General features: G+C 51.7%; 1 protein-coding gene and 1 non-coding gene across 5 annotated transcripts; both read right to left on the minus strand.

Annotated features, from left to right (window-relative positions):
- Positions 1-22,652: 22,652 nt before the first annotated feature.
- On the minus strand, positions 22,653-59,804 carry MEF2D (myocyte enhancer factor 2D). Of its 4 annotated transcripts, none has more exons than XM_012449817.3 (12): positions 59,518-59,804; positions 42,301-42,492; positions 41,504-41,707; positions 39,969-40,106; positions 38,730-38,940; positions 38,431-38,487; positions 36,204-36,394; positions 35,684-35,704; positions 34,267-34,396; positions 27,683-27,923; positions 26,902-27,208; positions 22,653-26,566 (listed from the first exon to the last, which is right to left on the minus strand). In XM_012449817.3, the coding sequence occupies exons 2-12, from the start codon at positions 42,352-42,354 to the stop codon at positions 26,555-26,557; spliced, it is 1,566 nt and encodes a 521-aa protein (XP_012305240.1). In that variant the 5' UTR covers positions 42,355-42,492; positions 59,518-59,804; the 3' UTR covers positions 22,653-26,554. The 4 variants fall into 4 exon arrangements, with proteins under 4 accessions (XP_012305240.1, XP_012305242.1, XP_012305241.1 ...); XM_012449818.3 differs by lacking the exon at positions 39,969-40,106 and adding an exon at positions 39,778-39,912 and having other exon boundaries at positions 25,968-26,566; positions 59,518-59,652; XM_012449819.3 differs by lacking the exon at positions 35,684-35,704 and having other exon boundaries at positions 59,518-59,651.
- LOC135272428 (U4 spliceosomal RNA) lies at positions 29,262-29,399 on the minus strand. Its single transcript, XR_010340572.1, has one exon. It is a non-coding gene; the product is annotated as a U4 spliceosomal RNA (small nuclear RNA).
- Positions 59,805-66,011: the final 6,207 nt, after the last annotated feature.

Here is a 66,011-nt window from a genome sequence, read left to right on the forward strand (position 1 = left end):
TGAATCCAAGAGGCAGAGGTTTCAGTGAGCCAAGATTGTGCCATTGCACTCCAGTCTGGGCAAAAAGAGCAAAACTTCATCTCAAAAAAAAAAAAAAAAAAAAGACTGCAGACAGTTACAAGTAGCCATGCTAATCACTGACATTTTTTTGTTCTGTTACAAGTGCTTTACATGCATTATTATAAAGACAGTGTCACAGGAGCTCATTGTAAAAAGCACAATGCTCACGACTTTTCCCCCACCATGGGAAGAAGGGAGGCTTGGAGGAAATAGGAAAGACCAGGGAATTACCACCCACCGACGAGAGGACAGAGGATAAGATGGTGGTCGTGGTTCCATTGTGCTAAAGGAAACTGGGAGGGGCATGGCTGGGCTGCATATCCACCGATGGCTGCTAAAATAGGACGCTAAACAGAACAACACTAGGAATGGAGATGATACAGAGAGGGGCTTTTGTCTTAGAGTTACAAACCCAAGCTGAGTGACGTTAAGGAGAAGGTGGCATCTTTCCACTGGCACTATGTTCATGATTCAGAAGGCTTGCATTTTGGTGGGCAAGGTGGCATGATCAACTCCCTGTAGCCACCTACTACCAGAGTCACTTTTTAGGGTTTCCTGACTGAGATAGAATTTATTCAAAGGCGCTTGGCTTTTGGCAGTGCTTTTGCTCCTGTGTCAAAGAACCAATACTAGGTGAAAAAATACAGTGAAGAGCTTCTGTTACTTACATGGCCTGATTTCTGCTTTGCTTTTGGTTTGCCCAGAAGGGCTTTAGTCCCAGTTTCTCTCTCTCTGTCTCTCTCTCTTTCTCCCTCTCTCAATAAATTGGAGGAGAGGGGTCTGAGATGTCCTGAGGAAGAAATGAGTGAGACAATAACTTCCCCAAGGAAAAAATTATAGGCCAGGCACGGAGGCTGACTCCTGTAATCCCAGCACTTTGGGAGGCTGAGGTAGGTGGATCACTTGAGGTCAGGAGTTTGAGACTGGCCTGGCCAACATGGTGAAACCCCGTCTCTACTAAAAATACAAAAATTAGCGGGGTGTGGTGGCACGCACCTGTGGTCCCAGCTATTTGGGAGGCTGAGGCAGGAGAATCACTTGAACCCAGGAGGCGGAGGTTGTAGTGAGCCGAGGTTGCATGACTACACTCCAGCCTGGGTGACAGAGTAAGACTCCGTCTCAAAAGAAAAAAAAAAATCTGTCACCAGCTCTTTCCCCAATCAGTCTAGATTGGATAACCCTATCTAAATGCCTTCTCACCCTAATCCAGATTTCTCATGCAATGTTCCCATTTTTTCCCCTTTCTTGTGCTCTTTTCAGAGCTGGAGAACTCTAATTCCACGGGCTATCTGAAAAGAAACCCTAGGTAATATGTATTTGGCTTCCCCAGGTTTCCTCTTCCCTGCCTGCTTCAAGGTCTTTACCACTGAAGAGAATGCATTATTTGAAAGGACAGATACAGAAAGGGAAAGGGGGCTTAAAGTCCGGGGAATACAGACGAGGTGCCCTTCCTGGGGCAGCCCCCATTGAAAGAAGTGCTGGTCTCTTGCCTTGTGCTGCCACCTAGTGTCCCAAATTCAGATTCATTTATTCACTGATTCCATCTTCAGCAAAAATACATTAAACCTTCCTTCTGGCCAACTGTGGAGGCAAATTGCCCCACCCCTCCAGTTGTTTCTAGGAATCCCTGCAGTCATTCTGCTCTAGACAGTTCCCTTGCTGTCCTTTGCTTTCTGTGAAAAGAGACTTTAACCTTTCTCTGAATATTCCAGGTAAATGTAATTCCCATACTTCTTGCTGTGGTTCAGACTCATTCTCTTCTGTTAGCGTAAGTGGAGACTAGGTGCTCTGTAATCCCTTCCTAACAATCCATTTCCAGCCCAAGGCTCTGGGTTGATGAGAGTGTCCCTTGAAAAGACAGCAAGAGAGAGTAATGACACAGTGTGAGGTTAGACAATGCTGTCACCTATTCGACACTTCATAAAGAGTGTCTGTATATGTCAGGATATTTCATTTTTACAGCACCCTGCTGAGACTCACGGGGCACGTAATAGTATTCCCATTTCACAGGTGAGGAAACAGGTGAGGAAATAGGCCGGGCGTAGTGGCTCACGCCTGTAATCCAAGCACTTTGGAGGTCAAGGCGGGCGGATCACCTGAGGTCGGGGATCATCTGAGGTAGGGAGTTCAAGACCAGCCTGACCAACATGGTGAAACTCCGTCTTTAAAAATAAATAAATAGGGCCGGGCGCGGTGGCTCACTCCTGTAATCCCAGCACTTTGGGAGGCCGAGGCGGGTGGATCACAAGGTCAAGAGATCGAGACCATCCTGGTCAACAAGGTGAAACCCCGTCTCTACTAAAAATACAAAAAATTAGCTGGGCACAGTGGCGCGTGCCTGTAATCCCAGCTACTCAGGAGGCTGAGGCAGGAGAATTGCCTGAACCCAGGAGGTGGAGGTTGCGGTGAGCCAAGATCGCGCCATTGCACTCTAGCCTGGGTAACAAGAGCGAAACGCCGTCTCAAAATACATAAATAAATAGAAAATTTTTAAAAAATGAAAGTCAATAGCGCCGAGCGCCATGGCTCATACCTGTAATCCCAGCACTTTGGCAGGCCGAGGCAGGTAGATCACCTGAGCTCAGGAGTTTGAGACCAGCCTGGCCAACATGGTGAAACCCCGTCTCTACTAAAAATACAAAAATTAGTGGGGTGTGGTGGCACGCACCTGTGGTCCCAGCTACTCGGGAGGCTGAGGCAGGAGAATCGCTTGAACCCTGGAGGCGGAGGTTGCAGTGAGCAGAGATCAGGCCACTGCACTGATCCCTGTAATCCAAGCACTTTGGAGGTCAAAGTGTCACCTGGGTGACAGAGGGAAACTCTGACTCAAAAAAAAAAAAGTCAATAGCTGGGCATAGTGGCATATGCCTGTGGTCCCAGCTATCAGGAGGCTGATCACCTGAGCCCAGGAGGTCAAGGCTGCAGTGTGCTGAAATTGGGCCACTGCACTCCAGATTGGACAACTGGAGTGAGACCCTGTCTCAAAAAAAAAAAAAAGTTGATTGACAGGGACATAGTGGAAAAGCTGAGCAAGTCACAGGTCACCTGGCTCTTTTTTTTTAATAGACGAGGTTTCACCATGTTGGTCAGGCTGGTCTTGAACTCCCGACCTCAGGTGATCTACCCACCTTGGCCTCCAAAGTGCTTGGATTATAGGAGTGAGCCACCACGTCCAGCCTAAAGTGTATGTTCTTTACAGCAAGCTGTCCAAAAGAAAAGACTGGAAACCTAGAACTAGAGAGCTCCTCCCAAGCCAGGAGGCGGAGAAGACAAGCAGACGGCAGGCAGTGTCACAAACCGTGCTCCAGAGGGGAGTGGATATGGCCTGGAGAATGAGGAGGGCATTTTCCTGCCTGAGAGTTGAGTGAGACTCCTTCTGTGGCACAAATGCTCCTCCTGGTGGCCACACCAGGCTATGGCAGGGAAGAGAAAAGGAAGGAGATGAGCTGGAGGGGCTGAGCTGGGTTGGAAAGAGAGTCCCGGAAGTAGCATCATTTAATTGGCATTGATGTGAATTTCCAGAAAGGCAGATACATTCATTCTGAAGTGTAAACAGATAAAACCCAGTTTGAATGTATTTGATTTATTCCCATGATTACTATACCTAACATTAATTAAGCTCAATCTTTACTAGGCACCGTTCTAAGGGTTTTACTTGCATTGTATTTAATACTCACTGGATATGAAAAGTATGGTTAAACTCCATGAGGAGGTTAAGCAATGGGCACTGAATCACACAAGCAGGAAGTGGTGGAGGCAGGACTTGAGTCCAGATCTGCATGGCTTCAAAGCCGGAACGCAGCTTCCGTCTTCCCAGCATTCAGAATAGAACTGACTGTTAAAGTAGGCAAAATTTATTTGTCAGAATCCAGTGGAAAAAAAATAGTCTCTCTTTTTAGGGGTATCCCTGATCTATTCCAGCTTCCAAGTACTGACTCCCTCCTAAAAACCAATTCAGGTCAGAGATACAGTACAACAGCTCACCTGACAGAACCCGGAATGCAGAAGTGGAAGGATTAGCAGGAGTAGACCGAGTGTCTGATTAATTTAAATCAGTGAAACTAAAATTGGTACATTGTACATGCCTATTCTGGACACTGCCTAGTGGGGGAGATAATGTTCAAGATACAAAGATGGCTAAGAAATAGTCCATATCCTCTGAGAACATGAAAGACTAGAGGGGGAGACACTTACGAAAATATCTCTGAGATGAGGAAAAATATGGTTAAAAAAAGGCAAAAATACTAAGAGTGGGAGCTGGAAGAGGTAGACCTAAATGACTCCTTGGAAGACTTGAAAGGGTTTTCTGGCTGGGTGTGGTGGTTCAAGCCTATAATCCCAGTACTTCTGAAGGCTGAGGAGGGAGGATCGCTTGGGCCCAGGAGTTTGAGGTTGCAGTGATCTATGATTGCCCCAGTGCATTCCAGCCTTGGTGACGGAGTGAGACCCTGTCTAATTTTTTTTTTTTTTTGAGACGGAGTTTCACATTGTCACCCAGCCTGCAGTGCAATGGTGCAATCTCAGCTCACTGCAACCTCCACCTCCCAGATTCAAGCAATTCTCCTGCCTCAGCCTCCCGAGTAGCTGGGATTACAGGCACCTGCCATCACGCCCAGCTGTTTTGTATTTTTAGTAGAGACGAGGTTTCACTGTGTTGACCAAGCTGGTCTCGAACTTCTGACCTTGTGATCCACCCACCTCAGCCTCCCAAAGTGCTGGGATTACAGGTGTGAGACACCATGCCCGGCCGACCCTGTCTAATTTTTAAAAAGAAAAGGTTTTCTGTGAAGGTGGCAGCTGAACTGGTGTTTAAGTATGGGTAGGATTTCAACGAACACATATGAGAGGGCGATTAGATGGGGAAGAAAGGGAATTAAAGAGGGAAGCAACAGCAAGAACAATGACTTGGGTCATGGGGGGAAGTGCAGGGCATGTTGAAAACTCGTGTTTTTTGCTAGATGGAATATAAGGTTCTCCAAGGGCATAGGCAGGAGATAAGGCTGGCCGTAGAGGGTAGAGAGCCCTGGACACCAGGCTAAAGGGTTAGAACTCTACACAGCAACAGGAACCATTTAGGATTTTCACTTGCAAGGAGTAATGTTTAAAAGTATGCTTTATAATGACATCTGTCAGTGATCGTTGAGGCAGGTTTGCTAATTTCTAGGTAAAAGAACATTGAGGCCAGGTGCAGTGGCTCATGCCTATAATCCCAACACTTTGGGAGGCCAAGGCGGGAGAATGGTTTAAGGCCAGGAGTTTGAGACCAGCTGTCTCTACCAAAAAAAAAATAAAATAAAAAAGGGAGAGTGGGAAGGAACAGTGAGGCTCGCTTAAGGAGTCGGTAGTGGGCAGATAAAGAGGGGGCAGGTGTACTGTACAGTGAACGTGCAGAAATACAGGGGACCTGGAAACTGTCTGAATGAGGTACTGAGGAGCAGGGAGAGATTGTGTGGTGAAACCCCACACAGAGGCATGGGCATTAACTAGACTTATTGAACACCACCACTTTCTGGTAGTTTCCTCATCTATAAAAACGGACACAGTAAATCAGCCTTACGTGGTTCTTGTGGGAAGATTGGATTTGACTCTGTATGTAAAGCACCTGGCAAATACAGCAGGCACTCAATACGTGGCAGCTATGCTTTTTATGGGATTGAACGTGATGACTAAAAGTTTGATGATGACATTGACCAAAATGGGAAACACAGTGGGAGGGGCAGGTTTTTCTCTTTGTGTGTGGGTGGCAGTGGGGATTGGCGGGGGGGGAAACTGGCTGACAAATTTAGTTTGAGATCTGTGGAATTTGAGGAATCACATCCAGGTAGAGCTGTCTAGGAGGGAAGTGCATAATTTGGTTCTGAAATTCCATTTGGGCTGCGAATCAGCAAGATAAAGGAGAAAACTGAAGCCACAGAAGCAGGTGAGGAAACTCAGAGGGAGGGAAGAGCCAGGAGAGTGACTGTTGAGACAAATGAACATTTTGAGGGGCTGCAGGAATCCAGTCCTCACTGAGAGAGGAGAATCAGGAGAGGGTGAACTATGCAGCTGGGAGAAGACAGCCGCAGGAGGGAGGGCAGGGACCTGCACCCCAGGCTGCCACGAGGCAAAGAACAAGGCTTCTGACAGGGCTTTAAAGTTGCTTAGGACCCTGAAGACTGCAATTTTAGGAGAAGGGGCTGGACCCCAGAATTCAAGGTGCTGAGAGGTACATGAGAGTCAATAGACACTTCTCAGCACTATGTTGGTGGCCAGGTGTGGTGGCTCACACCTGTAATCCCAGCATTTTGGGAGGCCAAGGTGGATGGATCACCTGAGGTCAGGAGTTCTAGACCAGCCTGGCCAACATGGTCATCTCTACTAAAAATATAAAAAAATTAGCCAGGGGTGGTGGCAGGGGCCTATAATCCCAGCTACTCCAGAGGCTAAGGCAGGAGAATCGCTTGAACCTGGGAGGTGGAGGTTGCAGTGAGCTGAGATCACGGCTACTGCATTCCAGCCTGGACGACACAGCAAGACTCTGTCTAAAAAAAAAAAAAAATTGGGCCGGGCGCAGTGGCTCACGCCTATAATCCCAGCACTTTGAGAGGCCAAGACGGGTGGATCACAAGGTCAAGAAATCGAGACCATCCTGGTCAACATGGTGAAACCCCGTCTCTACTAAAAATACAAAAATTAGCTGGGCATGGTGGCGCACGCCTGTAGTCCCAGCTACTCGGGAGGCTGAGGCAGGAGAATTGCCTGAACCCAGGAGGCGGAGGTTGCGGTGAGCCGAGATCGCGCCATTGCACTCCAGCCTGGGTAACAAGAGCGAAACTCCGTCTCAAAAAAAAAAAAAAAAAAAATTGATGGTGAAGGAAGGAGAAAAGAATGTGGTAGTTTGAGGATAATGAAATTCTTTTTATTTTTTCTTGCATAGAAGAGATTTAAGTATATTGTTGGCAGAGGAAAGAAATTAACACTCTATTAATGGAAGGCAGCAATGGCATAATACAAAGGTTAGGGGAGGAAGGAAGGACAAAGTGCTTTTGAAGCGTCACTCTCAAAAGGAGAGGGAAAATAACCTCTCAAAGACAGGAATTTAGGAAAAGAGGGAGATAAAGCAACATACCTAAAGAATTACAAAGGCTGGGTGCGGTAGCTCACACCTGTAATCCCAGTACTTTGGTAGGCCAAGGCAAGTGGATCACCTGAGGTCAGGAGTTCAAGACCAGCCTGACCAACATGGTAAAGCCTCGTCTTTACTAAAAATACAAAAATTAGCTGGGTGTAGTGGCAGGTGCCTGTAATCCCAGCTACTCTGGACGCTGAAGCAGGAGAATTGCTTGAACCTGGGAGGCGGAGGCTGCAGTGAGTCAAGATCATGTCATTGCACTCCAGCCTGGGTGACAGAGTGAGGCTCTGTCTCAAAAAAAAAAAGAGTTAAAAAAATTATTTTGGAAGCTCACACAGGTTGGTCTAGAAACCTCTACGAACAAGACCAGCAAAAGTGGGTTAGAGGAAAGTGGAGAAGGTTGGGAATTATCCCTACAGGAAATTGGTCCCTGTCTGCCTTTCTTTTTTTTTTTATTATCTTCTAGAGTTTTGAAGATGAGACTCTCTGCCTTTCAATTAAGTTGTGTGTCCCCAGGGGAGTTGTGAGGGTACTTGGAAGGGAATGATGAAGGATTTAGGGAAAGACAGGACTGATAGTTGGTGGGTCAGATATAATCTATTACAACGGCAAGAATTAAAAATCTTAATATCCAATATTGGCAAGGATGTTATCATATACCGCTGGTATAGTTTTTCTGGAAGGCCGATTTGGCAAAATGTATTAAAATCTTTTCAAATGTGTATACTCCGTGGCCCTCTATTTGCAGTTGTAAGTATTCAATCTAAGGAAATAAAAGATATGTACAGATATGTTTAGTGCTCTTTATTTATTTGAGACAGGGTCTCACTCTGTTGCCCGGGCTGGAGTGCAGTGGTATGATCATGGCTCACTGTAGCTTGACCTCCCAGGCTCATACGATCCTCCACCTCAGCCTCGCGAGTAGGTGGGACCGCAGGCATTCTCTACCACTCTTGGCTAGTTTTTTTATTTTTTGCAGAGACAGGGCTCCTTATGTTGCCCAGGCTGGTCTTACTCTTGGGCTCAAATAATCTTCCCACCTCAGCCTCCCAAAGTGTTAGGATTACAAGCATGAGCCACGACACCCAGACTCAGTACTATTCCAAATAGCAAAAAAAAGAGGACACAGACCAAATTTTCAACAAGGCAGTAGAATACAGTACATGGTCAGAAGATAATACTTATCAGCCACTAAAAATGTAGAAAAGTATTTATTGGCATGATTGGCTGGGTGCGGTGGCTCACACCCGTAATCCCTACACTTTGCAAGTCCGGGTGGGCGGATCACTTGAGGTCAGGAGTTCAAGACCAGCCTGGCCTACATGGCAAAATCGTCTCTGCTAAAAATACAAAATTTAGTTGGACTTGCTGGCAGGTGCCTGTAATCCCAGATACTGGGGAAGCTGAGGCAGGAGAACCACTTGAACCCGGGAGATGGAAGTTGTAGTGAGCCGAGATTGCACCAGCCTGGGTGACGAGAGTGAAATTCCATCTCAAAAGAAAAAGAAAAAGAAAAGTATTTATTGGCATGGTCAAGTGATCATGACATTTGTAAGTGTAAAAGAAAACTTAATACAAAAAATATATAAGTATATTCCTTTTTTTTTTTTTTTTTTTTGAGACGGAGTTTCACCGTTGTTACCCAGGCTGCAGTGCAATGGCACTATCTTGGCTCACCGCAACCTCTGCCTCCTGGGTTCAAGCAATTCTCCTGCCTCAGCCTCCCGAGTAGCTGGGATTACAGGCGTGCACCACCATGCCCAGCTAATTTTTTTGTATTTTTACTAGAGACGGGGTTTCACCTTGTTGACCAGGATGGTCTTGATCTCTTGACCTCGTGATCCACCCGCCTCGGCCTCCCAAAGTGCTGGGATTATAGGTGTGAGCCACCGCGCCCGGCCAGTATATTCCTATTCTTTTAAATATACCTACCTGTCTACATACACAGACACATGCACACACATATTTCGAGAGAGAGAGAGAGGAGAGAGAGGTATCGGCTTGAGCGGCTGGGGAAGTAGTGTGATCATTAGCTAGGACAAAGAATTTAGCGGAAATTAGCAGTGTCAGTGCTGAAAATACAGAGTTCCTGTTAGGTTTAACCTGTGAAGTATCCTGGGGATATGCCATGAATGTGGCTGCACACATAGGTCTGAAGCTCGAGAGAGAGAAATTTCAGCTGTAGACATAGGTCAGGAGCCATTGGCATTTAGGGGTTGCTTAAAACTCAGGAGTAGATGATACTGCCCTGAAAAGGAGTAAAGAAGAGAGGGCAGCCAAAGATAGACTGCCTCCCCCCATCATCAGCAATGAAACAACAGTATTTACAGGGTGGGAAAAAGGAGTAGAGCCTGCAAAGAATAGTCTCTAAGATTGCTAGCAATCTATAATTCTACTACCGCAGCCGACTACTGGAAACATGTAACCTTGTTTCCACTTTATTGATAAAATGCACAGGAGCTCTCCTCCATCACCTTTCCTCACTCAAGGGTCTGTGTGTAATTATGACTCAGGTCTTTAACTCTTCTGCCTACTTCAGAGGCGACTTCTCACCTCCAACCAATTCCTTGAATCCGCTAATTTATCTCTTGTCTCCCATCACCTATGATGGTGTACTCTGAGGTGTTCTCTTTATCAAACATTTTCAGCATCTCCTATGCCACTGGTTTTGTCTCCTTTACTTACAAATATGCCACGATTTTCTCGATCTTGAGAACTCTAACTGGCATGACTGTCTCCAATATTTCCTGCTGTTTCCTCCCGATAGCGCCAAACTTCTCCAATCCGTGGTCTACACTCACTCCACAGCCCTCTTCCTTATAAACCACGGCAATGTCTTCCAACTCCCTAAACTGAAACTGCCCCCTCAAAAGTTACTGGTAACCTCCTTATCTTAAAATCCAGTGGGTTTCATTTGGCCACCACAGTCTTTGATCTTTCCGCAAATTTGACGATGCTGACCATCTTTCTTTCTTGAAAACACTTTCCATTTTGATTCAATAAATACTTACTGGTTCCCCTTTGGTTCAATAAACATTGATTGAACACCTCTTGGATGCTAAAATAAGTAAGATATAATACTTGATCTCTGAGTGTGAGAAGCTTTAACCTAGTTGGGCAATGTCAATGAATTTCACAACAGAGATCTTTGCCCTGTTGAGAACGGCTGAAATGATAGATGCAAACTCTGTAAGCTGAGGAGTAAAGCCAACTTACAATGGGAAGAGAGGGAGAGGAAATAGCAAATGTAATTGATGTTGTCAAGAGATTTGTTGGAGAAGCGAAAAAGAAATAACTTTCTAGAAAATGCCTATAAGTTGGCTGGGTGCAGTGGCTCATGCCTGTCATCTCAGCACTTTGGGAGGGCTAGGTGGGTGGATCACCTGAGGTCAGGAGTTCAAGGCCAGCCTGGCCAACATGGTGAAACACCCCCCCGTCTCTACTAAAAATACAAAAAATTAGTCAGGTGTGGTGGTGGACACCTGTAATCTCAGCTACCTGGGAGGCTGAGGCAGAAGAATTGCCTGAACCTGAGAGGTGGAGGTTGCAGTGAGCCAAGATGGCACCATTGCACTCCGGCCTGGGCGACAGAGCAAGACTCTCTCTAAAAAGAAAAATGGCTGTAAGCGGTTATAGGACAATGGAGCAGGGTTTTTATAATGTGGAGAGACTTCAGCATGTTTTTAGAATGAAGGGAAGGTGCAAGTATACAAGGGGAAGTTGAAAACAGAGGAGAGTGAGGAGATAATTGATGGGGCACAGTCCTGGAAGTACCAAGAAGGGTTGGGATGCATATCACAGAACTGCTATGAACAGAGAGAGGAAGCTCTTCCACTAACATCATACATAAGCATGTATGATTTGAGGGTGAAAAAGAGTTCCTTCTTTTGGTACTATACTGGAGAGGTTATAGATAGATGGCCCAAATATTTGACCTGAAGATGTGGGTTTTTTTGGTCCTGCACAGAATTTTTAAGCAATCTAAATTTGTTGCTAACACTTAGAAATCATGAGATTTCAAATAAAAATCTGTATTACTAGCTTCTTAAAAACTAGGCCGGGGGCGGTGGCTCATGCCTGTAATCCCAAGACTTTGGGAGGCTGAGGTGGATGGATCACCCAGGAGTTCGAGACCAGCCTGGCCCACATGTTGAAACCCCATCTCTAATAAAAATATAAAAATTAGTCGGGCGTGGTGGTGCACCCCTGTAATCCCAGCTGCTCAGGAGGCTGAGGCAGGAGAATCACTCGAACCCACGAGGCAGAGGTTGCAGTGAGCCGAAATTGCGCCACTGCACTCCAGCCTGGGCGACAGTGAGTCTCAAAAAACAAAAAACAAAAACAACAAACAAACAGAAACCTGGGAGATGTGGCGACACTCACATTGGTAACGACGTTGTGACTTTAGATGAGCCAAGGCCTCTCCAGTCTCCACCACGCCCTAAGGCTTACCACTGGACCACTTGGTTCATTTGCATGATAGTCCTTTAGGCATCTGAATCTGTCACTCCTTCTATTATTATCTCCCCTGCTTTTCAGATTGATTCTTTCATGTTACTTTCAGCAGCTTCTCTCTCTCTCGTAGTGGATAGCGAGATGTTACTTCTGTTTTCAATCTTTTTCCACATGTTTTTCCTTTGAAACTTGTTCAACTATCACTTCCATGTAGATCACTTGCAACTCAGTATCAAAAAATCGTTGAATATTGGAGCTGGAAGAGAATTTAGAAATCATATAATTCAATCTTCTCAATCTGTGAAACTTTGTTGGATAACAGAATTCTGTAACGCAAAAGAACTTTAGAAATTAACCAGCTTAATTTACAAATAAGGAAATTGAGGTCTCGGAGAGATTAAGCAATACTTTCTACTTCACCACATAATTCTGAGCAATTCAATACACATTGACTGGGCTCCTACTTTCTGCAAGGTGCTGTGGAGGAGTATAAAGTTGAACAAGGCAGAATTCCTTCCCTCAAGGAAGCCATTTCTGTTGGAACAGACAGACATAAAATGTGATAAGTCCTATAATGGATAAATGAACATAATATTACGGGACAACAAAGGGAAGCGAAGTTTTTTGTTTGTTTGTTTTGTGTCTTGCTCTGTCGCCTAGGCTGGAGTGCCATGGTGCAATCTTGGCTCACTGCAACCTTGGCTCACTGCAACCTCCACCTCCCAGGTTCAAGTGATTCCCCTGCCTCAGCCTCCCAAGTAGCTGGGACTACAGGTGCAAACCACCACTCCTGGCTAATTTTCTGTATTTTAGTAAAAATGGGGTTTCACCATGTTGGTTTGGATGGTCTCGATCTCCTGACCTTGTGATCCGCCTGCCTTGGCCTCCCAAAGTGCTGGGATTACAGGCGTGAGCCACCGTGCTGGCCCAGGAAGCAGTTTTAATACTGGATATCTGCTTTTTTAACTAGATGAGTAGGATCTTAAGAAGGGGATGGGCATATTCTTCCTTATAGCTATCATTGTGTGTGTATATCTTTACTATAAGAGGAAACAGACTTAATGCAGATGAAGGGATTTGTCCAAGATGACACTGCTAATTAAAGATAAGGTTAGGTCTAGAAATCGGGTCTCCTAACTCCAGCTCTTTCCCTTATATCTCAGTGTGACATATCAGCCCTTATCTCTCTTGAGCACCATCCTGTATTGTTAATTGCCCATTAGTCATTTTTTTCCAGTTAGGGTGGATCAAAAATCCTGTGGCCACATATAACAATATATGCAACCATAACAACATACTTCATATCTATTTTGGCAGTAAGTCCTGTTAACTTGTCCTTCCAAATGTTTTTGGGATTACAGGCTCCTGACTGTAATCTCAACACTTTGGGAGGTTGAGGAGGGAGGATCACTTGAAACCAAGAGTCCAAGACCAGCCTGGGGAACATGACAAGACTTTGTTATACAAAATTTAAAAATTAGCCGGGCGCGGTGGCATGTGTCTGTAGTCCCAGCTACTCAGGAGGCTGAGGCTGGAGGATTGCTTGAGCCCAGGAGTTCTGGGCTGTAGTGCGCTATGCCGATTGGGTGTCTGCACTAAGTTTGGCATCAATATGGTGACCTCCCAGGAGCAGGGGACCACCAGGTTGCCTAAGGAGGGGTGACCAGCCCAGGTCGGAAATGGAGCAGGTCAAAACTCCGGTGCTGATCAGTAGTGGGATCACGCCTGTGAATAGCCACTGCACTCCAGCCTGGGCAACAGAGCGAGACCCCATCTCTTAAAAAAAAAAAAAAAATTAAAAATTAGTCAAACACAATGGTATGCACCTGTAGGACCAGCTACTTGGGAGGCTGAGGCGGGAGGATCACTCAAGCCCAGGAATTCAAGGCTGTAGTGAGTTATGATTATGCCACTGCACTCCATCCTGGGTGACAAAGTGAGACTCTGTCTCAAAAAAAAAAAAAGTCTTTTTATCTAAGCCTTTATTTGGCAACCACTTCCAAGACCCCAGCTGAAGTGAACAGACTTACTATCTTAATATGGTTTTGCGTTCAGCCTCTGAAAGACCCATAGAGTCTTATAGTTGAAAAGAACCTTAGAAGTTATCTATATCCAAACTTCAGCTGAAGAGAGAATTGCTTCTATATTACTTCTGATCCTGATAATGGTCAGCTAGTGGCAGTGCAGGGGACTCTACCTTCAGAGCCAGCTCATTTCACTAGCAGACACCAAGATAATTAGAAAGTTCTGTCATTCACCTATGAAACATGCTTACTGACGTGCTAGATACAGTGCTTGGGACACTGGATATATAGCTGCACAGGGTCCCCACTGGCCTTAAGTGACTTTTAGTTGAGTTGTTGCATCTCTAACATGGAGATCGTTGAAGCCTTCTTGTGAATTACCTGGTATAAAGTGTGTAGAAATGCTCTTTAACCGGCTGGGTGCAGTGCCTCACACCTGTAATCCCAGCACTTTGGGAGGCCGAGGTGGCTGGATCATGAGGTCAGGAGTTCGAGACCAGCCTGACCAAGATGGTGAAACCCCTGTGTCTACTAAAAATACAAAAATTAGCCGGGCATGTTGGCAGCGCCTGGGAGGTTGAGGTAGGAGAATCGCTTGAACCTGGGAGGTGGAGGTTGCAGTGAGCCGAGATCACGCCATTGCACTCTAGCCTGGGCAATAGAGTGAGACTCCATCTTAAAAAACAACAAGGACAAAAAAAACAAAGAAATGCTCTTTAACCAAGTGCAATACACATAAGGCTTTCCCTCTCTCTCTCTCTCTTTCTCTTTTTGATTGAAGACAGGATCTCGCTCTGTCACCCAGGCTGGAGTGCAGTGGTGTGATCTCGGCTCACTGTAGCATAGACCTCCTGGGCTCTAGCAATCCTCCCACCTCAGCCTCCCAGGTAGCTGGGACTACAGGTGCACGCCACCACACCCAGCTTATTTTTTGTACCTTTAGTAGAGACAGGGTTTAATCATGTTGCCCAGGTTGGTCTTGAACTCCTGGACTCAAGTGATCCACCTGCCTCGGCCTCCCAAAGTGCTGGGATTACAGGCGTAAGCCACGACACAGGGCCGGCTTTCCCTCTCTTCAACTATGTAATATACTGGTTTGGGGGGCTATGATTCCATTATCATCTTTTATATTACATTTTATACATACAAAGAATAATTATAGTTTATATATGTGTTATATACATAGATGAATACCCATAAATCTATCATTTAGCCCCAAAACTGGACCATTACCAATGGCATCCACCTGTGTGTTTTTCTCTTCCCATCCGCAATCTCTCTATGGTAACTATTAATACATTTTGTGTTTATCGTTCCTTGCTTTTCCAAAAGGTTTTTTTTTGTTTGTTTTGTTGTTTTTGAGATGGAGTTTTGCTCTTCTTGCCCAGGCTGGAATGCAATGGCAATCTTGGCTCACTGCAACCTCTGCCTCCCAGGTTCAAGCAATTCTCCTGCTTCAGCCTCCTGAGTGCCTGGTATTTATTACAGGCATGCGCCACCACGTCCGGCTAATTTTGTATTTTTAGTAGAGACGGGGTTTCTCCAAGTTGGTCAGGCTGGTCTCGAACTCCCAACCTCAGGTGACCCGCCTGCCTCGGTCTCCCAAAGTGCTGGGATTACTGGCATGAGCCACCGTGCCCGGCTGCTTTTCCCAAAGTTTTATCATATATATGTAAACATTATATTGCTTAATTTTGCTTGTTTTGGAACTCCTGGGATCAGGTGATCTTCCCGCCCTGGCCTCACAGTGTTGGGCTTACAGGTGTGGGGTTACAATGCTGGGATTACCTTGCCTGGCCTGTTCCTAAGATTGATCCACTCCAATTATGTACTTTGTACCCATCTTCCAAGCCTCATCTTCTTCGTGCAGTCTTCTCAGATCTCACAGGAGCACAAAGAGATCTTTCCCATTTCTGAACGCCTCTAGCACTCATTGTCTATTAAAAAAAAGACAGAAACTCTTTTCCTTGAGCTTATGTGCCATTACATCAATAAACACAAGCTCCTTGGTGAGCAAGGAAGCTGCTTATCACGGTAAAAGAGCACTGAATGGGGCCAGGCACGTTGGCTCACGCCTGTAATCCCAGCACTTTGGGAGGCTGAGGCGGGTGGATTACCTGAGGTCAGGAGTTCAAGACCAGCCTGGCCAACATGGTGAAACCCCCGTCTCTACTAAAAACACAAAAAATTAGGCGGGCGTGGCGGTGTGTGCCTGTGATCCCAGCTTCTCGGGAGGCTGAGGCAGAAGAATCGGTTGAACCCGGGATATGGAGGTTGTAGTGAGCCACTGAGCCACTGTGCCACGAGATCGCGCCACTGCCCTCCAGCCTGGGCGACAAATAAATAAATAAATGTCTCAAATAAATAAATAAATAAAAACAAAGAGCACAGAATGTGCAGTGGGGTCGCCTGGGTTCCAGGCCATTTCGCCTTGACAGACAGTGTCCCCGGACTCGTCCCCTTCACCTTCCTGAGTGTCAGCTTCTTTACTCGACAACCTATCTGCTATCTGGAGGGTTTTTTGTGAGGAACCTCTGAGATAATGGATATAACGCACTTCGTAAACTGCGAAGCATCTTCCTCAAATCAGTGTTTGCGCCACCGTTGGTCCCCCGCTCCTAGGGCCTCTGCACAAAGACCCAGGCCAAAGACTTCGCTGTGTTTGGGGACCGTTGCATCACCCCTGAGGCAGGGGCCAAGATGCTTCCTTTCTGCTGGATCTCCAAGGTAGCACCAGGTCCCAAGGCAGTGTCGACTGAGGTTAGGAGTTCCGGAAAACAGCCAGGAGGACAGAGGGCGCTGTCTCCCCTCGAACTGAGCAGCGCGTTGGATTTAGAGGCGGTGTTAGATTTACGCATGCGCACCCTCTCCGGGAAGACCTGGCGAAACCCAGCCAAAATTGACTCTCGGCTGCTTTTCCCCATCTAGGGGCACATCTTCTGGGTACGCATGCGTCCTGCCCACGCTGCGGTTGGCTGATGATTCCGTCTGTCACTGGCAGAGCCAGTGGGGTGAGGCTGAGGCTCCGCTTCCCGCCCATCGGCAGGGGCTCGGAGAGTGGATTGGGGTCTTTGTCCGCGCCCACTGCAGTGTAGACAAGCCGATTGAGAATCTTGTACGGGCCGCGGGTCGCAGGCTTGGAAGCGTTGGTTGGCGGAACCATTGCCTCATTTGCCGTGTCACAGCGGGAAGGGCGTCAGGGAGGGGGTGAGGGGACTGCTCGCAGGGCGGCGGGACTGGCGCTGCATCCGAGCAGGGTCCGAGGTCCAGTTGCCAATCAGCCATTTATTGAGTGTCTCCTGTGTGTCATACACTTAGGAATATGGTGATCTCTGCCTTCGGGGAGTTTACAGCATAGAGGAGATTAAACAAGTGACTTTATTGCCTTCCCTCGACCTCCTTTCTACCCCTTTGCCTTAGATGGAGATTTTCTTTCTGAACCCGGAACCGCTCCCTTGTCTCCGCCCGTCTGTAGCTGGCAGGGTAAGGATTGGGCGACACGGCCGGCGCCAGCCTTCGGTCTCCGCCGAGGGTAGTGAGACGGGCGAGGACGGGCCCCGCAGGTCACGTGAGGGCGGGGCTTGGTGGGCTCGTGACTCCCGTAGGCGGGGTCCCTTCCCTCCCCGCCCCGGCCGGCGGCGTCGTCACCAGCTTTTATGGGGCACGTGGCGGCTGATGCGCAGTAAGTAGGAGTGACTCTCCCCTGCGAAGGCGGGGACCGCACTTTATGAGACCAGACGAACTGCCGGAGCTAAGCCCTAGAAACTGTAAACACTTGGCAGGAAGTACAAAGCAAAGGTGGCGCGAAGAGGGGGAGGAGGGGAGGAAGGGTCAAACGTAAATCTGTCCGACTGGAAGCACTAAATCCTGAGCCCCAAGGCTGATCTGAACTAGACCTAGCAGGGAGAAGTGTGGAGGCTGCAGGGAGCTTCCTAGCGCCGCCTCTTCCTTTTGGGCCTCTGGTTTACCAACTGTGAAATAGGGTAGGCGAATGGACTTCGGGCAGTGACACAGTGATTTAAGACTGCAAACAGATAAAAGCGGGCTGTATTGGCTCCAGTAACAGCGAGCCATTCTGGAACCTGGGGTGGGTTCGCCCAGTGTCCCTTCCACATCCGCAAGGCTGGAAAAGTTTCCACAATCACAAGGCTGGAAAAGTTACTCAGCCCATGGGACTGAGGGGTGTGAGTCAGAAGAACATGAGCTACAGAGACCTAGTCTGGCTGTCTTGGCTGAAACGAATACCACCCTTTGCCTGCCGCCTACCAAGAGCTGCCTCTTCGGGCGCAGGAGGCCAGTGGGTGCTAATTCTTCTGTGAACCGATATCTGAGCCCAGGAAACTGGGACCCTAAGGACCTGTGCTGCTTCAGGAGCTGATTTGCAGCTGAAATGGAGGAGAAGCTGCAAAAAGTTACATGCTCTTGAGTATTATTTACTTATTAAATGTTTTTAAAACTTTTTTTAAATTTCTTTTTGATGCCATGTGAGTGGAGGAAACAGTAAGGAGCTCTTGAGTATTATTTTAAAAATCTATAGGGTTTGTAGCACTCCACAGTTAACAGAGTGCACTTTGACATGCATTATCTCATTTTAGCCCCACTGAATACATACTGTGTGCCAGGCATGGAGCCAGACACAAACATGGACAGAACAGTGCATTCGTTCTATTTTTTTTTTTTCCGAGAGGCAGAGTCTTGCTCTGTCACCCAGGGTAGAGTGCAGTGGCGCAGTCTTGGCTTACTGCAACCTCTGCCTCCTGGATTCTAGCGATTCTCCTGCCTCAGCCTCCTAAGTAGCTGGGATTACAGGTGCGCGCCACCATACCCGGCTAATTTTTGTATTTTTACTAGAGACAGGGTTTCACTATGTTGGCTAGGCTGGTCTTGAACTCCTGATCTCAGGTGATCCACCTGCCTCAGCCTCCCAAAGTGCTCGGATTACAGGTGTGAGCCATTGCACCCATCCGGCTGGGAGCTTCAGTCTGGTTGTAAAGAGAAAACAGAAACTAGTACCTAAATTTCCAGGTAAAATTGGGTAGGTACTATAAAGAAGGGGCAGATTCCTAAGACACTTCATTGGAGGCTACCACAGCCAGCTGGGCAGGACCAGGGGAGGGAGAGAAATCAGGAAAAATTTAAGGACGGGAAAATTGTAGGAGTAAAACAAAGATAGGAAGGGTTGCAGATAAATAGGCGTGTAGAGCAGATTTTTGCTAGACCTCTTCTCACCCAGATCAAGTATCTATTTTCATGTCTTTGACAAGTAGCAGTAAGTATTCTCTTCAGTATCTACAAAACTCATTTCTTCTCCATCCTTCTGTCTATGCCTTCCTTGAGTGTAGGCTCTATTTCTACTTGTAGAGAGGTTCCTGACGGCCACTCGCCTCCAATGCAGCATTGCTTTCCAATTGATTTTCAGCGTTACTGTTGGAGGGGAACTTTTACTGGCAGGAGCTTTCAGAAATGCAAATGTGGCCAAGTCCTTCCTCTATGTAAAATCTTTTGATGACCAAATATCTTCTGCAGAATAAAATCCAAGTCTTAGCAATCAAGGCCTTTCATATTGGGGCCTCTGCCTACCTCTTTGGTTCTGTGTGCTGTTCCTTTGACCTGCACCACAGTATTTGATTTCCTGAAGCCACCGCAGTCTCTCCATACCTTATGTGCTATTCCTGCTATAAGGAATGTCTTCCTTACTCTCATTTGCCCAGGCGACTCCTTTATGTCTTCAAAATCCAGCTTAAGCACTTCCTCTAAGGAGCCTCCTCTCATTTCCATTAGTTTGGATTTGGGTGTGCCACATCTCTGATCCCAGAACCCCACTTACATTCTTTCTATGTGACATTTAACACAGACTCAAGTGTAAGCTGTTGGTTCAGTCTCTTGTCGCCATTAGACTGTGTTGCCTGGAGGTAGGAGCTATCTCATTCGTATGTCCCCAGTGCCTAACAAGGTTTCACAGTATAGGTGCTCAATAAATGTTTGTTGCATTTCAGACAGATTATGGCATGAGCCACACCACAAAGCATCTGTCCGGGAATGGATGGGGCTGTCTGGTCTGCCTAGACTCCAAGGGATGCACAGGGAGCCATAGGGACTAAGCCTAGAAAAAAGGTTGTGCTGGTTCTTTGAAGGCCTTGGGACACAGGCCAAGGAGTTAGCACTTTAGATGGTGGGTAGTGGAGAACCATGAGGTGTTAGATGATCACACCTGGGCCAAAGATGGGGGGGATGGGTTGGAGAAGGGGAAGGTGGGGGGTGAGAGAAAATAGGCAGCTATTAGCTCTGTTTTACAGAAACAAGCTTGAGAATGTGACTACCCAAGACCACACAGCTGGTAAGTGGCAGAACTAGAAGTTGAACCAGTTACTTCTGGACTATGCCAAGTTCAGAGATCCTTGTACCACACCACTAAGGAGTATACAGTAGATAAGGCTTCAAGGTTGTCCAAGTGTGAGAGGGATCCTGTATCAGTCAGGATAGGTTATACTGCCAACACAGTACTCAAAATCGCTGTAGTTTAACAAAATAACAGTTATTTTCTATTCACACAAAGTCCACTCTGATGCTGGATAAAACCTTAGGGCAGCTTACCAATCCAGGCTGCTTTGATCTGCTAGCACTCCTCCTCAACATGTGCTTCTGCAATTCCCACAACAGGGAAAGAGTGTTTGGAGAATCAGGCCCTGGCTGCATTTCAGAAGGGACACACATTACTTCCCACTATAGGCTACTGACCTATAATGACTAGTCCAATGACCCCACTTGACTATACAGGGACTGGGATGCACAGCCTTTTGTGTGTCCAGGAAGGGAAGAGAACAGGAAGTATTTGTGGGAAATACTAATGCCTACCCAAGATATCATGGAATGATGCCGACAAGGAAGGAGGCACGGGGCAGTCTTGAGGAACCGACAGCAGATGTGCAGAAGGGAGTGGTTTTGCTTGGGATTTGGGTGTTACAATCAGGGCTGTTCTGGTCACCATAGAGAAAGGTCCTCTCTTCGTGGCTGTGGGTGAGCTAGAGTGTACACTGTACCAGTGGGCTCTCACCTGTAGCAATGTCTGCAGAATTTGGGAAACTATGAGGACGGAGGAGAGGGTGACCTCACTCAGATGGTGGTTGGCAAGAGGCTTCGGTTCTTTGCCATGTGGGTCTTTCCATAGGGCTACTTAAGTGTCCCACAGTATGGCATCTGGCTTTCCCCAGGGCAAATAGAGAGGGGAAGTGGGGAGAGAGAGTAGAAGCCATGACTTAGCCTTGGAAGTCACATGCCATCACTCTCCCCCTTTTTTTTTTTTTTTTTGAGACAGAGTCTCACCCTGTCACCTAGGCTGGAGTGCAGTGGCATGATCTAAGCTCACTGCACAACCTCCACCTCCCAGGTTCAAGCGATTCTCCTGCCTTAGCCTTATAAGTAGTTGGGAATACAGGCACGTGTATTCCCACGCCTGGCTAATTTTTTAATCTTTAGTAGAGATGGGATTTTGCCATGTTGGCCAGGCTAGTCTTGAACTCCTGACTTCAGGTGATCCACCTGCCTTGGCCTCCCAAAGTGGTGGGATTACAGGCGTGAGCCACTGCGCCTGGCCACTCTTGTCTTTTTTAATTGCACATACATACCAACCATGATTCACTGTGGAAGGGGACCACACAAGGGCATGAATACCAGGCAGGGATAATTGGAGGTCATCTTGGAAGCTGCTACAGGGGAACAGGTAACCAACAAGGAGCCTTATCTGAAGGGTGGTATCCTCTTAAGCCCTTCCTGCTCAGCTCATCGTTCCTCTGCCCCTATTGAGGGAGAAGTGAGGGGAAGACTGCAATGACCTTATGAAGGAAGCAGGACCAGTACAGGTGGTCATCTGCATTTTGCAGAAACCCAAGGCACGAAGCCTGACTCCTCTGTGCTCCCACAACAGGCTACATGTGCAGCACCCACAGCCTTACCCATGCCTCCTATGTTTTAGGCATTCGTAGGCCTGTCTCTGCCGTTTGGTATACGGCCCCTTGCACTCCACATTCGCCTCTGCAGCACCTGAGCTAGGTACAGAAGAACAGCCACACCCTCTTCAGAGGGAGCCAAGCCTGATCTGCTTTCCTCCACAGCCGCTGCATCTGCCCCAGGGCACTACTGTGCCGAGTATGAGGAGGCAGGTTTTTTTTTTTTTCTTTTTGAGATGGAGTCTACTCTCGCTCTGTTGCCCAGACTGGAGTGCAATGGCGAGATCTCAGCTCACTGCAACCTCCGCCTCCTGGGTTCAAGCGATTCTCCTGCCCTAGCCTCCCAAGTAGCTAGGATTACAGATGCCCATCACCATGCCCAGCTAATTTGTGTATTTTTAGTAGAGACAGCGTTTCACCATGTTGGCCAGGCTGGTCTCAAACTCCTGACCTCAGGTGATCTGCAAATGCTGGGATTACAGGTATGAGCCACCGTGCCTGGTCAAGGAGGCAAGTTTAAGAGCAGCCCACCCTGGCTGGAGGGCACAGTGGGGTCGTGTGGTCCTTTGGGGTGTGTGAGGAGGGGAGAGAGAGGCTCCTTGGCACTGTTAAAGCACTTTGAAAGGGCAAGAGCGGCATCTCCTGCTGTAGGGAACCATGCTGTGAGGACCATGAGGGTGGAATCCACCTGTGCCTAACACAGTGCCCCGGCAAGTCTCTGCAGAGGAAGGCTTTCCGCAAAGGTCCCCACCGTGCCACATTCCCACAGCCAACACCGTTCTGTTTCCAGCCCAGCCTTGGGTGGTGTTTCCGTTTCTGTGTCCCAGAATCCCTCCTGAGGCTTCTAGCTCGGCAACCCCTCTGTAGTGTGGGCTGGAGCTGCCTCCTTCTGACAGAACACTTGGAAGAAATTCTCACCTGAAAACCCCACCTGCCCTGCAGGCCACTCCCGATTCTTCCCTGCTGAGGTGAAGGGCTGCCTCTCACCCTGACGGGACCACACAGTCCTTCCTTCCCATCCTAGCCGCACCAAAGAAACCGAAACCCACGCCGAAGTATCAGAAACGTGTATTCTTTTTCTTTTAATAGTAAACCTCTTTACAACAAATATAGTGAAAGAGTTTTCAAACAAAACTCGTAAGAATCTCGAGGACTTTGTCTTTTCTTATTGTGTAGAATACTAAGAAAGCATCACCATACAGCACGAAAAGAAATATTGAAAACAAATCAACAGCCTCACACTTGGACTCGCCCTGCCCCAGGACCCAGGAAGAGCCCCAGGAGTGTGGGTGATTGTCAGGTGTGGGGGTGGGGCACCTCCATGGCCTGTCCTGCCCCTCCCTTCCTCTTTCTCACCCCCTCCCTCCCTCTGGGACTTGAATGGGGAAGAGGAGAGAATCCAGATTCTCCATTCCAGCCTCCCTCCCCCCATACAAATGCCATTCCTACTACCAACTGCTTTAAGGGGTGGAGAGAGGCAGCAGAGGGGAGAACACGGAGTTCCCAGGCTCCCTGTCTTTCTCCTCCCAAGAAAGCCTAAACTTACCCCTCACCCCACCCCAAGGGATTCCAAAGAGTCAGTTAAAAATATATAGATATAGATATTTCTAGATACACTTTTACATTTCTGTCTCTCCAAACAAATAAATAATCAGCAAGAGAAGGTGCATTACTTCCTTCCTGTCCAAGGTGGGGAGGGCTGGGAAGGGGTCAGGGGTCAGTCTCGCTGCACTGAGTGTGCTGTTGAGGGGGAGGATGGTGTGTTCCATTGAGGTGGTGGTGGTGGGGGGGTCCTCTTGCCCACTGTCCCTGAAAGCTGTGGGAAACCTGGGGAGGGGAGGGCCATTAGATGACTCCAGTGGTTACTTTGGCAAATGCCCAGTTTTTCAAAGGGAGTGAGAGGGTGGAGGCGAATTTGGCTTGAGAGGAAGAAGACATTAAGTCCCCATCTGAGGTCTGGGTTCCCAGGGACCCAGTCATCTGGCCGCCCAGGAGCCCCTACCCCTAAAGAAACCTTCGGATACTGAACTGCAGAAATGTCACATATTCACAGACCACCCCGTCCCCAGGGACAGAGAAGAAAGGACACAGAAACATCCACACATGGTAATCAAAAGCCAGGTTTGCCTTTATGAGGCAGAGGGCAAAACTGGTGAATATTGCACCGTGAACTGCAGGGGCCCTCACCCCCACCCTGTGTTTAATGGTGGCCAAGCCCAGCCTAGAAAGGTGGGCAGACTAATGGTGGGAACAGCCTGAGAAGGGAAGGCCGGCCAGTCATTCATTTATTGAGCACCTGTCATTCAACCATTCACCCATTCAGCATTAATTGAGCGCCTACTATGTGCCAGGCACTGGGCGAGGCTCTGGGGATGCATGCATGAACAAGATTACACCCTGGCTTCTGTCAAGGCCTGGACTGAGGCTTGCCAGTTCTTGAAACTCCCTCTAGAAGCCTGCAGGAGAGGTGGGAAGGCTGGACGTGCTGTCCCCACCCTGTCAGCGGGTTGGGGTTAAGAGTGAGTAAGAACGGATCACTGCTCAGCTGAGGGAGAAGCTTCAGGGAGGAAGAGGGACTTGAGTTTCACTCTGAAAGCAGATCTGGGGTTAGGGGAAGAGGGTACTCCAGGAACTGTGTGTCAAGTGTGGGCAACTAAGTGGACAACTGTGGGTGGAAGCAGAAGTCCCTGGAGGGAGAGGCCCTGGCAGAGGTAGGGCTGCAGGGAGAAGCACAGAGGGCCAACTGCCAATCCCCCCAACTGCAGTTCAATGCGTCAGAGCTGAGGGTGAGCGCAAGGAAAGGAGCAGGGAAGACGGGAGTGGGGGTCAGAGAGTTGAAGCCAGGGGTGTGGAGCTGGAACAGCCAACCGTCCCTTTGTAAACGCACATTGGCCACACACAGACACAGAGATACCCCAAGAGCTCCAGTCACATAGATTTGCACACACACCCAGCCAGGCTCAGAGACACACAGAGGCACGCCCGTGCAACCAGACACACATAAATACAAAGGTACACCCATGCAACCAGACACACACACACACACACACACACACACACACACATAAATACAAAGCTACACTCAGACACATAAATACCAGATGCCCTCATGAACACAGGTACATGTGTGCTCACAGGCCCCTCTGCTCTGGTTCCTTCCCTGCATCAAGTATGGAAATACTGCAAAAGGCTGGGTCATAGAGGTGGGCAAAGATGGTCGGCTAACAAAACTGGGCCTTGTCTAACTCTGCTCTCCAATTGGAAGGAAACCCCAAGGGAGCACCGCACCCCTTGGGCAGAGGAGCTGGGCTTGTGTGAAGGAGTGGTGCAGACAGTCTGCCTGTCCACGTCACCCCAGGTCAGGCGCCTTAGGGCGGGGGGTGGTCCTAGAGAGCAGGCTGGGGTCCTGCCCCCTCCGGTTTAATCAACGATCCTGCCTGAGGTCTCAGGACTCCGTGCTTCGGCTGCCCCTGGGCCCCTTGCCCACTGCCCCGCTGAGGAGGCAGCAGAGAGGGGCGGACTCAGAGGAGGGGAGGGGAGCAAGAACAACAGCAGAAGAATCTCGTCTGTACAGTACGGGCCGTTTGAGTCATTATTATTACAATATACTTTGACAAAAATAGAATCTCATTTCATATCAATACAACAACAACAACAAAAAACAGTTTCCTGGACTGTTACACCGCTAACATTTTCCAAAGGTCGCTATTTACAATTACAGTAGCCAAGAGGGAAGGTGGGATGCGGCCTGGGGGTAGTGGGACAAGGAGGTAGCGAGAGACAATGGGGGCACCAAGAGCAAGGAGGCGGGGTCAGGAGCAGAAGGAGCTAACAGGAGAAGCTAGGGAGAGGGGCCGAGGCGGAATGAGGGAGGTGGGCCCTCTACGGACCTCCCACCCCACAGACCATCCCAGTGTCCACTCCCCCAGGTAGTGTGCGTGCAAGGCCAAGGACATCCCCTCACCACACTTGCCCTGATGAAAGCGCTCTGGCCTGGATCACCCCAGGGAGGTCCAGGCCGACTCTCGCCCCGAGCCACCTCACTGAAGACCCTCTCCCCATTCTCCCTGCACATTGTGGCCAGCTTTACAGGGCTGGCATCAACCGAGGGGCGGGGAGCTATTGCACTGTATATCTTAGAGAAAAGCTGGGGAAGGGAGGGGCCCGATTTGCCCCCTGCCTAGCCCTTCTGCCCTCCGCAGCCCTCTCCTCATGGCTCTGTCTTTCTCTCCAAATGTGCTTCCAGAGAGGCCCTCACCTCGAACCCATGCCCAGCCTCAGATTCCCCAGGCTGCCTTCCCAGCCCAAAGCTCCGCCAGCACCCACACGAATCAGCACAGGTGTGGCACGTGTGTGCAGGGCATTTGGGGGCCAGGCTTCAGTATTCTGCTCCGTGTGCCTATGGCCACGTGAACCCAGAAACAGAGACCCTTTTCAGAACCTCTGCCTCACTTTCCCCTTGAGACACAAACCCACCCGTCAAGCCCACTTTGGGGTTTCAGTCTCTAGTGTGGGTCTTTTTGTTGTTTGGTAGTTTTTTGGTTATTTCCCTCTATCTGGGGATGGGGTGGGAGGGCTCCACATGCAGGGCTCGGCACCTGTCCTTTCCCGAAGGCCTATCGGGCCCCGCACCCCCTTCCTGCAGCATATGTGTACAACGTGCAAAGTGTCCCCCCTTCCCGCGAAAAACAGAGCCCCCCAGCCAGTGAAAATGGTGGGGGGGACAGAAAGAGGGGATGAGAGCATCCCCCTCTCCAAAGCGAGAATCCAAATTAAAAAAAATATAATAATAATAATAATATAATAATAATAATTATACACAAATGTAACCATCAACAGGACATGGAGCACAAGAAAGGAGGTGGGGGTCGAGCGGGAGGAGCCCGGGGCAGGGAAGGGCGGGCGGTGAGATTGTCAACTCTTCATCAGGGAGGCTGAGAGGAGGGGAGTGGGAACCGTCACTTTAATGTCTGTGAAGAGAGGAGATGGAGAAGGGGGTGTGAGGGGGTGGCCCAGGCTACGGGTGTGCACCCCCCACTCCCCTTTCCCCATAGGGCCGGGATTCTAGTGGCAGGGCCAGCTGTGGGGGAGGGGAAGTCATCGAGCAGAAGGATTGATGCTGGAGGGAGGGAGAAGATGGGCCTTTGGCAGGGGTGAAGGGGTGTTGGTGCTGCCCTAGAAGGACTGGCGAAGGGCTAGCCGGCCACAAGGCCTCTTGGGTGGGAAACAAAACAGGTTGGGGGCACGCGGGGCAGTCCCTGGGTGTAGCAGACACTGGCAGACAGGAGAGGTGATGCTACAGTACCCAGGTATCGAGCCGCATCCTCTTCACAGCTGAGCCCTCAGCCTCAGGCTCTGCGGCTGGGCGCAGCAGGCCCAGTGTGGGCCCGAAGTCCCCCCGTCCGTCATCCCGGTCCCCCGTCTCATAGGATCCCCCGGCCGGGCTGCTGAGACCATCGCCAGGCTCAGGGCGGGCAGCTGGGAACACAGCTGGAGGGGGAGGCGCAGGGCTGCGCTCACGGCTTGGGGACACCGGTTCTGACTTGATGCTGATGTGGGGGTGGGTGGTGACTGTGAGAGCAGCACCCACGTGGGGCAGGGGGCTGCCCGGGCTGGAGGCAGGCAGTGGAAATGGGGTACAAGGGATAGAAACAGAGGGGGTGAGTGACAGAACAAGTGACAGGAGGACACCAGACAGAAAGTGAGAGAGAACAGAGGATAGGAATATGGGGGATGGGGTGTGGGGGAGAGGCAATTGGACGGAGAGAGATCAGAAGAGGGTTGAATGAAGGGAAGAGAAGGGAAATAAGAAATATTAGTTATCTTTCCATCCCGTGTCATCTTCTGCAACCCAGGGCCCCCCCACCTCCCACCCTCTACTCTGGGGCTGGCTCATGGAAGGGGCTCAGGGTGAGCCTCCTTGGCATGTACAAGAGACCCCAGCGCTGTCATTATTGCCTAACAGACTGTGCAGTGCACATCCTCACAGGATGTCCGCTAGAACCCTGCAGGGAACCCAGCTCCCCAGAGGCCCCTCCTCAATTCTCCCTTCCCACACACTCACACGGAGTCTCCCCAGGACTCACATGAGGTTGCTGAGAGATACAGGGACCAGGTGGGACTGTGGCTGAGGTGGCTGTTGCGGCTGCTGAGGCTGCTGTGGCTGTGGCTGCTGTGGCTGCGGCGGCTGCTGCTGTGGAGGCTGTGGCTGCTGCGGCTGCTGCGGCTGCTGGGGCTGCTGCCAGGCGGTGACATTGCCTAGTGACAGCCCCCCAGGCGAACTGAAGGCTGGTAAGGAGGAGAGCTCTGCACTGGTCAACTGGTAATCTGCATGGAGGAAAAGTGAGGATGAACCTGGAGTCGGGGAGAGCACACAGGCTCCTATGAGGGAGCTGCCTCCAGGAGGACTGTGGGGATGAGGGGACAGGGAGTATGTAATGACAGATGTAGAGAATTCAAGAAGACCGTAAAAATTCAGTGACGATGGTACTCAGAGCTGAAGAAACCTAAGTCATAATAACCATGAGGTGCTGTTTTTTAACAGGATGAAAAGATGTGGTTTTTGTTTTGTTTTGTTTTTTGAGATGGAGTCTCACTTTGTTGCCCAGGCTGGAGTCCAGTGGCATGATCTTGGCTCACTACAACCTCTGCCTCCCAGGTTCAAGTGAATCTCTTGCCTCAGCCTCTTGAGTAGCTGGGATGACAGGCATGCATCACCATGCCCAACTAATTTTTGTATTTTTAGTAGAGATAGGGTTTTGCTATGTTGGCCAGGCTGGTCTCGAACTCCTGACCTCAAGTGATCTGCCCCTCTCAGCCTCCCAAAGTGCTGAGATTACAGGCGTGAGCCACTGCGTCCGACCAAAGGGTTTTAAAAATATTTGGGTGCGTGACTTGTGTCTGTAATCCCAGCACTTTGGGAGGTCAAGGTGGAAGGATCACTTGAGCCCAGAGTTTGAGACCCGTCTGGGCAACATAGGGAGACTCCATCTCAACAAATAACTTAAAAATTCACTAGGTGTGGGGCTGGCGTGGTGGCTCACGCCTGTAATTCAAGCACTTTGGAGGCCAAGGTGGGCGGATCACCTGAGGTCGGGAGTTCAAGGCCAGCCTGACCAACATGGTGAAAAAAAAAAAGAACGTAGTTATTTAAAAATATATATTTTTTAAAATAAATTTTTAAAATATATATTTTTTAAAATAAATTTTTAAAATTAAAAAAAAAAATTCACTAGGTGTGGCGGCATGCACCTGTAGTCCCAGCTACTCAGGGGGCTTAAGCAGGAGACTTGCTTGAACCTGAGGGGGTTGAGGCTGCAGCGAGCTATGATCATGCCACTGCACTCTAGCCTATGGGACCCTGTCTCAAAAAAAAAAAAAAAAATTCATAAGTATCACTTTCATAATAACAATTTTTTTTTTTTTTTTAGAGACAGGGTTTCACCATGTTGGTTAGGCAGGTCTCAAACTCCCGACCTCAGGTGATCCACCTGTCTTGGCCTCCCAAAGTGCTGGGATTACAAGCATGAACCACCATGCCCAGCCTTATAATTACAATTTTAGAAAGGAAAAAGATTGGGGGGAGAAAGAAAAGTACAGAAGGTCTATATCTAACTCATCTTTTCACCTGCCAAGTCACCAATTGCTTTTTTTTTTTTTGTTCAGTCTCTGTAGAGACTGTCAGAAACTGCCCATGCCGATTATATTTCAAGTCATCATGGTGGGTATTGGTAAAATTTTCAGTTAGCAACTATTATACCTTGGATAAGCCTCATTGGCTATGATATCCCATTGCCCAAAGCTCCAATCGCCTTTCTTTTTTTTTTTTTTCATTTTGAGATGAAGTTTCGCTCTTGTTGCCCAGGCTGGAGTTTAATAGCATAATCTTGGCTCACCGCAACCTCTGCCTCCCAGGTTCAAGCAATTCTCATGCCTCAGCCTCCCGAGTAGCTAGGATTACAGGCATGCACCACCATGCCTGACTAATTTTTATTTTTTTAGTAGAGACAGGGTTTTTCCATGTTGGTCAGCTGGTCTCAAACTCCTGACCTCAGGTGATCCACCCACCTCGGCCTCCCAAAGTGCTGGGATTACAGGTGTGAGCCACCACCCTCGGCCTTCCAATTGCCTTTCTAAGGTAGTGGGGAGCCCTGGTAAAAGCTTGGTGGATAGGGCTTCAGAGGCAAATCACTGCAACTACCATTCCACCTATGGCACAGCCCCCAAGCCTCCTTGACTGTCAATACCTAAAATTTATAGCAGCAGGGTTTGAGCTGCTGTGCCCACACACATAAACACAGAGAACACAGGCTGGGTGCAGTGGTTCACGCCTGTAATCCCAGCACTTTGGGAGGCTGAGGTGGGCGAATCACAAGGACAGGAGTTTGAGACCAGCCTGGCCAACATGGTGAAACCCCATCTCTACTAAAAATACAAAAAAAATTAGCCGGGCGTGGTGGCATGTGCCTGTAGTCCCAGCTACTCAGGAGGCTGAGGCGGGAGAATTGCTTGAGGCTGCAGTGAGCCAAGATTGTACCCCTGCACTCCAGCCTGGGCAACAGCGATGAAAAAAAAAAAAAAAACACAGAGGAACATAAGTTAGCCCCTGATGCCCCATGCACATGGGGTAGAGGGGCTGCAAGGGCACATACAGCTGGGAGCACAGCTGGCCAAGGTTCTAGCACATCTCCCAATGAGGGGGCGCTCATTAATTCATAAAATGTCTACCTGAAAGAACAAACTGACGTTTGCACTGTCACAGAATAAATAGGTTCAAGGATGTTTCACGATTTACACAGCACTGTTATGTTTCATGCTGTAACCTGTTTGGGATGGTTTAGAAAATGTCCTCCCTAATTCAAGACCAGCTTGGCCAATATGGTGAAACCCCATCTCTATTAAAAATACAAAAAATTAGCCGGGTGTGGTGGCACACAATTGTAATCCCAGCTACTTGGGAGGCTGAGGCAGGAGAATCACTTGAACCTGGGAGGTGGAGGCTGCAGTGAGCAGAGATCGCACCACTGCACTCCAGCCTGGGCAACAGAGTAGACTCTGTTTAAAAAAAAGAAAGAAAGGAAGAAAGAAAGAAAGAAAATGTTCTCCCTGAGGCTGCATTGTGGTAGTGGGAGTGCTGTGATGGGAATGCATCCTTCAACCATCCCAACACCCCACCACTATGCTATTACTCAGGGAGTCATTTGCTCTGGCACTCTGTTTTTATGCAGGGAAGACAGTAATCTCTCTGCAATACAGCAGTAAGGTTAAAGGCGTGAGCGATGAGGTCAAACTTCCGGGCTACCTCCACTTAGGCTGTGTGACCTTGGGCAAGTTACTGACTTTGCCTATAAACTGGAGGTAATAATCCTACCTACAAAACAGCTGTTGTGAGGACTCAGCAAGTTCATACACAGAAAGCATGTAGAACAGTGTCTGGTTCACAGAAAAATAATCCAAAGATTTACCTATTACTACTTTACAAATGAAGCAACTGCAGCCTCAGGTTTGAGGAACAGGTTCCAGGTCACGGAGAGTGGAGAAAGCCAGTGGCAGAGCTAAGACAGGACCCCAGGACTCCATTACCCTTAAATCACACTCTAGAGGAGTCTGTGCTTGGCTCTAGTATCCTCACATGGGCCAGGACTTTTGAAATGCTTATATTTAAAAAGCAAGCAAGGGCAGAAATGAGCCCTACAGTCAACTATTTCTTTCTTGTCTCTCTTTTTTTTTTTTTTACACTCAACACTTGCTATCCAGTAACAGAGTCAACTATTTCTAACATTTGTTTTACAAACTAGGAAGCCAGGCCCAGAACAGTGCAGCGCCTTGCCTAAGGTCTCTCAGTGAGTGAGTGGTGGAGACTGATGCCCAGCCCTGCACTGTCCCACCAGATTCCAGCCCTATCTACTGGGAGGCTTGGCTCCCCGGGGCCAGGAGGAACATGGCCCCCAGGCCACCTGGCAGCCTACTGGTCTGCTCCCAGAGCCACCACAGCCAGGCCTATGCAGCCAGTGTCAACAAGGGGCCAGGCCCTTACACGAGGCATTACCATAGTCCGATTACCCTCAGCCGGAACTTGAACTGCAGCCAAGGACTGTAAACAGTGAACAACTAAACAGCAATGTGTTCACTGGGGTTTTGTTTATACACCTAGGGTCACCTGAAAACACCTGGTGTTTAAACTGAGATCTGCTTAGCTGCTCCTGCAGCAGAAGGAGAGGGAGCCTTTGCTCTCTGAAAGTTGATAAGAAACCTCAGACACTTCCCAGCAGGACTCCAAGGGCGGCCTAGGGGTGGAAACTGCTTTCATGCCGAAGTGACAGATGAGAATCTTTAAGTCTAACCTTCCTGAGTGCCTGTCCCAGGTTGGCTGACACCAACTAACTTTCCTCCTGCTTCACAAAGCCCGTGGGCCCAAGAACATGGCAGAAAAACAGAACCCCCCCGGCCATAATAAACAGCTCCAGCAAAGTGGTCTAAAAAGTGGTCTGAGCTGCCCTCCACCAACTGTCCCTGTCCCCAGGCCACCCCACCCTCAGGGCTGGTTTTTCTGATTGGACCCCAGAGCCCCAGTGGCAGGGCTGGAAAAGCCTCATAGACCTCCTGTCTACCCACTCCTCTTACAGATGGGGAGATGAGCCCACAGGGTGTGTCCTCTGAAGCAGCTGTCTCTGAAGCTGCCAGGACACAGTAGCCTGGGGCTGGGCACACACATGGGTGCACATGCAAGGGAGAAGGGGTGCACAGACACCTGGGTGGTAACTACACACAGACACACAAGCCAGAGTCTGGTTCCTCAACACGAGGCAGTCCTTCCAGCTGTCTTATCAGCCATGAGGGGCTTTGCTATGCAGAGGGCTGGGTTCTGGATTTTTACACAAGGGGAGGAGGTGGGATTCGGTGGGTATTTGCACTGGTGTCTGATACCTAGCATGGTTCAACTCTAGGAGGCTCGGGGAAGGGGGAGAGGTTTATGGGTCTTTTGGTCCAGACTAAACTCTTCATAGGAATTGGCCTGACAAAACCATTCACATGTGAGAGAACCTGGGGAAGGCAGAGGTCTCTATCTGGAAACAGCCCAGGCTCCCCAGCCACATGAATGCTCTGGAACAAGGGGACAAGGCGTTTCCTCCTTGGCAAGTCCTTCCTAACGCAGTGGCTTAGAGTACACGCAAGGATGGCTGAGTGTCACAGACTGTTTCTGGGCAGGTGTGAGTACGTGACACAGGCCAGGATGGTCCTGGGGACTCAGGACAGCCCAGGCACTGGGCGTCCTATCTGAATTCTTGTATCCAGAGGCCTTTCTCATGTCCTCAAGTGACTCTTTCCCTTCAGATCCTACTCTCCAAACTTCCTCTCTCTTCCTCCTTCCTCACTCCCTCATCATTCTACCGCCATGCCAACATTAGAGGAGAGACCCTCTTCCTCCCGCTCTGCCTTGCCCTGGAACCCCCATTTGGCTTTCCCAGGAAGCTGGCAAACTGACCCTGACTGTGCTTTCTCTCTAGCCTCCTCAGCCTCCCTGTCTTTTCTCTCTCTTATTCCTTCATTCTCTTCCAGGAAGCCTTTCTGAACTGACCACGTTCCCCTCACCACTCCCCACACCTGGAGCCTAGAGACTGGTCAGGCTGAAGCACCTGCTCACCTGCCCCTGTCCTGTCTTCTCCTCAGGCTGGAGGCTTCCTGAAGACAGGGGGTCCCTCCTCCATTAGGTACTATTTTAAAAATAAACAATGCTGGCCAGGCATGGTGGCTCATGCCTGTAATCCCAGTACTCTGGTGATCACCTGAGCTCAGGAGTTTGAGACCAGCCCAGACCACATGGTGAAACCCTGTCTCTACTAAAAATACAAAAATTAGCTGAGCATGGTGGCATGTGCCTGTAATCCCAGCTACTCAGGAGGCTGAGGCAGGAGAATCACTTGAACCCAGGAGGTGGTTACAGTGAGCCAAGGTCTCCCCACTGCAATCTAGACTGGGTGACAGAGCGAGACTCTCAGAAAAACAAAACACACAAAAAAACAAAAAAACAAACTCACGATGCCTAGTTAAATTTGAATTTCAGATGAAACAAAGCATAATTTGTTAGCACAAGTATATCTTTGGTTCTGGGCACAGTTGGTAACACAGCACTTTGGGAGAGTGAGGCAGGAGGACTGCTTCAAACCGGGAATTTGAGACTAGTCTAGACAACACAGAGAGACCCTGTCTGTACAAAAAAATTTAAAATAAAGCCAGGTATGGGGGCATGTGCCTGTACTCCCAACTACTCAGGAGGCTGAGGCAGGAGGATCACTTAAGTCCAGGAGTTCAAGGCTGTAGTGAGCTATGATGGCACCACTGCACTCCAGTCTGTGACAGAGTGAAACCCTGTTTCAAAACAAAAAAACAAAACCCCCAAAATTAAATATGTCATTGGGACATACATTAGCAGAAGAATGTCTTTGGGACATATTTGTACTAAAAACTACTTGTTTTATCTGAAATTTAAATTTAAAGGCATTCCGTGCTTTTATTTGCTAAATCTGTTTACCATAATCAGGTGAGGGCTCCCCCAAATCAATGGCCCTCCTCAGATGGGGCCTGTCCAGGGGATATACAGCATTTCTGTCTGGTCACCTGCCAGCCCCAAGCCCAAGGGCACACATGCACATGTCACATGAACACTCACCTGTGTTGTAGGCAGTGGGCATGGAAGAGAAGGGGAGGCCCTGGCTGAGTAAACTCGGCGTTGCCACAGAAACCACTGGGGTGGTGAGCGAATGGGTAGACTGGGAGACCCCAAGGCGCTGGGCATTGTTCTGCAGAAGAAAACTGTCTGTCAGGAGGTGGCTGATGGGTGGGCAGCCTTATGCTGGCCCTCCATCCCAAGCCCAAGAATCCAAAAGCCAAGGCGGGGTGCCTTAGCATGGAGGCCCCCCCGAATCCAAAAGCCAAGGTAGGGTGCCTTAGCACGGAGGCCCCCCGAGACACACAAACACACGTTGGTGCATTCACAGAGACACTCAGATCCATGGAGAGAAACATGCACACACAGATTCACTGACACCAACACACGTGCAAAGATGGAGGCACGTGTGCCGGCCCTGTGGCCTCAGCCCCAACATTCGCCCAGCCTCCCAGTGCAGAGTGAGGGAAGGGAGGCATCGTCCATCCCGTCCCTCAGGAGCCCACTCTCCATCCTTCACACTGCTGCACACGCCCCGGCAGAGGCGTGCTGGCATCCGCGAGGGGAATGTGGGGCCTGGCGTGGCGTGTGCCTGTGCGTATGCACACACGTGTGTGGGGCTGTCAGCTCCATCTGCCGCTGAGTCACTTGTTTATTCCAACTCCACGCTGGGGCCGAAACTGCCGCCGTGTTGGCCGCCAAAGCCTGCCTGCCTTTTCCAGCCTCTCTGGCCTCCCGTCAGGGAGTTGGGGAGGGAGGAGCCCCCGCCCCACTCCTGGCTGGGGGTGAGTATGTAAGTATGTGAGAGAGAGGAGGAAAATGAGCAGCTGTGCCTGCCTCTGAGTGCCCATGCCATGGGCTAAGTGCAGGAAGGAGCACAGGGACACAAGGGAGGTGGGAAGCCCCACCAAGATGGACAAGTCCAGCCTGGGCCTGGGCTTCGGCTGCCCCTGAAACACCAACTTCACCATCCAGCTGGCCTACCTCCTAAGGAGTCTCCTGTCCTGGATCCCAAGAATGCAGTGTGAGCCTGAGTGGAGTCAGAGGACAATGGGATCCAGTCCCCCCCGTCCAGGGCCTAGTCTAGGCATCTGGGTGGGACCTCTGAGCCCCGGGACTGGCCCACTCCCCTTCGCACATGTACATACACACAGAATAAGGTGTGTCTGAATGAATGTAACACCACATGCAGACATTCATGTACACACAGGCACACACACACATCTGACCTCTCACCCCTGCCCCCTACACCTCTGAATCCCACTTGGCACTAAGCACAGCTCCTGGCAACTAAGCAAAGAAACAGCAACAGTCCATGAACAGGCGAGAGGCCAAGGATGCACATGTAATTCATGCTGGGGGACTACAGAGCAATACCCAGAATTCAAAGCCACAGCAAACAGCTCATAGCCTCACTTACCAGATCTAAATGGTCCTCAGTCTGAGAGCAGAAATAAAACCAAGGCGATGTTCAGTCTCTGGCCTCTGCCCCACCCCACACCTCTGTCCCCACAGCCGTTCCATCCACCTCTCTGCCTAAGAGTAAGATGGCTCTACCCAGCCTACAAAGGCAGGGCTCTTCACTGTCCTGATTTCCAGAGCTGCTCCATCCCAATCTCCACCAGTTAGGAAATGCTCACCATCTAATCTCCATCCCTCCTGCTGAAGTGACAAATCCTTTCTATGATCCTCCCCATCACAGAACCTTCTCTCTCACCTCCTGTCCCTTTTTACTGCCTTAGGCTGGTACTTCTTGTGTTGCAACCTCTTAAAAGGCCCTCTGGGAAGAGCGAGCTCATAAAAAGCCATGCTTCCATGATCCCTCTTGGGAAGTCCTAACTGCTGGCTAGCCTTCATCTCTCCTGCTAGAGGTCTATTCTTTCCCCTGTCCCTACTCTTCAATTCCCCAGCCCTCGCCCTTGGCGCAGACACCCACTTACCAAGTGATGCATTAACCCCTTTCCTGCCTGGGAAGTGATGACTCGCAGGTCGGGCTTGCGGCTGGGGGCTCCAAGCTGGGTGCTGTGGGTGGGCGGGGGTGGAGACTTGGCAGGGATGACCTTGTTTAGGCTGTTGCCATTGGCCACAGGGAGGAGGCCAGGGGAAGCCCGGGCACTGACGTAGCCATTCCCTAGAGAAGTGACAACATGAGCGTAAAAGGAAAAACATGGGCCTACCCTTCAGCCCTGTTAACTTCCCCACACCAATACTCCTGTCACCCGGAACCTCGCAAAGCCATGCTTAAGGTTTTGAGTGGGGGCTGAGCTATCGGATGTTCCCCAAATACTTCATGTCTTGGGAATAATGGGAGGCAAGTACCCCTTACTCCTGAATCTTTAGGTTTGTTCCCCTAACTCCAAGCTACATGTGATGGGGCTTGGTGATGGGACTCTGAGGTCAGTGGGAAGAACTGAAAAGCAACCATTGCCTCTAGGCTCTGCGATGACCAAGCCTCTCCCTGTCCTCTCTGTTCTTTGGTCTCCACAGGCAGGAAGTCTAGCATTTTCGGATCCCACAGTCTGCCCCAGACAGGACCCACCATGACCCGGATGTGGAAGGAGTGGCAGCCTGGAATCCAGGCCTCAGTGAGAAGCCTGGTCACCATGACAAATCAACCACCGCTTGGACTGCTCTGCATGCTGTGAGCAGTGGTTGATGTGATTCGGATCAACATGTGACAAGCTGCCCACAGCTTGGGGGAAACAAGCCATTCACTGTTGGTGATGGTATTATTGGCACTGGGAGACAGGTAACAGAGCCACCACCATAATTAGCCTGGTAATAACAAATGTAATAACTATCTTTTATATCTGCTCCACACTCTACAATCCACACAGGCCTTTTACACATGTATTATCTTATTTAATCCTCACATTAACTCTGCAAGACAGACAGGACATTAGCCCTGTTCACAGAAGAGGAAACTAGAGCCTTCTTGGGAGAAATGTAATGACTTGCCCAGGGCCACACAGCTGCTGGAGGCCAAGCAAGGGCCCTCGGCCACTTTCCACTTGCTGGACTTTTGTATCACTGCTCCCTTAAGGTCTACAAGCATTTCTCTGGCCCTCTCCTTGAAGAAGGAGACATATTCACTGCTCCTTTAATTTCCTGACTCTATGACCCAATTATCACCAGGGAGGGATTATATAGTACCCCCAAATGGGGCTGGGGGATGCTGAGGTCCAAAGATGTGAGGGGGACTGCAATCAGAAATGCCTCCTTGCTGTCCCCTAAGAGCACGCTGTTGCCCTGGAAGTGTGTGCCAGCCTCCATCCCAATTCCCAGATCACTCTGGGAATGGCAGGAATGTCAGGGTGACGTCAATCGTGACATTCGAAGTCACAGTCACCCAGCCGGACAACAGCACAGGGCAAGAGGGGCTGTTGCTGCCAGGGATGGTGGCGGCAGCCTTTCTTCTGTGGCTTTTTTTTTGAGATGGAGTTTCATTCTTGTTGCCCAGGCTGGAGTGCAACGGTGTGATCTCAGCTCACTGTAACCTCCACCTCCCGGGTAACAAGCGATTCTCCTGCCTCAGCCTCCCAAGTAGCTAGGATGCACACCACGACTCGCTAATTTTGTATTTTTAGTAGAGACGGGGTTTCTCCATGTTGGTCAGGCTGGTCTCAAACTCCCGATCTCAGGTGATCCACCTGCCTCGGCCTCCCAAAGTGCTGGGATTACAGGCATGAGCCACCGTGCCCAGCCGCTTCTGTGGCTTATGTATGTGTGCTCACATGCGCACATCTGACATCTGGATACTTCTGTAAGAGGGAGAATGCACGTCTGTGTGTGAGTGCCTGTGTGAGTGTCTATGTGAGTCTGCCCCTATCGTTTGTCTAGGCAATGCCTGGCATTCTCATCCTTCAGATCCCAACCAGATACTCGCACTCAACTGTAAAAAATTTGAGTCGTCCCCTCCAACTAGAAATGCTTGCCCATTTTCTCACGGTTTGCTCAGAATTCTCTGAGCCTCCATCTCTGCTGATCATCCACACTAATCATTGCTACAGAAAACAAAATCCAGGGGCTTAAAAATTTTTGACTCTTCCTCCAGTTCTGGCCCTGGGATCTTCCTCTCATCTAGGTTCCTTCCTGGTCCTTGGACCCCCTGTGGCCACTGAGCAGGTACCCTTCCCCACCTCCAGGTAGAAGGATGGCTGCACTCACCAACAGGGCTGGGGCAGGCTCCGTTAGCACTGTTCAGGTCACCCCCCAGCATGGCCCCTGGAGGAAAAACAGAACCAGGATGAGCTGACAGCACTTTCCCTTTGAGAGTGAGTCTTGGGGACTGAACACGAAGAGCGGACCCCAGGAGGAGGAAGAGTCATATTCCCTTCCCTCAGGAGCCAAACAAATGGGGGGATGCTGTGGTAGGTGAAGAGAGATACTTGCCACTGAAAATGGAACCCCAAAGACCCCATCACATCTCATTTCCACCTCACCTGCCCACCTGCCAGCCCACTCACCTGCACTAGCTGGCCGCTGGGGCAGGCCAGGAGACACACTGTTCCTCTGTAGTGCTGGCTGCTGGGGGGACAGGAGCCGAGGGTCTGTGAGGGATGACGTCACCAGGGAAGGGGTGACCAGGGAGCCGCTGGGATTGCTGAACTGCAGTGAGCTCTGATTGGACACGGGCACCGTGACAGGCATGGCAAAGTTGGGGGCCGGGACAGCTGACTAGACAGAAAGATGGAGGGGCAGGATCAGGCCAGGTTGACCCTTTCCGTGGAGCCCACTTTTCCTGGGAGGGCAGGCAAGGGTTTTTCTCATTTCTGGGCTACACATCCTGGGGCCAGCAGCTCAAGCTCCCTGCCCTGTGCCCTTGTAGAGTCCTGTCCGCCACTCCCACCAAGGAAGAACTTTGAGGGGAAGCTTTGGGTCCTTTTCTGGCCCAGAGAATGAGAACAGGGCTCTGCTCGCTGCAGACAGGACCAGGGACACCCCCTAGTGGAGGTGGGTTAGTCCTCAGCCAGGCAGGACACACGGGGAGCAGGTTAGAAGTCCTGAGAACAGACCCAAATTCACACACACACAGCTGTTAAAGGCTTTCGCCATGGGTCAGGACATCACTTCACTTGCAGTCTCTCACCCACCTGGCCAGCTACAGAGAGAGCTCACCCCCACCTCACTGCCTTCCCCTTCAGCAGTTCTGCTTTCCCTACACAAGACTGAGTGTCTCTGCTTGGGCTATCAGAGCAGGCCCAGGCGGGCCTCTCCCCCAGAAAACATCTGGACAGAGAGCACACTCCACCTTCCTGTCCTCTAAGGATCTCATGTCATCTACACACTTATTGCTGGAGAGGGGGACACTCCAGGCCTCTCCAACTTATGCTCCATTCCAGTCGAGTCTCAGCAAGGGATGCAGGTTTATCATGACCAAGGTGAGAGGTTCCTTAGTGGTCACTGGGAACCCGAGCATGGCTCAGAGCGGAGCACCCACTGGGGCAGCCGAGAGCCGGGGCGCGAAGCCACACCATGCACCACAGGGAGGCTCTGCTCCATGCGACTACTCACGGCCAGTCTATAACTCTGCATCATTTTATCAAACTCCTCGTCTATCTTTTTATATTTCTCTTCCGTCTGGGGGGTCAGGGCAAACACCTCGTCCACCTCAGGGCTCTCACATTCCCTGTGCTTCTTGTGCAGCGCCTGGGGGGAAGGGGCCGGAAGGGGGGGCCGACAGAGACAGAGTGAGTGGGGCTCACCCCATAGCGCCGGAAGAGCCCGTCGAGCTCCTCGCTGGCGCGCCGGTACTTGTCCTCCAGCAGGGGGCTCTGTTCCAGCGAGTCCTCCCCGTCGGGCTCCGGGCTGTCGCAGCCGTTGAAGCCCTTCTTCCTCAGGGTCTGTAACCGCACCACTGCCATCAGCTGGGTGACAGTCCTTCCAGCCCCTCCCTAAGGGCCCCCTACTCTTCCCCACCCTCCTTCCTCAGGGTTCCCAGCATCTCCCTGGCCCCTCCTTCAATGTCACCTGCCCCTCCCCACTGACAGTGCTTCCTGGGGCACTGTGGGAAGATGGGCTTGGTGGGAGCCATCGGAACACGGAGAACAAGGCTGGAAGGTGGGCCTAACCTGGGGGTGCACTTGGCAGGGAGACATGTACTTCCAAAGGGACAGGCAGGGAGGAGGTTTCCAGGGGACGGGCTAAGGGGCTGGTGCCCTGGGCCAGTCCCTGCCTGACTGCCCTGTGGTGAACCCTGGCCAGAAGGCACCGAGTTCTCCAGGGGGAGGGAGGCAGGGGGCTCTGCTTAGGAGAAGAGGAGGGAGAGAGAAACAGAAATGGAGACAGCACATGGAATGGGATGCGGAAAAGGAAAGGGGGATGAACACGGGCCGAGTCCCTACTGTGACCACCCCATACTCAGGTGGAGGCACAGCTGGGGGGTCTGCAGTACACCCTAAAGCTGCCCTCTTCATGCTCAAAATACCTCTACAAGTACTTGCTTCGTCTTTAAAATGAATGCAAATTTTACCTTCTAGTCTACAGTAAATCTGTCTTCTCTGACATAAAAATAAGGGACTTTCCTACAAATCTGAGTAGGCCTGTGGCTTCCCGGACACCCTCTTCATCAGCACAAGTTGTGTACCCCCAAGGTGCACACACCTCAGTGTGAGAGGCAGGGACATTCAATTCACACAGCACCCTTCAAGGCCAGCCTTGGCCCCATTTTGTGGAGGTGGGCACCAAGGTTCGGGAAGACCTAAGCACCTGCCCAAGGCCATGTGGCCATAAGGGTCAGAGCTGAATTCCAAGGCCTATGTCCTTCAACAGTTCACAATGTTGGCTCTCTTTGAAACAGAAAATAGAACCGCCGGGCCCACAAACAGACAGAGACAGCAGGAGAGATGGAAACAAAGAGGGAGATTTAAAAAAGGAAGAGGCAGGTGCAGGAGCACACCAAAAGATGGAGAAGGGGGAAAACAGAAAGAGAAAGACAGGACGCAAGAAGGCAGGGCAGAGATGCTACATCACGCCGGGCCACAGAAAACAGACTCTCGGCGGGGGCAGGATGGGTGTGGGCTGGCAGCCTGGCACTGGCCTGCTCACCTGAACTGCCCTTCCTTCCTCCTCAGGCCCTGGGTTTGTGTGACAGGAGGAGGGTTTGTATGTGTGTGCACACAGGTGAGGGGCTACAGGGGCACGTATACTGGTGTGTGTGCACAGGCAGGTCTGTGTGTGTACACAGCACGTCCATGTGGATGCAGGCAGGGGTGTCCCGGTGCCTGTGTGTGTGGCCCACCTCGATGATGTCCGCGTTGGTGCGGCTCTCGTGCGGCTCGTTGTACTCCGTGTACTTGAGCAGCACCTTGTCCATGTCGGTGCTGGCGTACTGGAACAGCTTGTTGGAGTGGTTGAAGATGATGAGTGCGATCTCGCAGTCGCACAGCACGCTCAGCTCATACGCCTTCTTCATCAGGCCGAACTTCCGCTTGGTGAAAGTCACCTGTAGAGAAGGACGAGTGGGCAGTCACGTCTGGCTCAGTCAAGGCCTGATTGGGAGTCCCAGCCTAGAGATGGCTGGACATAGCCCCTGCCCTCAAGAGCCCCCATTCTCAGGGTGACACAGCCCCTGGTCTCAGGAGTCCCCGGTTTGGGGAAGGACCAGGCTAGTGCTTGTAGGCCAACAAACAGTGGAGATACAGCCCAGAGCCCACTCGCTGAAGGGGCAGGATTCAGGTGGACAAACTCCACGCCTCTATGCTTGAGACTATGAAGAGGTCAGTGGAGAAGAGGGGAAGCTTTCCTGTTGGGAAACGGGGAGTGCCTTAGTGTGACCTAAGGCTTGCATACGGCTCCAGGATGAGAACACAGGCTCATCTGGCTGCAGGAGCAGATGAGCCTTGGAGTCCTGGGACACAGAGTTTCAAGAGCTGAAAACAGGTTGGGGTTCCTCTTCTCCCCATCTCCCTTCCCCTTCTGTAATAGCTTATGGAGTTTCCCCCTCTTCCACAAGCCCTCTTGGAACGCCTGGAAGGAGCCGAGGCGAGGCCCGAGCGCTGCCCTCACCCGCTTCGTGTGGCTCTAGGACTTCCCTACCTGTCGGTTCCGCTCATCGGTGATTCGCTGGATCTGAATCTTTTTCCTCCCCATCTTCTCCGGGGGTCCTCAGTGCTACGGCGGGGAGGGGCTTGCTGGGTGGTGGGTCTCGGCACACCTTACACTGTGCTCATGAACGGTCTGGGAACAGTGCTCAGTTCATGGTCTGCAGGATACCTTCTGCACAGCCTCCTGGAAGGGGAGGGTCATGAGAGGATGCTGAGCCCCCACAACTCCCAGACCTGCTCCTTGGGCACACAGGCCAGGCTCACAGCACCCCTGTGAGAGGCCAGCAGCATCTGAGCTCCACCCTCAAAATGAGGCAATGCTGTCTGCCTGAGGCAGTGGTATGCCACAGCCAGGCACAAGCTGGAGCTCACACCAAGGCCCAGGCTCCTTCCCCTTGCTCACTGCTGTCCTCAGGCTCTAGGTCAGAGTAAGTGACCTCCTGGCTTCCAAGGGTCTGGAGCTTAGGGAATATCCCATGGTCCATTGTTCTCACTAGAACCTGTCTGTAGTACAGACACTGGGGTGCTCCAGCTGCTCCTCTGGCCTGAAACGATGGTTCCCATTCTGGAGCTTGGAGTGGAGATGATGCTGAGAGAACATCTGCCCAGTGAGTGAACAACAAGCATGGTGTGCCTGGTGCCAGGATGGGTGTCTCTGGTTCCCCTGGCTCAAGAACATGTTGGAGCAGGTCTACAGCAGTGAGCCTCATACCGGTTCACAGAACTCTGGGGCCTGGAGTCCTGTAGTGCGGCTTGGGGCCGTGGCACCCACATCTCCCTTCATTAGAGTTCCTCCACACCAATCTGTTCTACTCAGAGAACTGAAGCCTAAGGTTTATTTTGATTTTTATAAGCCTAGTTGAGTGCACTAGTGAGAAAAGAGGAAAGAGTCGAACAAGGAGTTCGATCTGTAACTGACTGAGTAATCAATTGAGCTAACTCGCTACCTTCAGACACACCCAGCCTAAGATTTTTGTTTGAGAAAAGAGTTGTGCACTCAAACAATGAAATCATTCCTCTAGACCAGGAGATGGAAATTTTGGGGCCAGACAGTAAATATTTCAGGCTTTGCAGACCATACAGTCTCTGTTGTAACTACTCAACTCTGTCATTGTACCACGAAAGCAACAGACAGCAATGCATAAACGAATGAGTGTGAGCATGGCTATGATCCAATACAACTACATTTGTAAAAATGGGCACGAGGCAGATTTGGTTCATGGGCCATAGTTTGCTGATTCCTGCTCTAGAGGTATGGGCCACATCTAGAACCCAAGCTCAGTCTAAGAGTAGTGCTTCCCAACCTTGTACATCTTGAAGCACAGAGAAAATACAGGGCCAAATGACATACACTGGGGAGGCCTCTGGCAGCCAGGTGGATGGAGGCAGCAGGCAGAGAACTTGCTATCTCAGTACACCTGTAACCCCCTCACAGCCCACTGAACAGCTCCATGCTAAAAAGCCAGGATGAGAAACAGCCCCTGCACTGCACAACTCCAGGAGGTACCACAGGATGAGAGGAGGCTCAGGGATGGCAGCACAGCCTGAGCCAGCAAAGGTGCATGCTCTCCGGTGTGGGCAGTGCCTACACAGGCTGGGTGGGTCCTCGAGGACTAGAAGGGCCCAGGATGGGATGGAGGCACAGAATGACTTCAGGGCCCCTCCAGCTATGATTCCTTGCATCAAAAGTGGAGTTTTCTTTTTTTCTAAACATTTTTTTTTTCTTTTAAAAGATAGGGTTTCACCATGAAGGCCAGGCTGGTCTTGAACTCCTGACCTCAGGTGATCCACCCACCTCAGCCTCCCAAAGTGCTAGGATTACAGGTGTGAGCCACCGCGCCCGGCCCCAAAGTGGAGCTTTCTGTAAGGTGTTGGAGGACAGTGAACTGGGGCCTGTGCTTTCTAACGTCACTCTATTGAGGTCCTGGGAGGAGCCTGGACCAGAGAAGTCAAGCCCTCCCCTCCAGAGCTCCCCTTCCATAGAGCCCCATGCTCAGAGACTCTACTGCAGAGTCCAGGGATGTAGACCCCCAGCCACTATTCTGATCCCCTGCACCCCACCGCCCACTACCTGGGTAGAGGTGTTTGATGACGGAAAACAACTCCTACCTCTACTCCCAGCTCCCACTGCCAACGGCTGCTGAGTTTCCCTGGAGTCTTTCCAGCCCCACTCAACACGGCCCCTATGGTACCACAGTAGATGCTAAAGTTCAGCCTTGGTCTCTTAGTCATGAGGGCAGGGGGAGAGGGAAGATAAGGAATCTATGAATTTGGGAGGAGCTGGGAATACCGGCCCCATTACCAAGACTGCTCCCCAGCCTAGCTGGAGAGTTTCTGCTTTGCCTGGATATCCACAGAAAACAATCAAATGCATTGCTCTTCAAATGACTCCTTGCCCTTTTTATTTTTTTTTGGTTGTTGTTTTTTTGTTTGTTTGTTTTAAGATAGGGTCTTGCTCTGTTGCCCAGGCTGGAGTGCACAATCACAGCTCACTGCAGCTTCAACCTTCCGGCCTCAGCCTCCCAAGCAGATGAGAACACAGGTGTGTGCCACCACATCCAGATAATTTATTAATAATTTTTTTTTAGTAGATACAGGGTGTGGTTATGTTGCTTAGGCTGGTTTGAACTCACGTGATCCTCCTGCCTCCATCTTCCAAGTAGCTGGGACCATGAGTGTGTACCGCCATGCCCAGCTAATATTTTGACTTTTGTAGATACAGAGTCTCCTCCTATGTTGCCCAGGATGGTCTTGAACTCCTGGGCTCAAGCAATCCTCCCGCCTCAGCCTCCCAAAGTGCTGAGATTACAGGTGTGAGCCACCTGTCTGGCCTCCTCCCTTCCTCTTTGTCCTCAAAGTGCTCCATGGGCCCTGGCCCTTCTACTGGTACCCCATGCACATGCTGGGACAAGAGCAGCACCAGCCTAGCCAATCCCGAGCGGCCCAGCAGACACCTGAGCTCCAAATCAGCTCCAGAGGCCCCACTCCTCACCTGTGACCCCAACGTCTGCCAAGTTCCCATTGCAAAGGCTCCAGCCCAGGGATTTAAGCTCCCCTGCTTCCCGGTGCAATCCAAAGACCGTACTTTCTAGAGCTACAGTGGTGGGGGCTTTGGCGGGGAAGGTAAGGAAGGGGACACAGAGGGTAACGGCGGGGGGGCTACAAATAGTTGGCTTTTTAAATGGGATTCTCTGGCCCAGCCTTGAAAACTCAATCTAGACTGGTAAATGCAGGAACTGCTGGGCTCCTCTAGCTCACAGCATCTGCCTTCCCTCTCTCCCCGTTACTATCTCCCTCGCACCACCTTTTGTTCCTAAACAAATTCTTGCTGAGATGTAACCTCTGTCAGCTTATGACCAATACTGCCTCTTCCTCCAAACGGGAAGAGAAGTCTCTCTTTGTTCTCATGACCCTCAGAAAAGTCACTCCCGCAATCTTTTTAGCACTTATCACAATTGTGAATAATCACAGTTCTGTGCTTCTGGGTTCTCTACGAGACAGAAGTTTCATGAGGGCAGGAATCACATCTGTCTTTTTCACTACTCTATCTCCTATAGGGTGGAGCTCAGGAAATGTCTGCTGAAAAGAAGAAAATATGACTTCGTTGTTGTGATGCTGTGAGAAGTCCTTCTTGCAGTCTAACCTCCATCAGTCTTGCTGCAGTACCAGTTCCTCTCACTCTATCCTTTGTGGAGTTAGAACCCTTCCTCTCCTAACTGCCCCTGAAGATTTGGACACCATCCACCCTCCAACCACCCCTGCTATCCTAGTCCTCAACCCTCCCCACCCTCAGGTTGGCTGGTACAGAGGGTGAGACTCCAAAGTCTTCTAAGGAGCAGCCCTGAGCACATAGAGATGGAGAGGATGGGGTTGCTTAGGCAACTGTCTCCTGGCAACCAGCTCCCTGGCTGATCTCCTACACCGCCCCCCCCACCCCCGCCTCATGCTGGGGGAGCTGGGACGAGAGAGGGATCAGGGCTGAGAAGGCAGGGAAGCCACAGAGATTCACTGAGCATCGTCTGACAGAGAGAACTCAGGGTTAAAAAGACCAGACCCCATCTATACTCAATCCCTACCAAGGTAGCCCAAAGCACTTTTTATATTTCTATGCCTCCCAGGGCCCTCTCCCCACTGCTGCTCCCACCTCTGTGCCAATACTGCCAGAGGAGGAGATGCCCCTGCCTTGGAAAGTCCTTCCTTCTATCTAACCACAAACCCTTCTACAAAGCAGGCGCAGTCTGTACTGACCTTTTTTTCCTTCTGCTATCCATTCCACATTGCTGCAGGGTCTTTGAAAGCCCTGGGGCCAGAACATGAACTCAACCCTGACTTTGAAAGAAGGAGTGGCCGGGGCCTAGGTGGGCACAAAATACCCTCTAACCTGACCCTATCCAAGATGTGGAGGCCTATGCTGGCTAAGCTTCCCTCCAACCCAAATAGGGAGATTTTAATGAACACCTGGACTTCCTTAATTAGCCCTCTGCCTAATTACCTAACCAACTGGCAGGAGCCAGAGGCCTGGGCATCTGTTCTCCAGATGTGAATGTCTCCTCTCCAGCCTGGCCTGGCCCCATTCTTCTCCTGTCTGATCTACTCCTCCTCTAGGAAGCCCTCACAGATGATCTGGCCTTTGGCTGCTTCTCTTCTAACCCTTTCTCCTTCATCCTGCCTGGTATCTGGAGCCCAGGGCTTGGAAGGGCTTGGGCTACCAAAGAGACAGGGGGTTGGTCAGGATAGCCTTCCTGTTCTGATGGCCCCAGGGCCTGTCCAATCCTGACCTCAGGCCACAGCTATGACTCCTTGGGCTGACAGTATCTATGTCACCAAAAGTTCCCTTCAAAGGCTCTAAAGGCTCTGGCTGCTTGACTCTGATTCACCTGACTCCATGGGCAGGACAAGGGTGGGGCAGGGTGAACCTCATGGTAGGGTGCTGGGACAGGCAGAGGCAGGGCCTTCCTGGTGGATATGGGAGAAGCAAAGACAGGGGGAGAAGGACATCTGGGTTGGCCCCAGGCAAGCGGGCACTGACTCACCAACTGTGGAGAAGGGTGGTTCAGGAGAGGCCTTCACAAATGGAGAGCAGGGAGGATGCAGGGCAGATGGCCCATCTGACAATACCCTTGACAAGAAGGAGAGCTGAGGGGGCCGGGGGGATCCAGAAGGACCCCACTGATAGTCATTTTTCCAAGCTCAGCTACAGACCCAATTAGAACCTGTGGGTTGTGTTTACACGCAAATGAGGTACAAATGATGTGCAAAATGTACCCTAAAGGAGGACTGGTTTGGAGGGGGCATGGGAGAAGAAACAGGTCCCTGCCTCCCCCAGTGCAACACCTCTTGGTACCTGAGCAATATTCAAACCATTCTCGGGTTTCAGAATGATGTTATCTCAGTTCCTGTGTGAGGGTGGCCTGGGGCCAGTGGGGAGAGTGGTGAGAGAGGTCAGGGCAGCCTTCCTGGAGCTGCAGCTGCAGCAGGGCTGAGCAGGGCTGTCCTTCCCACGAGCTGCAGAAGAATTCCTTTCTGATGGCCAGCCTCCATCCTCTCTTTCTTGCTCTTGGCAGGGGACTACCTACTTTTCCTTCTCCCCTATATCTTTCCACCCATACCTGTTCCCATCCTAGTGGTCCCAAGGTTCAAAGAAACTACCGGGCATCTGCTTCCAGAGCTCCCATACCAGCACAGGTCAAAAGGGAGCAGTGCCCAGAGAGGCTGAGTGAGCTGCCTCACATCACAGAGCAGTGGGCTTCAACCTGCTCTTCCACATGGTGAGAAAGGGAGCTCTCATTAGGCAGGCCTTCATCTCTCCCTCCCAGGCTGCTCCGGGCTGCAGGCTGAGGACTGGAGGGGAAGGCAGGAGGCGCTGGAGACAGCTGTCATCCCTCCTCCCGCCCCTTCCCTGTGGCTGGGCTGCAGGGCATGAAATAAGCAGCAGGCGCTGGGGGAGGGGGTGACAATCCAATCCACCTGTCACCCCCACAGTCAGGCGGCCTCAAGCAGCCTGCTCACTAACGAGGGAGGAGGCGTGGGTGAGGCAGACACAGAAGAGGGTGGCAGAGCGGGGACAGACACACAGACACAGGAAAGATGGCAGAGAAAAAGAGGCAGCGAGGCTAGAAGGCAGTATGGGGCAGAGACAGACAGACAAGGAGAGGGCTAGAAGAGAGAGGGAGGTGCAGGAGACCCACAGAGACAAAGCAGAGAGAGGCAGGTTGAGAACAAGAAGCAGGTTCAACAACTGCTTCTAGGACTGACTCCTGGCCCGGCGCTGGGGGAATAACTCAACAGGACACCACCACTGCCCTCTGAGAACTTGCAGTCCAGCCAAGAGACGGACAAGGGAGGGGCAGGTCCCACCCAAGGCAAGGGCAGGGAGAGGCAAGGGGGCCCTTGGGAGCCTGGACTGGGCCCAGACACAGCCCCACTAGGAGCATCCCAGAGCAGGCAGGCTGGCCCTGAGAGGCAGCAGAGGTAAGGACCAAGGACCACGGCCGCCCAGCTTGATCCCCAGGTCCTACCTTAATACCCAGTCTACTCCCAGGTTCACAACGTTCTTAGTCATTCCCTCTCCCACTCTCAGCCCTGGGATCTCTTCCCTAGTGCAGAGACACAGGCTAAGGAGCTCTGGGCGATGCAGTGGGAAGGTAAACCTGGTGATGCCACCCAAACACCCCGGCAAGATGGTCCAGGATCATTCCATGGTTCCCATAGTGAGCTCTTCCTTCACAAAGGAAGTGGGGGCATTACCCCTCTGAAGGCTGAGTCAAGGTGGGAGCCTCACATTGTCCCTCTCCCCAATCCCACACACAGCCCAATTCTCACACCCCCTCCTGCAGGGCCTGCTCCCCACACCCCTGCTCCTGGGCTCCTCTTGGTCTCCCTCTCATGCTCCTTTCTCTGTTCCCTCTCTGTCCCCACCCCCTCCCACAGCAGCCTCTTTTCTTGACCCCAGAGTGTTTCTAGGGTCTGATCTCAAAGGCAGGGCCCCAGCCCCAACCCTTCAAAGTTCTGTCTGGCAGGCTCACTACCCAAATCCCTGGTTCCCACCATCTTTCCCTCCCTCAGGGACTCCCCTCCCCCAGTCCAGCAGCCTCAGGGCTGGGCAGGGGCTATTTTTAGCCTGGGCACTGAGCTAATTTTAACTCACCGACAGGGGACCTAGGGGCGGGCTGTCGGGCTGTGGGGGCGGGCAGTCCAGGAAAGCTGGGCCTGGGGCAGGGGGTGGTCTCAGGCCCCAGGCACCCTAGAAACTCAAGTAGGGGGCAGGCCCTGCAGCCTCAGCTTAAGGGACAGGAACTGACTTGTCAAGGGGAGCACCCGGTATGGAGAGCAGGGCTGAGCCCTCCCCGCAGCTTCCGCTGGACAACTCTCCGGGGCCCCACCCTAGGCTTCCCACCCTCTTCTCCCTGGCAAGTCTCCTGGGATGGGGTCATCCTGTTCTCTGCCCAGGAGATGCCTCACCAGTGAGGGTCTGTCTCCTGAGCCTCCTCCATGTCTTCCCCACCCCAGCTTGTCCTTCCTGCAGTCTAGCTCTCATCCTTCCTGTAGCAGCTGTGAGGCCGTTTGGCTCCCTAAAAGGCAGCAGCCTGTCCCCCAGGGTCCAGCACTTCCCACTCCAGCTCTGACTTTCCCCTTATGGCCTCTGGGCTGGCTCCTAGGTAACCACCCGCTACAAGTTCCTAGAGCTACCCAGACTGATCTCAGGAAGTTATCAGGGGGCAACATGAGATTGCGTCCCGGTAGAAATGGGATGGGTGAGGTAGGGCAATGAATAGCTTAGGGAAATATGGGGACTCTGAGCTGGGATTCTGGATACTGGGGTTCTAGTCCCTGCTCGGGTCTAAGGTGTGATCCTGAGTAAGTCACTGCCTTCTACAGGCTTCACCCCACTGGCCAGTATTCTAAGTAGCTGGGTGGACTAAGTACCCAGATGCCCTTCTGGCCCAAACACACAGCTCTTAAGCTCTCTGGGGAGGCCCAAAGGGAAGGGAGGTCAGAATTGTGTAATTCATGGAGAGGAACTAAAGAGATGGCCTGGCTGGGCAACAAGGGAGCTAGAAGAGTCAGGATGGGGCTGGTGAAGGGGCGGGTGCCTTCTAAACAGATGGCCCAGGGCTGACAAAGGCTGTGGTCAGCCAGAACAAGTCCCAAGTGGGGCACACAAGGCCCTCGTGGCAGAGGCTCAGCTATCCCAATCCCCTCACACAGGAATGCCCATCAGACCCACCTCCTGCTTGTGGTTACTGAGCAGCGACTACCCCAAGGTCACTGTTATGGTCACTGGTGGGACCAGTTCTAGAACCCAAGCCTAAGGCTGGCTTCATACTCCATCCCAGCAGGCCGAGCTGCAGTGACTCACCACCGCTCATTTGCATGAGATTTGCATAGTGTCTCTGACCTTATTCTTTCAGGCTCAACTTCCCATTCCAGGACCTGGGTCACCCTTACTCAGTATCCCTAGGCACCTGTGGACACCAAGTGGAGTTCTTGGCACCTCAGGCCTTTGCTCCCATCTTTCCCCTCCAGAAAGCATTCCTGAATTTATAAATACCCCCAGTGATACAGTCTAGAACTCTCAGTCCAACTGGGTCCCCTACTCTTGTCTAGGCGGGGACGGGGGAGGGGTGTGAAGTCACGAGGAATAAGCAAGCATGGCAGCTAGAGGAGTTTGGTAAGATTCACAGGGTGAAGTGTGGCTCTGCCACTGCCTCAGAGTGTCGCAGAAGAATCCCATTCCCTTCTTTAGTGCCAAGGTCGGGGCAGCAGCAGGAGGATGGAGGTGAGCTGTCCTTTACTTCCATTTCTGTCTCCATTTCCAAAACCCATCCGCAGTGCAGGATGGGAGGAGATGGCCCAGGACAGCAGGTAGGATAGATACTACAGAAAGAACTCCTCAGGGCTAAGTCCTTGGACTCAAAGTAATCTCTGGGGCTCAAGCTTGCTTTGTCAGAAGCCCCCCAACCGAGCATGTGAGGCTACTGACACGTGGGAGGGCATGGAGGCCCCAGCATTGTACCTCAACCAATGGGAGCCGTGGACAACCAGTCTCCCACCTACCTTTAAGTCTGACCTACATTTGTTCAGAGTATCTACACCTCTCCCACACCCTCTGGAACAATGAAGCCCAGCAGTGGTCTCCAGTCCTGGGAAGTCCTTCCTGCTATCTAACTGCCATCCCTCCCACTGCCGCCAGTCCTTCCACCGTTACCTAACCCATTTGGGTCATCTAAACGAGAGCAGTGGATGGGGGCCCCTGGGCATCAGAAGCCCTGGCTGAGGAGAGGTGGGGGCAGTTGGGACGGTTAGTGTGTCACCTTCCACCTCCCCAACCCAACTTCCCTCTGGGGTCTCAGGAGACAGAAGTGAAAGTGGCAGCTGGGGCCTTGGGGGTGGGTAGGCTTGAGAGCCGTTGGAATGAGCATAATGCTGCCAGTGCTAGGCCTGGGCTGCCTGCCATTGCAGCGGGTAGGCTAATGGTTAGATCAGGGGAGGGACTTCCCATGGAAATAAGCGCATGGGGTAATGAGAAGTGTGGGCCCCTGGCCAAAGAAAGAGCAGGCTGAAGAGAAAAAAAATGGAAAGGCAGGCAGCAGACAGTCTCAGAAGGGCATTTTCTCCTGGGCAGTGTTCATTCCCTTGTGTAAAGCAGCAAGATCCTTTCTTCTCACCCACAGAACTGAGACAGGGCTGCTCTGGCTGAAGCAGATTCTGAAGGGGTTCTGAGCCCTGACTGCTGGGACATGAGAACAAAGAAAGGGGAGAGAACCCAAGGCCTGGGTCCTCAAACTGGACAGCACCGATTACGAGGAAAGGGGAGGGAACCCAAGGCCTGGGTCCTCAAACTGGACAGCACCGATTACGAGGAAAGGGGAGGGAACCCAAGGCCTGGGTCCTCAAACTGGACAGCACCGATCATGAGGAAAGGGGAGAGAACCCAAGGCCTGGGTCCTCAAACTGGACAGCACCGATCATGAGGAAAGGCGAGATGGAGAACATGAAGCGTTCACCTACGATGATGACACGGGACCCGAAAGAGGCCAATCCAATCAGAGAAAGCAAATCCTCCTAGAGACATCATGACCTCGAGAAGCCACCGAGGATTTAAAGGGGCCGCTCAGGGCAATGGCTGGGTCTCCTTCTAACTCAAAGGACAGTCCTCTAAGCCCCTGGCAGCAGAGGGAGGGCGGGCATCATGGCTGCGTGGGCCTGCTGAGGCGGCCAGCCAGGCAGCTCTTACAGGATTAGCTTGTTGCTTTCAGGAAAGGTGCCAGGTGAGGCTAAGATGCCCAGCCAGATGGAGGGGGTGCCCAGAGGGAAGGGGGTGAGGACAGCAGTACCTGCACAAGGCTATGCAAATACATGTCCCCAAATCCATGCCCCTTACCAATACCTGGCGTTTCACCCTTTCATGAGGATGCTGTGCAGGGACCCCTCAGATTTTTGCCAGCGAGGACCTCCACCTGCCAAGGTTTCCCTGCCGTTACTATGATCTGGTGCTATTCTCCTTCTGTGGGGAAGTCCTGCCTGTTGTCTACTCTTGACCCCCCTGCTATACTTAACAACCAGGGACCCACCCCTCGGAACAGGTGAGGGGCTGAGCGGTTCCCTTATCTCCCCTCCCCCTTAGCTCCCCACCCCCAGGCTGACAGGTCGGGGAGACAAGAGGGAGCAGCTGGGCCAGGACACCTGTCCCCACCCAGCCATCATGGGCCCCAGAGGCCTGCATAAGGAGACTCAGCATAGAGGAGGCAGTGGTGGCAGCTGGAGGAAAGGGGCCTAGAGCTTAAGGAGAGAGGTGACAGGAAGGTCTGACTCGCTTCCAGATCATCTCATCCTTCTGGTCTATCCCCAACCATCATCCCTCACCAAACACACAATACATGCATGCTCTAAAGGGAAAATTTCAAGGTTTGAGGTCAGCCCTCAAACCCCTTGCTCCATTCCCTTGCCTCCACGTTACTTGAACTGGAGTGGGAAGACCCCAGGAAAAGAGACCAAGCCCCCCTCTCCCCACTCCACCCTCCTGCCACGCATTTCTACTTGAAGTCGGGGATGGGCTCTCTTATATTCTTTGTTCTCTCAACCCTCAACCCTAGGTATTTGCTGGTGGGTTGAGGATGAGAGAATCACGAGGGGTAAGCAAGCATGCAGCCAGAGGAATCTGGCAACATCGTGGGGCTAAGTGTGGAGGAGGCAGGTTCTGAGACAAGGAGACGGCTGCACGGGGAGGGCAGGGCTGGGCCCAGCTTCCCAACCCATCCCAGGGCCAAACAGAGCCCTAGGCCAGGAGGAACCCTCCAGGCCTCTCAATCCCTACCCCGGACACCAAAGGCATTGCTTGCCCCACCCCAGTTTCTGGGTAGCTGCCTCAGCAGGCAAGTCCCCGGGCCAGGCTGGGGCTGAAGGACTGAGAAAAAAGATGCAACCATCACACTTTTCCTGATGGAACCTCCTTCCTTTCCCATGTGAGGCAGGGAGCATCACCTCCCTTTCACAGGTATGGAAACTCACAGAGATGGACAGGGACTTGCTCAAGGTCACCAGAAATAAAGGGCAGAGAAAGACTGACTGTCAGGCACGGCTTCAGCTCATGACCTGGATGGGAGTGGAAGGGGGTCTCCCTCCACCTGGGAGTTCTAGCACATTCCTTCCAGGGCCAACTCCCCAGCTCTGGGCCTGGGAGGCTCACATTGGCCTTGTGTCTGCCTTGAGACAAGCCCGGCCTCTTGTGCTCCAAGTCCTCCCACTGTAGCATCTCTCCTCATTCATCCCATGCGGCAGCTCACAGGGATACGAGGAGGGGTCTCTGAGTGTCATTTGTTCCTGCCCTCACACCCTTGCTTTGAGGGGCTTTCTCCATGACACTCAAGTCAAAGCAATACCCCCTCACCTTGCCACCAAACCCTGATCCTCTGCCCTTGGCGGAGAAATCCTAGTTTTCTCTTCCCTTCGGTTTCTCCTCCTTCTCTCAGGTCTCTTTGGGCCTCCTTTCCATTGCCTCATCCTGCAGGGCGGGATCTCTCCTTTAACCTCAGACAAAAGCCCTTTATACCTCATAACTACAAAGCTTAAATAAGTCACTTATATCTCCGAGACTCAGTTTCCCAGTTCTAAAAAACAGTTGTAGAGAGAAACAGTCTTCTTACGTTCCCATGCTCAGCACAAAGCTTGGCACACAGGAACATAAGAAATGGAAGTTTCCTTCCTCCCTTTTGAAAACCTGTCACCTCTCTCCACTGGGATCTCAAAAGTTTTGGTTTGTGGGTGGGGCAAGGTAGCTCACACCTGGAGTCCCAGCTACCTGGAAGGCTATGGCAGGAGGATCACTTGAATGGGAGGCTGCAGTGAGTCATAATGGCATCACTGCACTGTAGCCTGGGCAATAGAGCAAGACCCTGCCTCAAAAAAAATACAAATAAAAAAGCTTTGGTTTTTGGCCTACGAAGTATACTGGAAACTTGGGCAAGTCGGGTAATGCTGAGGGTAGAGCTCCCTCGATCAGGGGGCAAACAAAAAAAGAGCTCCCTCTATATGGTTTCCTGAGCTGCCCAACTCCTAGGAGAGTGGCCAGAGCACCCAGCCAGAGGCACCAAGCCAAGGTCAGTGACAGGCCTAGAGCCCAGAGCCTCCTGGGAGGGTAGTTTAAATGAGTAAATATGGTCCCGCCTGGGTGTGGCCAGCGACAGGCCAGAGCTTTGGACATGTCCCTCCCCTCCCAGCCTACAGCAGAAAGAAGAGAAGTCAGACAGGCACAAGTGCCTCCCGCCCCCTTGGCTATCAGGGTCCTGTGCAGAATCAATGAATGCATTCCCCTGTCCCCACGCTAGCCAGGACTAACCAGAAGCATGACTTGGCTCTCAGAAAAGAGAGGCTTGTAGTCTCAGCCTCAGAAAAAGGAAAATGTCAGATGAAGAGGACCTTGGGGATCACCTAGGCCAAGGATCTACCTCCAAATGCCAGAGGGCTTAGATGCAGCCTTGATGCCTCAGAGTGGCCTTGCTCATCAGGGTGAGTGGGGAGGGCAACAGAGACCACGGACAAACCACCAAAACACCCAGGTGTTAATCACCAAAAGGCGAAACTCTGTACATTGAAAAGCTGGGGCCCGAGAGGAGTGACTTACCCCGGGACATACGGTCAGTGTGAGGGGCAGAGGCAGGCTGTGCCAGGACCATAGAGAGGGGCATGTGTGGGAGGGGAAAGGGGCAGGGGTGGAAGTCAGCCAAGGCTCCTGACTCACAAGCCATGCTCTTTATTTTGCAGACAGGGCTTTGCCTGCCCATCTGTGGTCTAACCTTAATCCCTCCTGCTCTAGTCAGCCCTCCTCTCTTCAAAGTTCTTGCTATGCCCTTCGCCTTCTTGCCTCCAGTCCCCTCAACCCCATCCCAACTCTCCAATCCTTTAATCATCTTTGCCATTCACTACCCCCCCACCTCCCGCAGTGCAGCAGCTGCTCTGTGGGTGTCTATACACCCGTGTGTATGCGCTGCACACCTTCTTGCATGTGTACCACTAAATGCTGTGGACCTGCCAAGTGCATTGGGCATGCCTGTCTACACAGGACCCCATCTAGCTCCCACTACTGGGGAAAGGAGCCTAATGGCTAGCTCTCCCACAGCTCCAGGACAAATGCCTCAGAATACTGTCAGCCCCAGGCAGGGAGAAGAAAAAGAAAATAGAACATTCCAGGATCCAAACAGCACTGACCCCACTAGGCCAAAGGTCAAGGCCTTTTGGGAGAGCCACTGGAAAAGAAAGTGCTTTGAGTTCCCCTCCTTTCCTATGCCGAATTAGAGCCATTTCTCTTTCCCCACAGCTTCCCCACTGGGAAGTTCTTCCTGAAGTCTAAGCTCCATCCTACCTGCTGTGATCACGGATAGACACAGCAACATCAACCATAATACAGTCAGACATTCAGCTTCCAGAGCACAGCTTCTCGTACCTAACTGCCCCTCCCTCCATGAGTAAGTCACCAAACTGGGACAGAAGGACAGACAGTTGGCCGGACTCCGGCCCCATGACTGGCTCATAAAGCCACCAGCGATTATAGTGATGCTGAGGCTGTGCCGGCTGGCCACCATCTCCTCCTTCCCCATAAAAAAAAAGATAGTTGCCTCAAACCAGCTGGCCTGAGAGAGCCTCAAGAGTCCCAGCCATGGTCCCACGGGATGGGGAGAATCCCACCGTCACAGTGCCATGAGACTCAGAACCTGACCCTTGATGGGTTCGAGGCTCACATCAGATCCTCATACTCACTTATAGAACCTGGATGAACACCAACAATGACCTCTGTCCAAGAGGTCAAGGCTTGTATTACCTATGCCCCCTGAAGTCCTCTTTTCCAGCAAGGCCACCATCCTCTGGACTAGAGGGGCAAAGAAGCAGGGGGCCTGGCTTAAATACAACTAGGGAAATGCTGGACCCACCCATTTGCTCCTGGACTTCCCTTGTCCCCATAGAAGTATTCAGGTGAGTGGCAAAGTGTCCAATAAGGGCCCACACCAGGCCAGGGTAAGCACTGAGACTCAGGATCCAGTGCCAACCAGGGAGGGCAGGGGGCCCAGCTGGCCAGGAAGAGAAGGTTGACAAAATGGGCAGAGGTCCAGGCCTCTCTGGGGGAATAAAAGCCAGGGACACCAACAGCAGAGGGACCTTCTGAGGGCACAGTCAGAAGAGGAGAGTAGGAAGGGTTGGGCCATAATCAATGAGGGCCTATCCCCAAGGCCTCAGGGGCCAAGGCAACCCCCACCCCAAGCTTCCTTGCTACTGATCCTTTAGCCCCTCAACTTGAGGAGTCTCCTTCTGCCTTCTCTTCCCCATCACATCTCCCAGGAAAGACCCAGGGAAGATTTAAAAAAAAGAAAAAAAAAAAAAAAACCCTGCTTCAGAGAGATTATATAACACCAGCTAGAAAGACTATCATATCTCCCAGCCTATGAGAACAGCCAGGAGCCAAGTGGGCAGAGCCAGGATGCCCAGGCCCTCCAGCCCAGGGGCACCAAGCACAGAGTGGGTGGACATGGACAGCACCTGCCACCCTTCCAAATCCTCCACTACTCTTTCAGGCACTGAGTACAGCAGACAGAAGCTCTAGCCAATCCCCCACGCCCATCCCCCAACACAAGGATCATGATGTTCTCTGGGTCCTGCTTCTCCCCTTGGACTGGGGCTTCCACGAACAGGGACTGTATGTCTCCCTTCCTAGAATCTCCCCCTGCTATGAAGCTATGCCTGCAAGAGTGGAAAGATGAAAGCTCTGACACAGATTTGCTGTGTGATCTCAAGTAAAAAACTCAACCTCTTTGGTCCCTACAGGAGTGAGTAAAAGCTCCTCCCTTCTGCCCAGAGACCAGAGACCCCTCCCTTTACAAATGTACATGCACACACATACATATACACATATATGCAAACATACAGGGTGTGCTGGTGGGGGCAGGGGAGTTACAACAAAGAGAATATAATCACTGAGACCCAAGGGCTCAAATGCCTATGCTGGGGCAAGTGGGTAAGGAGCTCTCTATAAGCTCCAGTGTCCCCCAATCACCCCATATAAATAGGTTCTCAGCCACTCCCACAATGGTCCCACCCCACCCCCATCTCCTGCCCAACACACTGGGAAACCACAGGAAGGAAATTCATTCCCAGGCAGGGCCGTGGGAGCTGGGACAGCCAGACTAAGTCCTGGGGCGGGTGTGACCCCGCGGCCACAAGCGGGTGGACATCTGTGAACACTGACATGTGCCTTTTCAATGCTCTCCTCTGCTATTGAGACCTTCCTGTTGGGGTTGGGAGAGGAGTGGGAGGTGGACAGCTCCCAAACGCCAAAACACCCAATCTCTGGCTGACCTGCGCTCCCCTCCTATCTCCAGGCCAGAGCAGCCCAAGGTCACCGCCCCAGACGGCAAACTTCCCATAGTCTAGGCTGGACCCCAATTGCTGCGGAGACCCACTGAAGGGATAGGAAGAAGAGTGGATAAGGGCCACCCCCACCCCAAAGCAAAGAAACCAGGCCTCTGAGGAAAACTCAAATGGGGGTTGGGTACAGCAAAGAGGGACACAGGATCCCCCCCACCGGCTATACCCTCCCCCAACCCATCAACAATGCACCAAGTAAGGGGAGGCAGAGGGAGGCTCCCACTCAGAAGGGCAAACCTGGAATAACCCGGTTAGTGGCTCCTAGAGTGCTTTCCTTTCAAAGGGAGCCCTCAAAAGACTGCTGAGAGGACAGCGTGATTCACTAGGGGGAGGGGGCCCCTTTCCCCCATCCCCCTAAGACCCTAACCTGGTAGAAGAGACGCTGGCATTGGAGTGGGGGACTAAATGAATCTTGGTCTCCTTGGCCCACCCTCCCAAAAGCCCCCCAAAACTCCCTAGACCCCCGCTCGGAGCCCAGCTCCGCCTGCCATAGGTGGAGAGAGGGACTAGAGAACTCTTGCCCAGATGTTGAACAGCTGCAAACTTCTGGCCAGGGAGTTCTCCAGCTGGGGTTGCTGACAAACCACATCAGGGGTCTCAGAAGCGGGGCTAGGAGGTCCCAAAGAAGGGTCCTGCGTGCCCACCTCGTGGCGACTCCGCGTCCCAACACCACAGGCACCCGGCAAACACGGGCCCCGGAGACACACACACTCACACACCCCAACCCACCACCCCGGTGTCATCTGAACAACATCCCCCCTCCCTCCCCCGCTTCCCAAACAGCTGCGGCTCCCCCCGCCTCCACCCTCCCGCCGCCCTCCCAGGCCCCCTTCTGCACCATTTCGGGCCAAGGAGGAGGGAACAGGCGGCGAGAGCAGGGAGAGGGAGGGAGGGCCGGCTGTTAAAATGTCAGTCGCTCCCGGCTGTCACCGGAGACCCCCTCTGAGGATGGCGCCCCGTCCCAGACCACTCGGGGGCCGTCGTGACCCCCCTACACGGACAGGCGGGCGCGCCCCCAATCCGCCCGTCCCCACCCCGTACTCCCAACACCCAAGGGAACTGCAGCCCACTCCACTTGTCCCCCACGGCCGACTCCCTGACACAAACAATCCCCTAGGTAATCCCCGCCAACGCCACAGAAAACACGGCCCGCTCCGCGAGTTCCTCCCGGCCGGGGGGCTGCCCCATCCCACCCCTCAGGGGGACGGTCTAGACCACCCTCCACCCCAACCCTTGGACCGGGTGGGGGAGGGGGCCTCTTAAAGTGGCAGGCGCGTTATTTTTCTCTACTCACCAGCCCGGCTGGGGGAAAGGGGTTGTCACGGCAAAGAGCAGGCAGCCCTCGCCCCTGGTCCGGGGATCTTCAACACCGGGAAGCCGCAGCTCCGGGCGGGGGGAATAATAATGAGGCCGGCGTCCGCGCGGGCCCTGGGCGGCGCCGGGGGGCCTGGGCCCCCGTCGTGGGCGCGGGGGCCAGCAGCGGGCGGCTGGCAAGCGGGGAACCGGGGCCGAGCGCCCGAGCCGCCTCGGCTGTTGTTGATATTTTGCTTCCTTCCTCCTTTCGGGCTCCAAAGGTAACTCCTCCAGTCCCCGGGAGTCGAGGCCGACGTAGGCACAGATCAGCCTAGCTTGAGGGGTGGGGGAAACGGGGTGACGGGCAGGTGGGGGGGCCAATGGGAGGCACCTGTGGGGGTGGCGGGGCGGAGCCGGGGCTGGGGCGGTCCCGAGGACGTGGCCCCGCCCCTCGCCTCTCCTGGGCTGGCCCGGCCGGGTAGGGTCGGCCCCCGCCCCACCGCCCTCCCAAGCTAGGCTGAGGCGCCGGGAGCCGCGGATCCCTCCGCCTGCCGGGAAGGAGGGAGGAAGGGACGGAGCGAGGCAAAGTAGGGAGGCGAGACCCAGAGGCCTTTAGAGGGATCGGTCTGCTCCCACGGTGCCCCTCGGAGCACGCCGTCCGGCCGCCCGCCCGCCTGGCGCTGCTGCCACCGGGCGCTCCAGGAGAGTCTTTCCGGGGAGGCCGTGCGAGGTGCACGCACATTCTCAACACGCGACACCTCGGCACCTCCTCGCGGCCCCGCGCCCCAGGAGAGTTGGGGGGGGGGACTGGAAGTGGTGAAAAGCTCCCATCTCCCCCACTTGGTGTGTGACAAAGCCCCACTTAAGGGCGACGTTCTTGGGGGGTTACCTAGGGAGCTCAGTTGCTCCCTCTACCTGTGACAGGCCCCCTCCCGTCCCAGGGCCCGGCTCGGCAGACGCCCAGCAATTTAAAGCGACAGCTCATAGTTCTTGGGTGACCTAATCTCCAGTGCTTGCGGGGCCCCACAGCACTTACTGCCGAGGGGGCAATTTAAAGGGGCGGGACCCTAATTCCTCCCCCACCTTCCACCTCACTGGAAACACCCAGAAATGTCTTATTAAAGAAGCAGTAGTAGCTCTTTAAAAATTTTTATTTTTAAATTTCTGGCTGCTCCAGGGTGTGGTGAATCTTTACGTGCCCTACAACAGGAGTGTGGGTGCCATGCCTACTGGACAACAGACCCGTCAGGCTTCCCTCCACCATCCCTGTTACTTCCAAGTCCTGCTGCTTTCTCCCAGGAGCGTAAAGAAATGATGGCACCTGGCTTAGATCTCAGAGAACCTTGCAGAACAGAAGGGCACTCAGTTCTTCACACACCCTGATTTCTTTTTTCTTTCTTTCTTTTTTTTTTGGAGACGGAGTCTCACTGCTCACTCTGTCGCCAGGCTGGAGTGCAGTGGCGCGATCTCCGCTCACTGCAACTTCCGCCTCCCGGATTCAAGCGATTCTCCTGCCTCAGCCTCCGGAATAGCTGGGACTACAGGCGCACGCCGCCACACCCGGCTAATTTTTTTTGTATTTTAGTAGAGACGGGGTTTCACTGTGTGCCCAGGTTGATCTCGAACTCCTGAGCTCAGGCAATCTGCCCACTTCAGCCTTCCAAAGTGCTAGGATTACAGGCGTGAGCCACCGCGTCTGGACACACCCTGATTTCTGTCTGACTGGGTCTGATTTACCGGACAAAGACCCAACTCTGAGTTAGTGCTGGAGACTCCAATATATAGAGAAAGGCAACGTGTCGTGGTGGTTAGAAATGTCAGCTTTACAGTCGAGCGCCGTGGTTCAGATCCTCACTCCACCATTCATTAACTGTGAACACAGGCACATTATTTAACTTTCTCCTACCTCACGGTCCTCATGGGTAGACTAGAGATGGTGATAATAGTAGCTAACTCAGAAATTTAGTGTGAAGATTAAATTAGTTCTTCTAAGCAGATTGCTTAGTACAGTGTCCCATGCTGTATAAAAAACTCAAACCAGACCGTTGGACCAAGGGCTGGTCTGCAAATAACCCTCTAGGCCCCCATTAGTCCATGCAAGCCTCAAAGGAGGTGAGTTCAGTGGAATTGTTCTGCCAATAGGTTGGAGACTTATCTTGTGTGTCCTAAGACAGGAAGCCAGGAGGCTCCTATTTCCTTGGCCTCAGTTTCCAACCCTTCTACCTGACCCCTCCTTTCAGGAAACACTGTCCCACGTTGTCCCCAAATATAGCTTCTCAGTTCCTCATTGGATCTGGGAGGCTGGGCCCCCAACACCAGAAGATGTGAATTACCCCCGCCAGGTAGGGCTAGCTTGCCCAAAAGACTTCAGGGTAGGCAGGGGGAGCCCATCTGCCTCTTCCCCCAAGGACGGAGAAGAACAGAGCCTTGTGCCAGGCTTGAGGCTGTGGCAGTAGCAGGATGGGAAAGTGCCAACCCCCCTCAAGTGGGGAACCTCCCCTCACTTGTGGCCTCTATTTTTAGTGCTTCCCTAGGCTGTAGCTGGAGAAACCGTTTAGTCATCAGGGTGTTTATTTTCCGGCTGTTTCCGACGTCGGGAAAGCAGAATGTTGAGACTGAAGAGATCCAAGGCTGCTGGAAGGTTTCTTAGGATCAGGCCTGGGAACTCAGCCTTCAGACCCACTGGGTCCCAGATCATAAAAAAAAAACAAAAGCAAACAAAAAAGAAAGTGGGCAGGGGTCAGCCAAGCCCCCAGGAGACCAAGAGAGCTGGGTTCTTGGACACCTCCAGTTTCGAGGCTCTCCAAGCCGAAGAACCCTCTGGCTCCAGCTCTACTTGAAGGAGTCTCTCCAAAAACTAACCAAACCCAGAACAATTCTTACCCAGGGCCGATTCCCAGAAACCCCCTCCCCAACATCCTTTATATCAGCCTGGTGAGCCTCCCGCCAACCACAGCCGCAGCCAATCTCACGCCTGAGGCAGTCTTGCCAGGGCTATGATTGGCTGATTGATCCTCCAGTCTTGGAATGTTGGGTCCTTAACAAAGGAATGAGGAAAGAAGGTGAGTCACCTGGGGAGAGTTTTAAAGGGCTAGGAGCAGGAGGGAAAAGGGAAGGGAGGGAAAAGCTCAGTGGGTGAGATGCAATGTGCTGGACCCCCCAAGCTGCTGACATAATTCCCTAGAGAACAGAGTAGGAAAGGCAGACACTGCAAGTGGGATAGAATTTATAATATAGAGAAAACTAAATGAGAGAGCGAAAGTAACAAACATGGGGCCTTAATTCCCATGGAGGGGTAAGAAAGGGTCTAGGGAGTAATGTCACTGGAAGTTAGATCAAAATAAGGACTTCCTGAATGTGACTCATTAAATCTTTTTCTTCTGGCCCCTGGATTTCCCATTCCAGAATCTTCTGGGTGGAAAATACCTGAGCCAACTCAGATGCCTAGATCTCATTTTTCCTCCTCCCACTCTGGCTACCCATCCACCTTTCCTAGAGAAAAGTTACCTAACAGCCCAAAGCTGCTATAAAATCCTCTGGGAATCAAACACTTATATGCTCATTGAAGTCTTTTAAAACTGTGTGTAAACTCCTCTCCACCATATCATCCTCATAAGTTTATATGGCAAAGGGGCATCGACATCTCCTTTTGTTGGCCACTTCCCTAGCACCCCTAATCCAACTTAATTTGTAAAAGTCTTCCTCATCTTCATGTCCCAAGGGCCATTTCTCTGCCTGCCGGTCCCATAGCCCTGGGAAGCCATTACTGCTGGTTAGCCTCTAATCTGACTGGCAGCTTCGTTGGCCCCCTCTCACCTTCCCCACAGCCATCTGGACAATCTCCAGCCCCCTAGTCCATCCACCTCATCCTTTCCATTGAGCTGATCATTTTCCCCCAGTTTTCAAGTGATCCCAGCAGTCTCTCCCCACATCTGCCACCGGGTCTTGTGAGAGGAAATGCCATCAGCAGGTGTACAGCAGTTCTGTGTATACATGCTCTGTGTGGACTAGTGTATTATCCTGCACCTGCTTGTATAGTGCACTCTGTATATCTGCCTCCTCTGTACACACTCCTCACCAGATCCTGGGCCTCTTGAGGGCAGCAGTCTAACTCCACTTTGGGTGAAGACCTTGCAGGACCTGGCATAGAATGCGCTCAGCAAATGTGTTAACATGAATCTGTATTTGTGTGTGCATGTGTGTGTGCAGCTATGTTCCTGAGTTCAGATTATAAAAACTTTTATTGAACATCTCATTTGTCCATTGATAACTGTGCTAGCCCGAGGATGGGGCTGTGGCTTGCCCTGCACCACCACCCCGCACAAGTCACACTTTAGGTTAGGCCAGAGTTGCGGGGAAAGGCAGAGTCAGGCAGAAAGGTGTCAGGCTGTACAGGCAGAGTTGTGCCCCCAGCTCAGGGCTAGGGTGCCTGGGGCCAGGCCTGGGGCAAAGGGCAGACGGTCCACCTTGGAGCTGAAGAGGGCAGGGAGGGGATGCCAAAGCCGGGTCCTCGGTCAGTGCATCGCCCCCACAGAAGCTCCCTGCCCCCGGCTGGGCAGGATGTGGTGGCAGCTGCAGGAGGGTGGGCAGGATGTGGGGGTGGGGGCAGCTGAAACACAGCCTGACAGTCGTCTCCCCAGCTCCTCCCTTCTTCTCTCTTGCCCCCCCCACATCCGCCCCCTCCCGGTCACGTGCTCCCAGCCGGGGCACCGACGGACTATTTCCCCCTTTCCGCGGAAGGACATAATTGTCATAGCAAACTACAGTCGCCGCTGACTTCAGCTGTACCACGCCTTTTTCTTGCCCCATAACCCAGGACAGAAAGTTTGCCGAATACACATTTCTTTAAGGCCCTGATTGCTAACCAGGGAGTGGCCCCTTTAAATGCAAATTAACCGCCTTCTCTCTCGCCCTCCCCCCAACCCCCAGCCCAACTTGCTCCTCGTGCCCAGACTCCAACAGCTGCCATTGACGTCACGCGTGCGTCAGCGTCGCCAGCCCAACCAGACGGCACGTGGGGGGAAGAAGGTAGACTTAAAGGGACAGACGCTTGCGGCCTGCCAGATTTTGGCTGTGAGACTTGGTCTAGGGGGAATGAAATGGGATGTGGGGAAATGTCATAGAGCATAAAGAAATGCAGGGTAGAACCGGGCGCAGTAGCTCACGCCTGTAATCCCAGCACTTTGGGAGGCCGAGATGGGAGGATCACCAGGTCAGGAGTTCGAGACCAGCCTGGCCAATATGGTGAAACCCCATCTCTACTAAAAATACGAAAATTAGCTGGGTGTGGTGGCGCGCGCCGGTAGTCCTAGCTACTCGGGAGGCTGAAGCAGTAGAATCGCTTGAAGCCGAGAGGCGGAGGTTGCAGTGAGCAGGGATCGCGCCACTGCACTCCAGCCTGGGTGACAAAGCAAGACTCCGTCTCAAAAAAAATAAAAGAAAAAGAAAGAAATGAACGGTAGACCTTAAGAAGGACTTCCCAGAGTAGGAGGATGTATTTGCTCCTGGGAGAGAAACCCAGGAGCAGGAGGAGCAGAACCACTGTGAAGATGGAGGCTTGGCATTTAAGACTCACCCAGTTATAATTTCAGCCTTTCCCTTATCCCTGCCCTGCATGTCCATAAGCACAAGGACTTTGCTCACTTCTATGTCGCTACGCAGTACCACATAGTACCGCGTGCTGTGAATGCAGCACCTAGTAGGCACTCAATTTAAGTCCAGTCCTCCCTCCGTACCTGGCGGGGAGTGGTTCCAGGACATCTCCCATAGCAAAATCTGCTGAATCTGTGATACAATGTAACATTTACATGTGACCTCTGCACCACCTCTGATACACTTTAAATCATCTCTAGATAACGTATAATATCTAATACAATGTAAATGCTACGAAAATAGTTGTTATACTGTATTGTTTAAGGAATAATGACAAGAAAAAAAGTCTGTTCATGTTCAATAGTACAGATGCAATTTCTTTCCTGAATATTCACCATCCAAAGTTGGTTGAATCCGTGGATGCACAGTATTTGTAAAATGAATGAACTGATCCATTGAGTCCAGTGCAAAGCCACCTCCTTTAGGAGATTTTCCTTGATTGCTCCATCCAGCATGCATAGCACAAACAAGCTCAGCTAAAGACAATCGCACTGTCTTTTGCACACTCACAGCAATTAATAAACCTGTCGCTTCCTTCCACGCATTAGAGACCATGAAAGCAGTGGTTAAGAGCACAGAACTAGGAATAATATCAACTTGGATTCCAATCCATTAATACTGTTTACTAGTTGAGCAACCTTAGACAAGTCTCTTCATCTTAATTGTAGTAACTGTCCTATGGGGTCAATGCTGCTTAGACCTAGACTTGCTGTTTGAATTAAATGCAACCATTTCTGTGAAGTTCTAGTATGGCACATGTTGCATAGTAAGCGTTCAATAATTGTGGGGAGTAGGTTTACCGTGGTCCTGTCCCCCACTAAACTGTGAGCTTCTTGAGAACAA

This window comes from Aotus nancymaae, unplaced genomic scaffold (assembly GCF_030222135.1).
Source record: "Aotus nancymaae isolate 86718 unplaced genomic scaffold, 86718_ANA_hifiasm-v0.15.2.pri h1tg000108l, whole genome shotgun sequence".
NCBI lineage: Eukaryota > Metazoa > Chordata > Mammalia > Primates > Aotidae > Aotus > Aotus nancymaae.

What these genes read in the sequence shown, in the direction of transcription:
- MEF2D (XM_012449817.3), bottom strand. Translation starts at nt 42,354, where the DNA reads ATGGGGAGGAAAAAGATTCAGATCCAGCGAATCACCGATGAGCGGAAC. An exon ending in CCAACGCGGACATCATCGAG is followed by an intron (nt 40,107 to 41,503) that starts GTGGGCCACACA and finishes GTGCGGTTACAG; the next exon opens with ACCCTGAGGAAGAAGGGCTT. An exon ending in AGCCTGCCCCAGCCCTGTTG is followed by an intron (nt 36,395 to 38,430) that starts GTGAGTGCAGCC and finishes TCACTTCTCTAG; the next exon opens with GGAATGGCTACGTCAGTGCC.